Below are 72,089 nucleotides of genomic sequence, written 5' to 3'. Positions count from 1 at the left end.
CGGTGGTGGGTCAGTGATGGTCTGGGGAAATTTCCATGGAGGGACAAACAGACCTCTACAGGCTAGAGAACGGCAGTCTGACTGCCATTAGGTATCGGGATGAAATCCTTGCACCCATGGTCAGACCCTACGCTGGTGCAGTAGGTCCTGGGTTCCTCCTGGTCCACGACAATGCCCGGCCTCATGTGCCAAGAGTATGCAGACAGTATCTGGAGGATGAAGGAATTGACACAATTGAATGGCCCTCGCAATCACCTGATCTAAACCCGATAGAACACCACTGGGACATAATGTTTTGGTCCATCAGACGCCGCCAGGTTGCTCCTCAGACTTTACAGGAGCTCACTGATGCCCTTAGACAGATCTGGAAGGACATCCCACAAGACACCATCCGTCGTCTCATTAGGAGCATGCCGCGACGTTGTCAAGCATGCATACAAGCACGTGGGGGCCACACAAGATATTGAAAATAATTTTGAGTTGCAGAAATTAAATTTAGGCAAAATGGACGAGCCTGCCACATCATTTTTTCACTTTGATTTTTGGGGTGTCTATATACTGAGCCCTCTGTAGGCTGAAAACTTTTATTTCCATCAAAAGATGTGGCATCCTTTTGTTCCTGAAACATTAAACTGTCCATATCAGTATAGATATCCGACATTTTTTTTTTCACCATTGAAATCTGATGTGTTTTCCAAAGTGTTCTTTTAATTTATTTGAGCAGTTATATATATATATATATATATATATATACATATATATATATATATATATATATATATATATATATATATATATATATATATATATATATATATATATATATATATATATACATATACAGGTAAAAGCCAGTAAATTAGAATATTTTGAAAAACTTGATTTATTTCAGTAATTGCATTCAAAAGGTGTAACTTGTACATTATATTTATTCATTGCACACAGACTGATGCATTCAAATGTTTATTTCATTTAATTTTGATGATTTGAAGTGGCAACAAATGAAAATCCAAAATTCCGTGTGTCACAAAATTAGAATATTACTTAAGGCTAATACAAAAAAGGGATTTTTAGAAATGTTGGCCAACTGAAAAGTATGAAAATGAAAAATATGAGCATATACAATACTCAATACTTGGTTGGAGCTCCTTTTGCCTCAATTACTGCGTTAATGCGGCGTGGCATGGAGTCGATGAGTTTCTGGCACTGCTCAGGTGTTATGAGAGCCCAGGTTGCTCTGATAGTGGCCTTCAACTTTTCTGCGTTTTTGGGTCTGGCATTCTGCATCTTCCCTTTCACAATACCCCACAGATTTTCTATGGGGCTAAGGTCAGGGGAGTTGGCGGGCCAATTTAGAACAGAAATACCATGGTCCGTAAACCAGGCACGGGTAGATTTTGCGCTGTGTGCAGGCGCCAAGTCCTGTTGGAACTTGAAATCTTCATCTCCATAGAGCAGGTCAGCAGCAGGAAGCATGAAGTGCTCTAAAACTTGCTGGTAGACGGCTGCGTTGACCCTGGATCTCAGGAAACAGAGTGGACCGACACTAGCAGATGACATGGCACCCCAAACCATCACTGATGGTGGAAACTTTACACTAGACTTCAGGCAACGTGGATCCTGTGCCTCTCCTGTCTTCCTCCAGACTCTGGGACCTCGATTTCCAAAGGAAATGCAAAATTTGCTTTCGTCAGAAAACATGACTTTGGACCACTCAGCAGCAGTCCAGCTGGTGTCGGTCCACTCTGTTTCCTGAGATCCAGGGTCAACGCAGCCGTCTACCAGCAAGTTTTAGAGCACTTCATGCTTCCTGCTGCTGACCTGCTCTATGGAGATGGAGATTTCAAGTTCCAACAGGACTTGGCGCCTGCACACAGCGCAAAATCTACCCGTGCCTGGTTTACGGACCATGGTATTTCTGTTCTAAATTGGCCCGCCAACTCCCCTGACCTTAGCCCCATAGAAAATCTGTGGGGTATTGTGAAAAGGAAGATGCAGAATGCCAGACCCAAAAACGCAGAAGAGTTGAAGGCCACTATCAGAGCAACCTGGGCTCTCATAACACCTGAGCAGTGCCAGAAACTCATCGACTCCATGCCACGCCGTATTAACGCAGTAATTGAGGCAAAAGGAGCTCCAACCAAGTATTGAGTATTGTACATGCTCATATTTTTCATTTTCATACTTTTCAGTTGGCCAACATTTCTAAAAATCCCTTTTTTGTATTAGCCTTACACAATATTCTAATTTTGTGACACACGGAATTTTGGATTTTCATTTGTTGCCACTTCAAATCATCAAAATTAAATGAAATAAACATTTGAATGCACCAGTCTGTGTGCAATGAATAAATATAATGTACAAGTTACACCTTTTGAATGCAATTACTGAAATAAATCAAGTTTTTCAAAATATTCTAATTTACTGGCTTTTACCTGTATATGTATATATATATATATATATATATATATATATATATATATATATATATATATATATATATATATATTTAGAGATGTCCGATAAATGCTTTAAAATGTAATATTGGAAATTATCGGCATCGGTTTCAAAAAGTAAAATTAATGACTTTTTAAAACGCTGTTGTACGGAGCGGTACATATCCGGTAAAACACGGATATAAACCCAGTCAGCAGCCCCTTCCCTCTCCCCTCTCCCTTCTCCCCTCTCCCACACACAACACAGGAGTTGACGACTGCAGCATGAGAGGTTTACTGGCGACACTTGATGACCTCATCAAACCGCCGCGAGCGGAGCATAACAACAACAAGAGTGTGTTGTTGCCGGTGCTGTAGCCGTGGCTAACAAGCGAGCTCGATGACTGACTAACGACAGCATGTCTATTGTTTGGGATTATTTTAAAGTGTGTCTGACGGATAAAAAACTGGCAATTTGAAATGACTGCAAAAAGTTGTTTATGCGAGGAGGAACCAAGACGTCTTCCTTCTAATACGAGCAATTTGATCTCTCACCTCTTCAAGAATCATAAGAAGATACACGATGAATACAAGCGGAAGATGGATGAAAAGCAAACATGGAAAAAAAGTAGTACCACACAGTTGTCCCTTAAAGACTTAGCCGAGAAAAAACAAAAATACAACAAAAACCACCCTGGGGCGAAAGCTCACGTTGTGGTCAAGGACAACGCACATAGTATAGTAGACTGACCATACGTCCTCTTTTCCGCGGACATGTTCTCTTTTGCGGGGCTGTCCGGGCGGGGTTTCTTAAATGCCTCAAATGTCCGGTATTTTGAGTTAGGGTTGCGTGTATTTTCAATGTACGTTCAGGGTTAAGAAGGGGTTGAAAACAAAACAAATTGTGAAGGTGTGCGCACGCAGCAACATTCGTGAGGGAGGGGCAGAGACAGAGAGCGAGAGAGCGAGACAGTCGAGAGACAGACAGAACACAAGAGAGAAGCCGAAACGTTAATGCAACTTCACGGATGATTTGCGGGAAAAGTATCTGTGTTTTCGTCCTGGCCGTGACACATGGAAAGCAGAATGCACTGTGTGCAAAGCAGGAACGTATATATCTGTGGCAAATAAAGGGGCCAATGATCTACAAGCCCATATCGACACTACAAAGCACAGAACAGCTGTGTAGTGTGAGAACTCGTCTGCAGTTTTTTGTTTAAATTTAATTAACTTGTTTTGAGGTATTATTTATGTTTAGATTATATACAAGAGGTTATTTTGAATATTTCTACCTCTGCACTTTTTTCCAAAACTGTGAATGTTACAGAATATAAGTGTGACTTATTTTGTTATATTGTCAAGCAGTGTTGGCGTTAACACACTTTTTGTGTCTTTTTAACGCATTGAAATCAGAAAGGACGCAGATTTTTTTTTTTTTTTTTTTAACCATTTACGGCCCACAGCTAATGTTTTAAAGGCCCACGGCACATTCTAAAAATACTATTAAAATAAACAAAAACATAACAAAAGTGAAATAAAAAAGCTTAGAGGTGAAATGTATGTTAGAAACAGTTGCAATGTTGACTAATAAAACAAAGCTGTTTTTTTTTCTTTCAAACGGTCATTGCTCAAAACATAATATTGAATCAAAATCAATGTTATTATGAATTATTGACCTATCTAAGGTTCCGATTACTTCACATCAAATATTCCACTTTGAAAAATATTTTTGGTGGAAGATTTTGCATATTTTGTGTGTTTGCCATAAAAAACATAGTTTTGTTTGACAAAAAAAGGCGGAAAACAAACAAACAAAAAAACAACATCCATCCATCCATCCATCCATCTTCAACCGCTTATCCGGAATCGGGTCGCGGGGGCAACAGCTCCAGCAGAGACCCCCAGACTTCCCTCTCCAGAGCAACATTAGCAACTTCCTCCTGGGGAATCCCGAAGCGTTCCCAGGCCAGAGAGGAGATGTAATCCCCCCATCTGGTCCTTGGCCTGCCACGGGGTCTCCTCCCAGTGGGACGTGCAACGAGGACCTCCCTAGGGAGACGCTCGTGAGGCATCTGCACGAGATGCCCGAACCACCTAAGCTGGCTCCTTTCCAAGCGAAGGAGCAGCGGCTCTACTCCGAGTCTCTCTCGAGTGACTGAACTTCTCACCCTATCTCTAAGGGAGATGCCAGCCACCCTTCTGAGGAAACTCATTTCGGCCGCTTGTATCCGCAATCTTATTCTTTCGGTCATGACCCACACTTCATGACCATAGGTGAGAGTAGGAATGTAGATAGCTCGGTAGACCGAGAGCTTTGCCTTCTGGCTCAGCTCTCGTTTTGTCAAAACAGTGCGGCAGAGAGACTGCAATACTGTCCCAGCTGCTCCGATTCTCCGGCTGATTTCCTTCTCCATCATTCCCTCACTCGTGAACAAGACCCCGATATACTTAAACTCCTCCACCTGGGACAGAGTCTCATCCTCTACCTGAACTGTACAAACCATCCTGCTGAGAACCATGGCCTCAGATTTGGAGATGCTGATCCTCATTTCAGCCGCTGAACACTCGGCTGCGAAGCGATCCAGTGAGAGCTGAAGGTCACGAACCGAAGGTTACAATCAGAACCACATCATCTGCAAACAGCAGTGACGCAACCTTTATCCCCCCGAGACGTATACCTTCTCTGCCATGGTCACGACTCTGCCTAGAAATCCTGTCCATGAAAATCACAAACAGGATAGGTGACAGAGCGCAGCCCTGGCGGAGACCAACCCCCACTGGAAACGGATCCGACTTACATCCAAGCACCCAGACACAACTCTCGCTTTGGTTGTACAGAGATTGGATGGCCCTCAGCAGGGTTCCCCTCACTCCATACTCCCTCAGCACCTCCCACAAGATCTGCCGGGGGACCCGGTCATACGCCTTCTCCAAATCCACAAAGCACATGTAGACTGGATAGGCATACTCCCAGGCCCCCAACCTCCACAGGGATGGCAGAGAAGTCCCGCCGGAGGTGGGAGTTGAAGTCCTTCCAGACAGAGGACTCCTCCAAACGTTCCCAGTTCACCCGCACTACACGCCTGGGTTTGCCAGGTCTGTCCAGAGGTTTCCCCCGCCATCTGACCCAACTCACCACCAGATGGTGATCAGTTGACAGTTCAGCCCCTCTCTTCACCCGAGTGTCCAAAACATACGGCCTCAGATCAGCTGATATGATTACAAAATCGATCATTGATCTTTGGCCTAGGGTGCTCTGGTACCAGGTACACCTATGAGCATCCTTTTGCTTGAACATGGTGTTTGTTATCACAAGTCCGTGACTAGCACAGAAGTCCAATAACAGTCCACCATTTAGGTTCAGATCAGGGAGACCGTTCCTCCCAATCACGCCAGTTCAAGTATCACTGTCATTGCCCACGTGTGCGTTGAAGTCCCCCAGCAAAACTATGGAATCCCCTGCCGGCGCCCCATACAGGACCCCATGCAAGGTATCCAAGAAGGCCGAATACTCTGAACTCTTGTTTGGTGCGTACGCACAAACAACAGTCAGAGTTTTCCCTCCTCCAACCCTAAGGCGAAGGGAGGCGACCCTTGTGTCCACTGAGGTGAACTCCAACGTACAGGCACTCAGCCGGGGACTCGTGAGTATCCCCACACCCGCCTGGGCCCTCACACCCTGAGCAACTCCAGAAGTGAAAAGGTCCATCCCTTGTACAGGAGTGTGGTTTCAGAGCCCTTGCTATGCGTAGAGGTAAGCCCCACCAGATCCAACTGGTAGCGCTCCACCTCTCGCACCAGCCCAGGCTCCTTCCCCACCAGCGTAGAGACGTTCCACGTCCCGAAAGTCAGCCTCTGCTGCCCCGAATTGGTCCGTCTGGAGCCTCCACTTTCACTGCCTTCCACTTGGCAGCGCACCCGAGCGCGGGTGGTGGGCCCACGTGGCGGAGAAGATGGTGTGTCCACGTAGCTTCTTCGGGCTGTGCCCTGCTGGGCTCCGTGGCTAGCCAGGCCACCAGGCGCTCGCTGACAAGCCCTGCCTCCGGGCCTAGCTCCGGAGGAGGGCCCCGGGCTTCCTACGGGCCGGGTAACGCATCTTCACTTTGTTTCTTTCACGGGGGGTATCGTAACCCTGATGGGGGGGAGGAGGGGGGGGGGGGGGGCTTCGGGTGTTACACCTTGCCCAAAGGTGACCCGGAACTATGTAAGGCAGGGGCGTTCAACTCCCTGAGGCTTAAAACAAGCCCACATACCTGAAAAAAACCCCCCAAAAAACATAAAAAAACTAAAACATTTTGAAATGAGGAATAGATCTGAAGTTGATGTAGACTCCAGAGATTTAAGCGTTAAATATAAAATGTATGTATGCCCTGGCACACCATTATCAGCATTTCAAGACCAAAGCAAAACACTTTTTTACACTTATATACTGAAATAAATACACCTACAACAGTCTGATAGTTTTTATATCAATGATGCAATCTTAACATTGCAACACATGCCAATACGGCCAGGTTAGTTTACTAAAGTGCAATTTAAAATTTTGTGCGAAATATCCTGCTGAAAACGTCTCGGTATGATGACGTCGGCGCGTGACGTCACGGATTGTGGAGGACATTTTGGGACAGCATGGTTGCCAGCTATTAAGTCGTCTGTTTTAATCGCAAAATTCAACAGTATTCTGGACATCTGTGTTGGTGAGTCTTTTGCAATTTGTTCAATGAACAATGGAGACAGCAAAGAAGAAAGCTGTAGGAGGGAAGCGGTGTATTGCGGCCAACTGTAGCAACACAAACACATCCGGTGTTTCATTGTTTACATTCCCGAAAGATGACAGTCAAGCTTTACTATGGAACAGAGAGGTCAAGCGAACACGGTTGGATTGGACCACACACACAAAGTACAGTGTATTATGCAGCGATCATTTCGAAAGATCGTGTTTTGAAGAGGGTCCCTTGCGAAGGGCAGAGATGGGCATCGCCACCACCCGTCGACTGGTGCTGAAGAAAGGTGCGGGGCCAACTATTTTCATCAGACCACGGCCAGGCATCAGTGGCAGTGCTTCGACAAGTTCAGACCACCCCACCCCCTCCACAAGTGGACATACCGTGCACACGAGGTCTGCATTTGCCAAAAGGGAAAGGAAGAGGGTAAGGATCTTGATTTCCAGTTTCCATAGTCATACTCACAGACATAGTCATAGACTACTCCATGAACAATGAAATAAATTAACAATAAAATAGTCTACATATAATTATTGCTTCAAGTTCTAGTCAAGTTCTTCTGCAGTATAAAGTATCGTACATTTACTGACATTACTGTCAATAATGTAAATACTGTCAATAGATTACAATAGACAATAATATAAAGTATTGTACATTTGTACATTTACAGACAATATATCAGATCATGGCCAGTACGACTACGGCATCAGTGGCGGATGCGGTGGATGAACCAATGGCACTGGCACTAGATTTGCCTGATGAGGAGGGCGATCAAGATCAGGTTCGATTTGTTTTCCAAATCAATGTTCAAATGGATTACAATTCAAGCCCAATAGAGAAAGTATTCATAATTTATGTAAATGAGGTATCCATATTACATGTAGCTGTTTCTCCATTTCCAGGGAAATACAAGAGAACAAGGATGCCAGACGGACTGGGTACCGATTGGGACAGCACCAACGGCAATGACTAGTAGCAAGAGCACCCAAATAGGGAAAAATCATAGATCAAAGGGTATGTCTATTTCGGTGATGAACATGATTCTGCACATCACAGTACACATTGCACAGCTGCCTCTGTAGAGTAGAGTAGACAAATAAATTAGGTGATTCAAAGACAATAATTAGTATGTGATCCTAGTTTAATTTTAACAGATTATATAAAGCAACTTGTGTTTTATTTTATTGCTAGGACACCAGGTGACCCCAGAGATCCTCGAGAGGGTTAGAGCTCGGCCAGCCAGGGTTAGTGAAGTCCCATCGTCAAGTGTAGCAGCTCCATCTGACAGCCCCGAGATGCAGCCCAACATAGCAACTCCATGTGCGTCTGGAATGCAAGCCAAGCTACGACCACCTCCTGCATTGTTTGATGAAGGACCAGCATCAAGTCCCGCTTCGCCTTCTGTTAGTGTTTCTTCCGAAGTCAGCTATGTGCCGAGTGGGTCATCGACATCGGCTTCGTGTCAATCTGACGGGTCGCCAGATCCCACACGTACTCCCAAGATGCGGGGAGAGGGCTGCCACAAGGAACCGAAGTACATCATCTTTGAGTCGTGCCTCCAGAGTCTCGTCAAGTGGTGTCACTGTCCAGCCTGTGGCATCCAGGACATAAGCCCTTCTTGGGATTCGAACGGTACACAGCTGACCATGACTATACAATGTGCAGCATGTGACCAGAGGAGTAGGTGGAGCAGCCAGCCAAACATTGACCCTTATGCCGCGGGCAACATCCTGCTATCTGCTGGCATCCTCTTCGCTGGCGCATCTTCTGGCAAGGTGTTGCAAGTGCTGAACAGCATCGGAGTGGTCACGTATGTGAAGAGAACATTTTTCAACCACCAGGAGTTCATCCTGCAGCCAGCCATCAAAAAGGTGTGGGAGGAACAGCAACGGACGCACCTCACCATGCTGCAGGTGGAAGGCCGACCCATCGTCCTTGGTGGTGATGGGCGAGCAGACAGTCCGGGACACAGCGCCAAGTTCGGTACCTACACCACAATGGAGCTTGAGGCCAATGTGGTTCTCGACCTTCAGGTTGTACAGGTACGACCATATAATCTCACTAAAACACTAGTAACACTATAAGCAGATAAGGGTTTTTCCAGAATTATCCTAGTAAATTTGTCTAATAACATTAACCATTTCAATGAATCACAAGCTTGCATTAAGTTTATACTAAGCCCCTTTTTCATTTTTTTCTTTGCTCATTCCTTTTCTGTTATATATATTTCAGAGTAACGAATGTCATGGCAGCTACCATATGGAGATGGAAGGACTGAAAAGGATAGTGGAGCTGCTGAACAGCTGGTGACAGACAGACACAGACAGATCGCTAAATGGATTCGCGAAAACATGCCCAATACACGGCACTGCTATGACATCTGGCATGTTGCAAAATGTGATTATGATTATTTGTTTGCATGACAAGTTGTGAAGTAGTGTGTACATATTAGTGATCAGATGAGTGCGATATTGTATTTAATCCACAAATTTCTGCTTTTTTCTGTTTGTGGCCATCGGGAAGAAACTGAAGGCCATCCTCAAGCTCAAGGACTGTGAAGACCTGAAGCCCTGGGTGTTAAGTATAATCAACCACCTCTACTGGGCAGCAGTGTCTACACCGCCTGGAGAGGGGGAACTTCTGGTTGCCAAGTGGAAGTCTGTGGAGCGACACATTCAGAACATTCACAAGGACCATGGCGACCTCTTCCCAATTTGTGCTCATGGGCAACTGCACGGTAGAAGGCTGCAAAAGAAATGGCTCAAACCAAGTGAGTAGGCAAATAAGTTGCCTGAAAGCAGTGAGGGACTAGCAGTATTTTCCTGCACAATTTTTGAAAGTCCAAAAATTCAGATAAACCTGTAAGTAAATAACCAGTTTTCAAGTTGACTGGAACATTTTTGTAGAAATATTGTTCTATTTTAAATGTATGTTTAGGTTCATGCTCAGCAGTGAAACTGGAGGGGGTGGTCAACAACAAGTCCCTGCTGAAAGATATCGCCATGCTGTCGGGTGAACACCAGACTTCCAAGGTGGAGGCGTTCCATAGCCTTATCATACAGGTAAGAATTAGGCTGATCGCCTGTAGGTGGCGTCGGTGGTTACCACCTGCCACTAGGACTTTGGGGGCCAGGGAGCAAAATACTAGAGCATACTAAATGTAGCCTTGATACAGTCAGTGTAAGCAAGAGAATGTTAGAGGTCCAACATAGTGGCTAGGCATCTTGGTGAGAAAGATTGCAAACAATTCTGGCGTGGTGTTAAAATTAAAAACAAAACAGCTTCATTATTGCAGGAGATCAAACTTTAATAGCTGACTATAAACAGTTTAATACACAAACATTTGTATTCAAATTTACAAACAATTTATAAATTTACACACACATTGTATGGACGCATGACTGAATAAAGTGTCTTTTATCTTATACAGTTCGCACTGAAAATGTATGTCTTCTCATACATCTGAATGCTGTGCAGGTATGTTTCCACACTAATCTAAGTGTCACTAGTGTGTGCCATACTTTAGTACTTTTGCATATAATTATATGACATCATTAAACACACACGTTCAAATGTATCTGTTCTCCCTGCTGAGTAAAGTACACGATGTCTATTTATTACATTATTCTGTTACCACACCTAGGAACCTGCTTGCTGGGCTGCACTGGAATGAAAACTTGAGCCGCCCTATAGCCACTACACAAGCAGGTGCTGAGCGCTATGCACTACGCTACCCGAAGTATAAAGCAGGGGGCCATGTGGTCAAGAAAATCGCGACAGAGCCAACATACCGTTAGTGTAGAGGACACAAAACATGTAAACACTCGACACTTTGTATCATGATAATAATACTGTCAGGTCTCACTCTCCATGAGTATATTATGTTGTGAGCAGGGACATGTACAATTGTATTTTGCAGGCTACGTAGATGACTTGATCAGGGAGGTTGTTGCTGGCTGCAGACAGACCCCTGACGAGAGAACACCAGTCAGCGTCACCGTGGATGTGCCTCCCTTCCTCTGCGATGAACTGGAGAAGCCAGACAAGGAGGAAGCCATCGCCAAGCACAGGAGTCGCTTCGCTAAGCGTTAACTACAGTGGCCATGTGGATTCTGTTGCAGTCACTGCACGTCCTGGAACCCCGTGTAGTCCATCGATGGAAATGTTGTTCTGATCTTATGTACTACACAAGCTGGTAGTGCCACCCTTATCTCCTTTCCCAGATATCCCCAGCAGAAGCGGACAAACTGTCGATATGCTGTGTATCGTCTCCGCTTGCAAGTACAAAATAGTTGATAGCAAATTATGGCACCTGTTATTATCCGGACATGGATACACATTGACTCACTGTTCTCTGAGATGCAAAAGACATTGTCATGCATTCTATTCATTTGTCATTTACTGTTGCAGTAAATTGTAAATATTGTTGACATCTACAGTCCATGTATGTAATACTTCTATGATATATAATGTCATGTACATTGTAGCACAGTACATTTCACAGAATAAGAATAAGATAAGAAAGTGCTCATTCTGACTTGTCTTCCAAAGGTTGATAGAATAAAGAATTATTTAAACTTATTAGTGCCTCACTCATTTTGCTGTTGCTGCAGCACGCCATATTGCTGTTTGTAGGCGTAATACGCCGTCTGCAGCACCCATTCATCCAGACATACAGATTCAAAGCCAGGGTGGTCTATGATGCACGTCTCCACCCCTTCCTGCTCCATTGTTCTGGCCACTGCATCTAGCTCATGACAGCAGGCACACTCAAGCCACTGTCTCCACGTTCACACAGTTGTGACATGTATACCTGGAAATAAAAATATTCATAATATTTGTAAATCAATTCATATTATTGACACCTGCAATCTGCATACATGTGCAATAATTAATATTATCATTGTCTTGTTGTGGATCTTATTAATCTACATGCATATTTTTAGTATTGCTGGTATATGGAGCTGTGGCCCATAGAAATAATGGTTAATTAATTAGGTTTGACATTGTGTCAATGATAGATACTTAGTCTATAGATAGGCCTGGGCCTGGGGTGTAAGTTGTAACACTAACAGTAACAGTGCAAGACTAGGCCACAAGCTTGTAATGTTGTAACAAATAATATTTATATTATATAGGCTTTACTTTGCATTTTAATTAACGTGGGATTATTTTTTGTATTTAGAAATAATAGTACCAACTTTTTTTTCTTTTCTCCAACATTTGTGGCACTGGCGTGGCGCCCCCTGATGGACGGCGCCCTTAGCATTTGCCTATACGGCCTATGCCACGGGCCGGCCCTGCTTCCGGTACAGGCAAGGCTTTTTTATCAGCGAGCAAAAGTTGCGAACTTTATCGTCGATGTTCTCTACTAAATCCTTTCAGCAAAAATATGGCAATATCGCGAAATGATCACGTATGACACATAGAATGAACCTGCTATCCCCGTTTAAATAAGAAAATTGCATTTCAGTAGGCCTTTAAATAAAAACATAGAAAAATTACCAGCAGCGGTAAAATTTAGATCCATGAAGGAAAGAAGAAAGTGAATGAATGTTTATAACTGAATACATTTACATATGCATACACATTTGTTTTCTTTTGTATTATTTTTTTTAATGAATTAAGTAACGTTTATGACAACCTTTTTTCAAAACACAATATAGAATGTGAGATATAACAGGATAATGCATAAATTTGTCATTTGTTTTCAAAACGCTAACAAAAAAGTGGGACCCCAAAAATTTACTGTGGGACCCCATTTTTATGACTTGATGGGGTCCATGGGACCCCATTTTGAAAATTCCTAGCGCCAACACTGCTGTCAACAGAGGGAAAACAATGCATTATTTAAATAAATATATTATTTATAAAGCAAGTACGAGTATCATTGGCAAATTTTCACCAATCCCGGCCTTGGGGTGCTGCCCGCCTTGGCACGCATATACAGTATGTGTCCTCTTTTTGGGATTTCAGAATATGGTCAGCCTACAGTATGGCAAAGGCTATGGTGGAGTTTGGTGTGGCTAGTCTGCCCTGCATGGCGCACACTTTGCAGCTTTGCAGGTGCCCTGTCTCAACGCAGTATTTTAGAAGCTCTGGCTGACTGGTAGGCCACTTCAAGCACTCACCACTAGCTTGCAGCACATTTGTGTTACTCATACAAATACGTTAGAGCAGGGCAAATTGAGCCCAGTTTATAATTTCCTGTTATACAGTATACCAGGCAGTCTTGCACTAAATGAGGACTATGTATTGTTTACTTTATTACTTTAGTATACTCTGGACTGAAGCTGTGTGCCTTCATTGTTTTTGTAGCTGTTGATTTGAGGCATGTTTAAAAAAATATATAATAATGCACTTTCTTAGACTTAGACTTAGACTTAGACTTTGTGAAAGTCAAAGTATAATACTTCCCATAGTTGTAGTGGGTATCAGGATTATCTCAGGGAGAGCATATCCCAAATTCCAAGCTGCTGTTTTGAGGCATGTTAAAAAAAATAATGTACTTTGTGACTTCAATAATAAATATGGCAGTGCCATGTTGGCACTTTTTTCCATAATTTGAGTTGAAGTTGTTCTCTTATTTTGGAAAACCTTGTTACATTGTTTAATGCATCCGAGCTTGCGTCCGAGCGAGCACCTGTCCCCGAGCTAGCGTCCGAGCGAGCACCTGTCCCCGAGCAAGCGTCCGAGCAAGCACCTGTCCCCGAGCTAGCGTCCGAGCTAGCACCTGTCCCCGAGCTAACGTCCGAGCTAGCACCTGTCCCCGAGCTAGCGTCCGAGCTAGCACCTGTCCCCAAGCTAGCGTCCGAGCGAGCACCTGTCCCCGAGCTAGCGTCCGAGCGAGCACCTGTCCCCGAGCTAGCGTCCGAGCTAGCACCTGTCCCCGAGCTAGCGTTCGAGCTTGCACTTGTCCCCGAGCTAGCGTCCGAGCTAGCACTTGTCACCGAGCTAGACTCCGAGCTAGCACTTGTCCCCGAGCTAGCCTCCGAGCTAGAACCAGCTTCCAGGCTGACCCCTGCGTCTCTGCCAGCTTCCAGACTGGCGGAGACCTCAGCACCTCGACCTCAGCACCTCGGCCTGCAGCGCCGACCTCAGCACCTCAGCCTGATCCTCAGCCATCCTCCTCGTCTCCGGCGCCGCCAACGTCTGCTGCTGCCATGCCTGCATTGCCGATGACGTCTTCCTCCACGCCTGCCTCGATGATGACGTCCGCTGCTTCCACGCCGCCGATGACGTCCACTGCTTCCACGCCGCCGATGACGTCCGCTGCTTCCACGACGACGTCTTCCTGTTCCTCTTCACCTCAGACGATGATGTGCCCTCCTCCTCTTCGTTTCCGGCGGGACGCACCACGGCGCCACTTGCGTCCGCCTCCCCGACGGCCAAGAAGTCGACCGTTCCTTGGTCGTCCACCTCGCCGGCCGCAGCGGCGGTCTACTCGCTGCCGCCACCAGACTTGTCCCCGATGGCTTCTGAGACACTTGGGCCGGCGACCCACCACCAGTTCTCCCCTCCGCCCTCCCTTGTTTCATGAGTATGTTGTTCATTTGTCTGTCTTGGGACATCTGGAATCTGTCCATATGTGCCCTCATCTGTTCATCCTGACGAGCGCACCGCGGGCCACGCCCACATGCACTCTCTCCGCTGACAGCGCGCTCTGACACGCCCCCGCTCACGCTGAGCGCTGCATGCCCACGCAGCGACAAGCCTGCACGCAATTGCCTATCCGCACACCTGGGACTGATGAGGGCGAGCTGGATAAAAGACCAGTGGACCCATGGATCCACATGGGAACTTAGATCTCATATGGTGAACCGTAAGCAAAGCTTTATGCTCTCTTTTGCTCTCTCTCCGTCATTCTTCCCCGTGCTTGATTCGTCTCCTGTCATCTTCCTTGTGCCCGCAGTGTTTTCCTTCCGTTGCCCTGAATTTCGACTGCCACCCTCGTCCCTTGACTCCTCGCTTGCCCCTGGACTCTGACGCCTCTCTCTCGCCCCGGATCACCTGCCTGCCCCATGGACTGCCTCGTTCGCTCTCGTCAACACTTGGTAACACACTTCAGCTAACTACACACATAGTCACACACTTACACTCTTGGATTTTGTCACACACCATTCTATAGTTTATTAGTATTGTTAATTATTATTTTATATATATATATATATATATATATATATATATATATATATATATATATATATATATATATATATATATATATATATATATATATATATATATATATATGTTGACTATATATATAATACATCTTTGTAAATACTTCCCCCTGGTGTCTGAGCCGTCACCTCCCCTTAGTGAAACACAACACTGTATGAAATTTGATCTTGTGGGTTGAAACCCCCAGACTCAGAACATATTTGTGGAGCTGGTTGGTGAACTGGTTTGTACAAACTGATTAAACAAAAAGGTGTGGACTTGTAAATGATTTTAATAGGCTCTTGCTGCAAGACGCAGCAAGTCAGTACCTCTACTTTGTCTGCTGCAAATACAGGTATGATGTGATTCTTGCTCTTTGGGTTTCGTCTTTTTGATTGTTGAATAAGAAATGTTAAATTTTACTAATTGCAGTTTGTGTGATAAATATATGTTGCAAAAAATGCTAAATTGTAATATTCATATAGTACAGTAGATGTACTATAACACATGATCAAGCGGATGTTAAAAGTCAACACATCATGTTAAAATTCTTATGGTTTTCTGTTTAAAAAAAGAACAACTAAACATGTTGGTAGCGTAACATACTTTCTGTTTATTCTATTCAGATAAGATTTGGGTAGCGTCCTCTACCGTTCTGAAGAAGATTGCACATGACAGTTAAACCATCATACCAAACGTAAATCTTGTCTGAATAAAGGCAAGTATATTCAATCATAAGAAATAATGATATTATTGTATTATTATTGTAATAACATCCTATCAGTCCAAACAAAAACATTTACCTGTAGCACCTTTGAGACACTTGTGATTTAGGGCTATATAAATAAACATTGATTGATTGATTGATTGATTCATGTCACATATCACCTTAAACAATTTATAGGAACCTCTGTGTATAGAATGTTTTGTTAAGCCACATTGTACAAAACCAGTAAAGCCAGAAATGAAACCAATAATTATGTTTGTCGCGGTGACATGCCTTTAACCTCTTCTGCTCCAATCAATGTTGTAGATGGTTTGTCATACAAGGATGACAAAAGTTAAGTTGAAATTAAAGTTAAAGTACCGGTACCAATTATTGTCACACACACACTAGGTGTAGCGAAATTATTCTCAGCATTTGACCCATCACCCTTGATCACCCCCTGGGAGGTGAGGGGAGCAGTGAGCAGTGAGCAGCAGCGGTGGCCGCGCCCGGGAAGGAAGATAAGTGTTCACAATTTCACATTAATTAAAATGTTGTTTTCAAGTACAGTGTTGCCTTAACATACAAGTTGAAGTCCGTAACTAGAAATACTCGTATCTCAAATCAATAGTCCCCATTAAAATTCATTAGAATTTCACAATCCGTGCTGCCCCCCCCTCCAAAAAAAATAACTCACCACCATTTAACATATAACATGCAATTAAATAGGAAAAACAAACTTCTAGACAATGAATATCTTATAAAATACAATACAATAGCATGTACTACAAACAAGTATTATGGTTTTGTTAAATAATGTACTGCATTTACTTAAGAGAGCATACTTCTACTGTATCTCTTTAGTGCTGCTTCTCCGTCAAACACAACATCAGCAGCTTGAAGTAATACATATGTAATTTTGCTCATCATCTACTATCACTATGTGGGACAAGCACACATCTTTTTTCTTTTCTGTGTGTTTTAGAGAGTAGAAAAACTGCTTTTATGAGGCGGCTAACAATGCAAGAAATGGAGATTCATTTATTCTGCCTCTAAAGCTCTCTAAAAAAATACTCCAAAAACGTTTTATATACATGCTGTAATATGTACCGTAAATTCTGGACTATAAGCCTCTACTTTTGTCTTACACTTTGAACCCTGCGGCTTATGAGATAGAATCATGACTAATTCATGGACCTTTCTTCGCTAACAGCCATAATAAAAATTGTTTTAATAAAAACAAACAAGCAAATACACCTAGAAGGTGTTTTGTTTGTGCTATGGCGCTATCTTTTGGACTAGTTAGATCACTGCTGTTGCTGCAGTGTCCTTTCATTTCAAACCTGAAGTAGAGTGACATTGTGTTTAGTAGCGGTCCGTAGCAGTCCATAGCGTTTCTACTCATACGAATTCTTCATCCATCACTCCGAGCTACGTTTGTAAGTTTTACAATATATCTAAAACGGTTTATACTTACTAAACCATCTCATATGTGACGTCTGTAGAGTGTTTTCATTCATATTTGTACATGCTATCGCAATGTAATGATACTGGCGCCGTCAGCATGAGCTAATATGCTAACATGTTTACAAGTGTCTGTGACAGTATTATTAACTTACAATGGCATTCTTTTTGTATTGTTTCAGTTTCACAAATTCTTCAGTAAACTTACCAAGACGTCACCGTGGAGTTATTGAGTCTGTTAAACTGATTGGAGAGCTCGCTTTTGCACCTAGTTGGTCCAGACGATGACTTGTGTTTTGTTTGATCAAGGCACAGGTTTGAGTACAGGCACCGTTTGAAAACAATTAAGGTAAAATATGTTCAGAATATTTAAATAAGTAATTTCACAACTTATATATATGTTTGTTCTTGTGGCTAATATGGAAAAAAAAAGGTTATTCTAAAATTTAGTGGGTGCGGCTTATATCCCGGTGTGCTCCATAGTCCGGAAAAAACGGTATGTAAAGCTGTAACAGGCACATTTCTGATAACATACTACTTACAGTATTCTTGTCATTATTAGTATTAGTATTGCAAAAACCTTTTTTCTGGGCCGCATTTAATAACAAGTAACGCTACTTCCGTCAAAAACAACAACAGCACAAAGAGACTTCGGCGCGTTCTGTGTTCGAATCATTACATACTTTGCGAGAGCCTGGGAGCGTTATCAGGTATTTCTAATTGTTTCATGGAAAAAATAAAAACTTAACAAAACAGTTACTCACCATGTCCGCTCTCACTTGGGATGCCGACTGATGGGATGGTTGTATCTTTCAGCACAAGACTTGTGCTCTCCTTGAGCTGGTGAATTCAGAATAAACCTCATTACTCAGGTAAAAATGTCAAGTTGAGAGCAAGTATTCACTGCTTCAGTCAGTTTGGATTTTAGCGTAACGTATGGAATTTCAAAGTTCACCAACTTATTGACTTAGTGTCACAACTATGGAATCACCAGACTTGGAGGATGTTCATTCACTTGTGAAATTTTGTAGAAAAAACCCCCAAACAGATATAAACCAAAATCATATTCATTTCAAACGGCAACTTTCTGGCTTTATGGAACACTAAAATAAATCAAGAATATAAATTGTGGCAGTCAGTAATAGTTTCAAAGTCAAAGTCTTTGATGTGGAAAAACACTCAAGCGTGGCGAAAACAAGAAAAACTTAATTGTCGTGCATAGTGAACATTGACCCAGCAAATTAGGCTGAGTAACAACTGAATATAAAGAAGCAACAGGTGAGGAAACTACTTACTGAACATAAACAGGAGTGTCTAATCAGTGTCCAAGGCAACAAGAAAAGTAAAGGAAAAACACCAGAACTAGACTTAAACATAGGAGAACCACAACAAACATACTATGAGACATGACCTCTCAGGTTATGTCTCATAAGTATCAGATTAAATATTTTCATTAGTCTGCAGTTAAAAATGAGTGCTCACACCTTGTAGAGCTGTTGCACCTGGTGGATTGACATGCATCGTGGCTCCAACATCAGAGATGTCAATTAAAACGAAGGAGATGTTTCTCAAACTCCTTCAAGAAAGCAAATCATCACACGATGCAACAAAAGATGTTGATTGTTCACAGTCAGCGGTGTCTAAAATCTGGAACAAGTAAAAACAATATGGGAAGGTTGTAAAAGGCAAGCATACTGGTAGACCAACAAAATCATCAAGCGCCAAGATACATAACATTTAAAGCAATATCTCTTGAAAACAGAAAATGCACAGCAAAACAAATGAAGAACAAATGGGCTGAAACTGGATTCACCGAACTGTTCCACTTTTCCACAGTCGTGATATTACACCCAATGGCCATGGCCTAAACCAGAATTAAAACCGGAAGTAGGTATACCTCATAACTGGCCGCCATTATGTCTTGTAGTTTTTGAAGAAATCTGCATTCTTTTTTGTAGTCCAGATTCCCCATACCTGTATTGTATTTGTTATACAGTACTTTTAAGTGATTGTTTTTAAACAGAATTTGGTTATTGGGTTAGTGATACTATAAGATTAGTAAATTATTTCTCCTAAAGGGACTATTGACTTTCAACAGAGCCGCACAAGTCCTCTGAGGTGGATTCAAATGTGGTTAAATCCGCCGAGGCAGAAACTATGAACAAGTAGTCCGCCGTCGGTGTGTGTAATGCTGCAGATATGCTGCAACACATGACAATCATTATTCATGGCTAATGATTGCATGTACAGTATGTTAAAAGTCACCAAGGTGTGTACCCAGGGAACTTCACTATTCCAGGTCCATTATGCTTTGTAATGGATTTAAATGGGTGTAATTAAAAAAAAAAAAAAAAGTATGGTGATGAACGTTTTTTTTTATAATATCCACAAAGTTCAGTGAGCAGGTTGTGTTATGTGTGACTATGTGTGTTGACTTTTTGTGCTGGTTTAATTTTTTTTTCTGCACCATCACTAGGAAAGGTTGTTTGGATTGGGTCATGGTGAGCTTGCAAGGGAAAGAAAGTACACATCCTAGTCACTGGCCTGAGTTTTTCACAATGTCCACAATTCGATGATAAATTGCCACATGTCAGACCCTCGGGTATTTAAATTTAATATGAAAAAACCCTGCATGGCCAGGTTGCTTATTGAAATTAAATTTTGTGCTATTGCGAAGTTGAAGATGCCAGCGGGCCAGACACCCCTGATGTAAATAGAAGTTGTGTGAGCACACACAGTTAATGTATGTGTGTCCTTAGACATAACACATCAACACTTGCCTGAGTTTGACACGGCCCTTGGCTGTGAATGCAGATGGCTTTGGTATTTTCAGGAGTGTCTAATTCTTGTGGGGGCTAGTCTTGCCTTTTAGTGTGGCCTTTTTTGTCCATTTGTTCCCACTTGCAGCAGTGGCGCTAGTGCGTTTTCCCCACTACTGTGTAGGTTGAAACTCATACATTATGCGAGCATGTTAATCGCGCGTCAAAAAAACCAAAATAGTACCGTTAAAAGTAATTACTGTTTACTCGATATTATTGCATTAGCTTTGACAGCTCTAGTTATCATTATTCCTTTTTTTTGGTCTCACTTACCTCCTCTGTCCACACATCTTGCTTTTGGGACTGGTCTCATGTCAATTTGCTGGGTCGTCATATAAAAAGTATTGCAATGTCAATCAAAAGGAAGTGGTCCTGATTGGTCATCCATAGCTTTATATAACATTGAGTCTATTGCAGGTCAAACTGATATTGTGTTTGAAAAGACGAAAACAGATGGACACGCCACCTCGCCCAGAACTCTTTGACTTTCATGGTGTCTCCATGACGAAGTACTTTACGGACAATTATAAAAACGTGAAGAATTTTAAGGCCAAACCAGATGATATCCTCATAGCCTCTTACCCTAAATCAGGTAAGGTTGTAAGCATCATCAGCATTTTTTTGTTTGCAAAATATCATATTTATACTGTTTACTGAATGTAATGCTATCCTCAACCCAGGAACTACATGGACATGCTACCTTTTGGATCGTTTGTACTTTGGAAAGACGCAGCCAGAGGAATCGACATCCCTACCCCTTTATATGAGGGTACCATTTTTGGAGCTCTGCATTCCTGGTCACCCCAAAGGTTAGAACATGTCAGTGATCTCCAACGCTTTGAAACACAATGAATAATACGAATGCAGCATTTGCTTATACGCTGTACAATGTCTCTGCAACTTGTTTCTTACTGTATTTATTCATTTGTTTACAGAAAAACCTCGGTGTTTGTACACTTTACTTTTGGTAAGAGTCGGGTTCTGACCAAAATTTTATCCGAAAGTTTGTACTGGTTTTCGTATACGATTTCATCGTACACCCAAACATTGCGGCTAGTAAACTAGTCAGTTTACCCTGCGAATCATTCTGCGTTGGAGACTCAGTCTTGTCATGTTATTACAGCAGGGACAGGTGTGTTCGGATAATCACGTATGACAAAAGGAGACAAACAGGAAGTGAATCTGATAATATGAGTGCTGGAAAGGAAACAATACAAATACAGCAACATGAATAAAATAAAGTCCAGAACTAAGGAGGTGTTGAGGGTGGTCTGGCGCTGAGTCAACAAACTGTGGCCCCGCCAAGAAGGACCGAAGGAAAATGCCATGAGTCCTTGCAACCAGAGAGGAAGAATCAGGTGGCGGCAGCGGGTGAAACACCACTGAGGCTGTCGATAAACCAAAATATATAAGTATTAGAAATAAAGAAAACATTTTTTTTAATTGTTTTTTTTTGGCAGTGGGACAAAGCCGGAGTACCGCGTGTGTTCCCTCCGAACCCACAGGGAGAACATGCAAACTCCACACAGAAATATCCCGAGCCTGGGATTGAACTCAGGACTACTCAGGACTTTCGTATTGTGAGGCACATGCACTAACCCCTGTGCACCTGGGGACACATTAAATTGGCCCTAGTGTGTGAATGTGAGTGTGAATGTTGTCTGTCTATCTGTGTTGGTCCTGTGATGAGGTGGCGACTTGTCCAGGGTGTACACCGCCTTCTGCCCGAATGCAGCTGGGATAGGCTCCAGCACCCCCCGTGACCCCAAAAGGGACAAGCGGTAGAAAATGGATGGATGGATGGAGGGAAAAAAATATGAGTTTAAGAAATGAAAAAAAAATTGATAACTGTTAAATATGAACATCTATTAGAGTATAAGACATTGGTAGTCTATTATTGATACTCAGTTTCTTCTGTTTGGTCGATGGGGACACATCCATGCAGGCAAAGAACAATACAAAACAAAGCAATACAAGGACCTTTTTAAGGCCTGCAACCTGGTTGCTAATTAAAGCTTTGTGTGCAGGCAATAGGCACATCTGACAGGTTCTTCAGTTCTTCTAGGGGCGGTTTAATAGTTGGTTTCATAGCAAAAACAATGGAATTTGAACCACATAAACTACATCCATGTTAACTGTTTTGCAAATAAATCGGGTATACATGTTGGGGCGGCATGGCGTGGTGGGTAGAGCAGCCGTGCCAGAACCCGGAGGGTTGCAGGTTCGCTCCCCACCTCTTGCAATCAAAATAATTGCCGTTGTGTCCTTGGGCAGTGGACAGTCGCCCCTAGTCCCACTGGTGAATGAATGATGGGTTGTGGTCGGGCCATAGGTGAGAATTGGCAGCCATGGTTCCGTCAGTCTACCCCAGGGCAGCTGTGGCTACAGGTGTGAATGAATGATGGGTTCTCACTTCTCTGTGAAGTGCTTTGAGTGTCAATCTAATCCATTATTATTATTATTAATAAAATGAGAAAGCGTTAACACATTTGCAAGAGGTATCTTTTGCTCTAAGTTAGTAATGATTCAAACTGAGTGAATCCTATTTTATTTAAGCATGAAAAAGCAGTTGAGGAAAACTTGTGCTGGTTCATTATCTTCTGTACGCCAACGTGTTCTGTTGCTTTCTGAGTTCCTACTAGACCTGTGTTCATTTTGTTTGCCTGGTATACCATAAATGACTTCTTGCTAGCATGTTGCCTAACGTCTCTGCTTCTTGGGGTCACAGAATGTGCCACATGATCAGCTGCATACCCAGAAATTGGTGTGATTGCTGTTCTACTCCAATTTTGTAATGTCTGTAATTTAGATAGCTGAGCTTGGACAAAAACAAACAACTTTTTTCTTACTAGTGCACAAAATATGTTTGTAATGTGTATTTTTTTTTCTGAGACACTCCCACATGACCACTGTGGATTTACATGACATTTACCTGTGCTCTTCAATAAGGAAAAGACCTGGCAGACCAACTCACCGTCACTCCTCGTCTCATTAAAACTCATCTGCCAGTCCAACTTCTCCCAGAGACTTTTTGGGAGAACAACTGTCGGGTAAAAGCGTACGCTCACCACAGAAAGTCTGAATTTAGCTGTTTCATGCAGAGAGTCGCAAATCTTTTTCTTTGTGCAGGCAGTCTATGTGGCTCGTAACCCAAAGGATGTCGCCGTGTCCCACTTCCACTTTAGCCGCATGAACAGCATCCACCCCGCCCCAGGAGACTGGGATGGCTTTCTACAAAGATTCATGGAGGGAAAGAGTGAGGTTAAAGTGTGAGGTTATTGTCTTCTCGTTTAATATACCTGACTGCATTTTTCTGTGTCTTCAGTGGTTTATGGACCCTGGCATGAGCATGTGGTCGGCTGGTGGGAGAAGAAACAAACATATCCAAAGCTTCATTACATGTTCTATGAAGATCTAAGTGAGGTGAGGTATTCTGGTACCTGTTTTAACGCACTCTTTGGAGTGTGGTTAAAGGGAATAAAGTATTCATAGCACTTCACTTTTTCCACATTTGGTTATGTTACAGCCTTATTGTGCTGAAAACCAAGTTTTGTTGTACTTGTGCAATGACAATAAAAACCTACATACCTACCTACCTTATTCCAAAATGGAATACAACATTTTACATACAATACCCCATAATGTCAGTGTGAAAAGTTTTAATTTTTTTTAATTTTTGCCAATGTATTAAAAATGAAAAACAAACAAAAACACATGCACTAACTATTCACAGCTTTTTCTCAATACTTTGTTGACGCACCTTTGGCAGCAATTACAGGCTTAAGTATTTTTGAATATAATGCCACAAGCTTGGCACACCTATCTTTGGGCAATGCTCATTCATCTTTGCAGCACCTCTCAAGCTTCATCAGGTTGGATGGGAAGCGTTGGTGGTTTTCATCCAGGATGTCTCTGTACATTGCTGCATTTACCCTAGTCTAGTCAGGGAGGAGACCACAAACCTGATGGTCACTCTGTAAGAGCTACAGCATTCCTCTGGGGCGAGAGGAAAACCTTCTAGAAGGACAACGATCTCTGCAGCAAACCACCAATCAGGCCTGTACGGTATAGTGACCAAACAGAAGCAATTTCTTTGTAAAGTTTGCCAAAATGCACCTGATAGACTCTCAGACCATGAGAAACCACATTCTCTGGTCTGATGAGACAAAGATTGAACTTTTTGGCATGAATGCCAGGCGTAATGTTTGGAAGAAACCAAGCACCACTCATCACCAGGCCAATACCATTCCTACAGTAAAGCATGGTGGTGGCGGTGGTTCCTGCTGTTTTTCAGCAGCAGGAACTGTGAGACTAGTCAGGATAGAGGGAAAGATAATGCAGCAATGGACAGATACATCCGGGATTAAAAAAAAATCTGCTTCCCATCTAAACTGATGGAGCTTGAGATGTGCTGAAAAGAGGAATGGGCAAAACTGGCCAAAGATAGGTGTGCCAAGCTTGTGGCATGGTACACAAAAATACTTGAGGCTGTAATTGCTGCCAAAGGTGCATCAACAAAGTATTGAGCGAAGGCTGTAAATACCTATGTACATGTGATTTTTTTCAGGTTTTTATTTTTAGTAAATTTGCACAAATAAATTAAAAAATTACTTTTTACATTGTCGGTATTGTGTGTTGAAATTTGAGGACAAACATTTATTTATTCCATTTTGGAATAAAGCTGTAACATAACAAAATGTGGAAAAAGGTGAATATATATTATTATTATTATTATTAGCCTTTATTTAACCAGGTAAAATCCCATTGAGATCAAAGATCTCTTTTCCAAGGGAGACCTGGCCAAGAGGGCAGCCATATATATATGGGTGAATGTGGAAATACTGTCAAAGCGCTTTGAGTACCTTGAAGGTAGAAAAGCGCTATACAAGTATAACCCATTTATCATTTATTATATATATATATATATATATTTTTTTTTTAAATATTTTTTTTTTTTATATTGTTTCTAAGTTTCTAAATTAAGCACCCAAATGTTGAGGTACTCACCAAAATGTGAACTATTTTACAGGTAGGAATTGCATTCGGTTCGCCACTTAATTGGCCATTTAAATGAAATAAAATGTAGTTCATATTGAAAGCAATAATCCATTTGTGTATATGCAGTATTAATGAATGACAAACTCTGTGTGACTTTTTCAGTGCAAAGGCTGCACAATTTATAGATGATATATTATGCATAATTAGGGGTATATTATATAGGTGAGAGATCGACACTAATGTATCCCATTGGGCTTATTATGACTCCAAGGTAATTGACTGTATAGTTTCCAGTTTAATTGTATTTAATAAATGCAAGGGTCCAGAGGCAGAACCTTCAAGGGTAATCATTACTTCATTAATGATCAAAAGAACTACAAGTGGGTACATTTAATTGTGTAATCTTTTGTATTTACAACAGCCTTGTGCTTGTTGATGTTTTTCACCGTTAGCTAAAAATGCCATCTCCTACAAGCTTTGATCCAACAAATGCATTTAATTCGCATAGTTTGTCATGAGTTTTGGAAATGGGATGAGTTTTGCTACTTCTGCGGATATCATATATCTGCATTAAAAGTGCCCCATGCACACAACTACAGTCTGTCTCATTGCTCACACCTGATTGTTTGTGGGACAATATGGCAACTTGGTAGCAGTAGGATGGCACTGTGAAAACAGGACGATTGAGAGGTCGTAAGCATCCATTGACCATCCATAAACCAGTTGACCTCTTTTCTGAATGTGTTCTGTCAAATGAACGGAAAATATACATATGTGCACAGAACGTGGGACGAGAGATCGACAAACTGTGCAGTTTCATCGGCTTGTCTCCCTCAGCCGAGGAGAAGGAGGCCATCGTGGCTGCTGTGAAATTTGACAATATGAAAAATAACAAACTGACCAACTTTACCAATGCTCCCTTGATGAATCTGAAGGTGTCTCCTTTCATGAGAAAAGGTACAGAAAATGCCCAAATTGACTGCAAATTTGACATTTAAATGTGATCTGAAATATCCCTCTGCCTTTAGGGAAAGTTGGTGACTGGAAGAATCATTTCACCGTGGCCCAGAACGAGCAGTGTGATGAATACTACAACCACAAAATTAGAGATCCCGCGCTGCAATTCCGCACCCAAGTTTAGAGCTTAAACTTCTGTAGTGGTCTCTTTTTGTCTATTGGCTGATGGATTCCAATTAAAATATAAGCTCATTTTTACAGAAAAGCCTTTTTTTTTCTTTTTCAAAGATTTTCCTTTGCTGCCATCTTCTCTGTTTAGAAATACTTCAGCTGAAATAGACCAAAATAAGTAGTGCAGTTTTTCTCGAGCAGCTGAGGAGGTTTTCATTATTTGTGTCTAAACGCTAGTATTCATGTTATAAAGATACACACGCCTGCAGCCTAATCTAAAAAATAGGCTCCCTGTTTTACCCAGTACAAGTAAAAGTTTATAGGAACACATTTAGACAGAGCTAATTTAGGCAAAGAGATGAAGAAGTTTGTGACAGGAATGAAAAGAAGAAAGAAACTCTAAGGAATTGTTATCAAGTTCTCAATAGAATTTAAATTCAGAGGGGTACATTTCTGTCCTCTAGGGGGGTCATGACAGAAAATAATTAATACTTTAATATTAGCTAACTGTTGGGGTACTTTTTACCTTTTAGGACTAATTGTTCTACAAAACCCAAAACCAGTGACGTTGGCACGTTGTGTAAATCGTAAATAAAAACAAAATACAATGATTTGCAAATCCTTTTCAACCTATATTAAATTGAACACACTGCAAAGACAAGATACTTAACGTTCAAACTGGTAAACTTTGTTATTTTTTGCAAATTTGGAACATTTGGAATTTGATGCCTGCAACATGTTTCAAAAAGGCTGGCACAAGTGGCAAAAAAGACTGAGAAAGTTGAGGAATGCTCATCAAACTTATTTGGAACATCCCACAGGTGAACAGGCTAATTAGGAACAGGTGGGTGCCATGATTGGGTATAAAAGCAGCTTCCATGAAATGCTCAGTCATTCACAAACAAGGATGGGGCGAGGGTCACCACTTTGTGAACAAATGCGTGAGCAAACTGTCGAACAGTTTAAGAACATCAATCAATCAATCAATGTTTATATATATATATATATATATATATATAAATATATATATATATATATATATATATATATATATATATATATATATATATATATAGTTGCAAAAAGTTAGCGGACATCCATTGTTTAATTTCATTAAGACATGCCTCCAGCTGACTACAATCCGGCGTGTTGGTCAGCTTTAAGGGCATGTAGAGTTGGGTGTCATCAGCATAACAGTGAAAGCTAACACCGTATTTGTGTATGGTGTCACTTAATGGCAGCATGTATGTGCTGAAGAGTGCAGGGCCAAGAACCGAACCCTGGGGAACTCCGCACGTTACCTTAACATAGTCTGAGGTCACATTGTTATGGGACACGCACTGCATCTTGTCAGTAAGATAGGAGTTAAACCACGACAAGGCTAAGTCTGACATACCAATACGTGTTTTGATACGCTCTAATAAAATATTATGATCGACGTATCGAAAGCAGCGCTAAGATCAAGAAACAGCAACATAGATGACGCATCAGAATCCATCGTTAGCAATAGATCATTAGTCATTTTTGCGAGGGCTGTGTCCGTAGAGTGATTTGCCCTGAAACCGGATTGAAAGGGTTCACAGAGATTGTTAGACACTAAGTGTTCATTTAGCTGCTGTGCAACAATAATTTTGAGGATTTTTGAAATAAACGGAAGGTGGGACACCGGCCGGTAGTTTACCATGAGGTCAGGATCGAGGTTAGGTCTTTTAAGCAGAGGATGAATAACCGCTTTTTTGAATGCTAGGGGAACAGTGCCAGAGGAAAGTGATAAGTTTATAATATTTAGCACTGATGGACCTAATAATACAAACAGTTCCTTGATAAGTTTCCCAGGAAGTGTGTCAAGTAAACATGTTGTTTGTTTTATCCCACTTACACGCCGTAATAATTCCTCTAATGTTATTTCATCAAAAAGAGAAAGACCATTTTGGAGAGCGGTATCCGTCGTATATACATTCGTATCTGTGTTAATATAACCCAGTTGTAGCTGGGACGCGTTATCTTTAATCTCCTTTCTAATGAGTTAAATTTTCTTATTAAAGAAATTCATAAAGTCATCTGCCGAGTGGGTGGACCTACTGGATGGAGTCCCTTGTTGGGTTAGCGATGCTACTGTACTAAGCAAAAATTTAGGATCGTTTTTGTTGAGGCGGATGAGATTTGAATAAGATTTAGCTTTAGCTAAGGTAAGGATGCGTTTATAAGTTATTAAACTATCACTCCATGCTTGATGGAAAACCTCAAGTTTAGTCGCGCGCCATCTGCGTTTCAGCTTTCTACATGATAATTTATGAGCTCTAGTTTCTTCTGTAAACCATGGGGTGCGCCTTTTAGGGGCTCTTTTTTGCTTTAGCGGTGCTATACTAATATAATGGTTTCGTGCAGGGCATCGTCAAAGATGTTAGTGAGGTTATCAATAGAGCCGACATAATTTGGGAATGGTGCCATTACTGAAGGCAGTAGGTCAGCAAGAGTCATCGTTGTGGCAGCATTAATGTTGCGGCTGCTATAGCAGTTATTATTATTTGCTTGTTGACAATGAGTCAGAACTTCGAATTTTATATGGTAATGATCAGACATTACTTTATTATACGGAAGTATCATAACTTTGGAGGTGGTGACACCCCTGACAAGCACTAGATCTATCGTATTACCGTTGTGATGCGTGGGTTCATATATTATTTGTGTAAGACCACAGCTATCAATTATGGTCTGGAGCGCCACGCACTGAGGGTCCGATGGGGTATTCATAAGAATATTAAAGTCCCCCATTATGATTATATTGTCGGCGTGCGTCACTAGATCAGCAAGAAACTCTGAGAATTCACTGATAAAGTCCGAATAGGGCCCAGGGGGGCGGTAGATAACATCCAGGTCGAGAGGTAGCGGTGTGACAGACCTCATAGTAAGCACCTCAAACAATTTATATTTATTATTTAGGTTAGGGGTAAGGTTAAAGTTTTCATTGTATATTAGGGCTGTTTTGACGAGTTTTTGTTGAGATTATCCATAGTAGCAATATTAACAATGTTGCGTTTATAATACGTAGTGCACTTTAAATAGTTTCGACCATATCTAGGAATTGATATGACGGGAATTTTCCGATTGTTTGCTTGGTGCTGCAATAAACTGAACGCATCATAATTTGCCACCTCAGTAGAATGCATGACTACCTCTGACACAATCACAACAGAAAAAACATTATGTGAATTGTGTATTATTCTAAGAGAATTGCTATGCGTACAGGGATTATCCAGCCTGGCGCTGGCTAGTTCTAGCTTAACTGACTCCTCACCCGGACTAGCAGGCTCTGTAATTGCCTGTGACCGGGCTTGCTCTAGTGTAGTTAGTCAAGTGAGACTTAAACAGTAGTCTATGTTCCTAGCCAGGATGATGGCGCCTTCCTGGTTAGGGTGAAGGCCGTCTCTCATCAGCAAGCCTGGTTTGCCCCAGAAAGAGGGCCAGTTATCAATAAACATTAGTCCCTGTTGTCTACAGAAGCTAGCCAGCAACTTGTTAAGCGAGACTAATCTGCTATACCTCTCATCATTGCCTCTCGCAGGCAGGGCGCCAGAGACAATTACTCGATGCCTGGACATCTTTCTAGCGAGATCACAAGTCCTGGCTATGTTTCTCTTTGTAATCTCTGACTGTCTCATCCTGGTGTCATTGGAGCCAACGTATACAACTATATTCGCATAACTAGCGGTGCGATTAGCCTGTCGTGCATGTTTACTAGGCCTGTTGCGAGTTAGCTCCCTAAGATTAGCTTCAATGTCAGGTGCCCTGGCCCCGGGAATACAGTTAGTTGTGGATAGTTTGCTAAGCTTTATGTTTCGAGTGATGTAGTCCCCTATAACTAAGGTGTGGTGCCCGGTAGACTGGGGTGTAGGACTAGCTAAAGGGCTAAACCTATTATGCGTCTCAATTGGTACACCGTAGCTTATAGGACGCTTAAGGCTGCTATAGGCTGGGCTAGTTAGCTCGCTACAGCTAACGCTAGCAGATGTGTCCGCAATATCTAAAGTTACGAGATTACTCTGCTCTAACTGGCGGACACGGCAGTTAGAACAGAACAATATTTCTCAACGAGTTATTGCCAGGAATTTAGGAATTTCACCATCTACGGTCCGTAATATCATAAAAAGGTTCAGAAAATCTGGAGAAATAACTGCACGTAAGAGGCAAGGCCCGTGACCTTCGATCCCTCAGGCGGTTCTTCATCAAAAAGCGACATCAGTGTCTAAAGGACATCACCACATGGGCTTAGGAACACTTCAGAAAACCACTGTCAGTAACTACAGTTTGTCGCTACATCTGTAAGTGCAAGTTAAAACTCTACTATGCAAAGCGAAAGCCATTTATCAACAACACCCAGAAACGCCGTCGGCTTTGCTGGGCCCGAGCTCGTCTAAGATGAACTGATGCAAAGTGGAAAAGTGTTCTGTGGTCTGACAAATCCACATTTCAAATTGTTTTTGGAAACTGTGGACGTTGTGTCCTTCGGACCAAAGAGGAAAAGAACCATCCAGATTTTTATAGGCCCAAAGTTCAAATGCCAGCATCTGTTATGGTATGGGGGTGTATTAGTATAAGGCATGGGTAACTTACACATCTGTGAAGGCACCATTAATGCTGAAAGGTACATACAGGTTTTGGAGCAACATATGTTGCCATCCAAGCAACGTTACCATGGACGCCCCTGCTTATTTCAGCAACACAATGCCAAGCCACGTGTTACAACAGTGTGGCTTCATAGTAAAAGAGTGTGGGTACCAGACTGGCCTGCCTGTAGTCCAGACCTGTCTCCCATTGAAAATGTGTGGCACATTATGAAGCCTAAAATACCACAACGGAGACCCAGAACTGTTGAACAACTTCAGCTTTACATCAAGCAAGAATGGGAAAGAATTCCAACTGAAAACTTAAAAAATTGCTCTCCTCAGTTCCCAAACGTTTACTGAGTATTGTTAAAAGGAAAGGCCATGTAACACAGTGGTAAAAATGCCCCTGTGCCAACTTGTTTGCAATGTGCAGCTGCCATTAAATTCTAAGTTAAAGATTATTTGCAAAAAAAAAAAAAAAGAAGAAGTTTCTCAGTTTAAACATTAAATATTTTGTCTTTGTAATGTATTCAATTGAATATAAGTTGAAAAGGATTTGCAAATCATTGTATTCTGTTTTTATTTATGATTTACACAACATGCCAACTACACTGGTTTTGGGTTTTGTACTTGTCGCTGTTGTCTTATTTATCCTATGTAAACATCAACATGCTGAAGGGACTAAAGATGGAATTTAGCCGTTGGCTATAATCTTGCATATTTACATGTTTATGTAAAAAAAAAAAAAAAACTCTAAGAAGCACTGATCTAGAGTAACCTGAAATCACGAAGTAACATACAACATAGTTAACACAAACTGCGATCATTTTATGTTTATTTGAATCCAGACATAAATTGCAGTAAAATGAAGGAAACAAATGCTCAATGAGCCAAATACTGAATTTCCGCACAGTGACTACACACTAGGCTGGACACATGGAGTGCGTTTTCTATGGCACATATTCTTTGCTGAGGGGGCACCACTAACACACTTGGAGGTCCCACTCTAGTCAGGACGAAATATGAGTAACAGCAAAAAGCAAGACAACAAAGTATTACAGTTTGATTGGAATGTAGACCACAACACAAGGCCATTAGGCTGAAAATACCACAAATAACAATCCAAGCACCACTCCAAAGGTCATCAAAAGAACTGTAGGTCATTGGTTTGGGTTTTATGATACATGAGACAAATTCAATATGTTTTTTAACCAGTGAAAGGAAAAAAAATCACTACTTGAAATAATTACTGAAAAAACAATATTCCAATTAACACATACAAGCTAATGCTATATGCTGTCAGTTTAAGGATAACGTTTGTAATTTAATGTAATCGCAATACCAGCATCAATATTTTATTCCTCACTTGTCCTTGCCTGAATAAACTAACAAAACAACGACACGGCACTCTGCCAACAAAAGAACACTTTCGATTGTCTTTCACATTGACAAATATGACAGTTTCGAATATACCTTTATTTAACATAAAAATACCAGTATTTACATAATTCCTATATATTTTTGAAAGATACTTTTCTCTTTAGTAAAATACTTCATTCTAGTGCTTCAATGTAAAGTTAAGTGTTGCATTAGTGAGTCCATGGCAAATCAGTCTTTGGCTGTAAATACACACACACACACATAAATATATTTGTTTTTACCAAAGCAGTCATGGATTCTATAATTCCATTAGGGCCGCATGTATAATCAGTACTACTAATTAACTCCTGATAAATGCAGTCATGGGCATTGTATCATTGTAATATAATATATGGAAGAAAATAGTTTTACATGACATCCACTAAGGCGGATAATCACCTACAGGAAAGAACATGTTAGTATGTAAGTTATGGCGTCTGCATCGCTGGCTATTGTTTACTTCCTCAATATGTTGTCAGTCCCAAAACAGAGAGGACAGCATATTAGCTTGGAAATTGTTGTCGAGCCACCATGTCCTTAGACACTGTAAAGTTGGGCTCATATAACCATTACAATACCAAAGAACAAACCAAAACCATGTATGGCACATATATTTACATTACACAAAAGCTCAATCAAAATGAAATTCCCAGGACAATGAACAAAAGTAAACAAAAACACTTATTGATATGTACATGAAAAAACAATAATGATGGGACCTTGAGGAGCACAATTTTGCCTTCAAATGTGATAATTCTGATGTCAAGGATTGTTCCTATAAGCAGCAATTTCTTGATGTAAATCTATTTACTCATATTCGAGTAGAGTACACTGTATATTTTCAAACCTCGTAAACAAGGCAAATAAGAGGATTTTTTTAGTCCATCACTAAGTGATACATTTCTTTGTTCATACTGAAGTTCATTTAGAATTACAGTAGTACCTCAACTTACAAGTATTTTGAGATGCAAGCTGTCTCTGAGCTTTTTGTTATACTTTAGGTTGCGAGCATAATTTGAGATACAAGCCTCTCCACTGCTGTGGTTGAAGTAGCATTTGTCCACAGATTCTGCCCTCCAACCACCGGAATTGGGAAAGTTTGTGTAAAGGAGAAGAAGCGGAAGGCCGAATCAGAGAAACTAACCACTAAAAAATGTCCTATCGGTTAGCCGACCCGTGGAGTCAGTTTGTCAGCCTACGTCACAACAACCGCAGCTAGCCTCTGCGGCCATAAACTGCGAAAGGTTATCCATGAAAATATGGATAAGATCCCGATGTTATGTTTGACATGTTTTAGTTTGTTCAGTTTAGACCTGACTCAATAAATTGGACTATTGAAAATTACCTTTAATGGTACACAGATACAACTTGCTGTCAACACTGACCTCCGGTCCGTCACCCAAAGACGTCCGTGTGCAACATAACCAGCAATAACAATTCCTATTGTTACCCAACAGAGAAGCAGCTCTTAAGAGACACCAAGAGACCCAAAAAGGTCTGCTCCCAAATGTAAATGTTGAACAATACTGTTAATAATATAGTTGTTAGTAGGTACACGCTATTGTATTGTTTCTCCAACAATGTTTCCTATTTATAATTTTTCTTTTTAAAAGGCATGTTACATTTCTCTGTTACATGTTTCGGGAGGGCCAAGCAGGATTAAATGGATTAAATTAATTTCAAAAGGCGCAACTGATTTGAGATGCAAGTGCTTTGAGTTACAAACTCGGTCGTTGAACCTATTGAGATTGTAAGCTGAAGTGCCATTGTCGTTTGATATCTGCTTCATAGCTCCAGTTTTTGGTAGGAACAGAATCTGTTCATAAGTCAATAATTTCACTGCTCACACTAGCAGAGTCGTCGTGTCGGCTGACCTCAAGGTAACTGTGTGAACCCACGGGCTTTGCAGACCTTCCCCGCCTCCGGTCAGAGTCTGGTGTAATGAAGGGCCGTGTGTCATCCACTCCATCCTCCCCCAGATGTCCTGTTGATGTTCTTGAGGGATGAAGTGACACGGGGCAAGACACTGATGACGGCACATTCCCCACCTCGTTCCCGGCCCACCTGTGACCCTGGTAAGAGGGTGTAGGTGGCGCAGTCACCTGCCTGCTGGGCACACTGCTGAGAATGCTTCCCCCCAAAGGCATCGAGGACTCTGTAGGAGCCTCACTGCTTTCAGAAAATTGAGGGTCACTGTTCCTGCGCAGCCAAGGCCCCGGACTGTCCCCTGATCCAGGGGAGGGGGATTGTAAAGTTAGGTTTAAAGGATGAAACAGGCTACCACCTTCAAGCAGGTGTTCTCTGTGCAGAGCCTCATCGATACTGCGGGTGAGGTTAATGGGAGAAGGGGGCCGTAGATCAAACTCACACATTGAAAAGGATGTGTCCCTATCTTGATCCAGACTTCCGCTTCCTGAGCGATGTCGAGGCACGTCCATTGCCTGCAGTCTCAGCAGGGAGCCTTCGGAACCATCAGATATGGCACGCTCTGCAGAGTGACCCCTGTGGTTGCGTGCCCGGTTGCTGTCTTTGATGCACTGTGGCTGGGCAATTGTTTGCTCATGATTCTGGTTCCTGATTAGACTCTTTGTGATGTCAGTTCCAGAACGTTCGTGGCCAGCCCAGTTGTTAGGAACCTCTGCTGTACTTGCTCCTCCAACACCGTTACTATCAGACTTTCTGCAAGGCTTACCCGTGAGACTTTGGACTATCTTGAACCAGCATGTGTGTCTATGAGAAGAGCCTCCAGAATGGCCAGGTGACGGCATCTCTCCTGTTGTTCTTTTATCTCCTGCTCCACCTTCTTCTCTTGGCCGGCAACACTGAGGCCTCCAAAAGACCCATGAAGCCAAGAGTAGGAGGGATAATCCCCAGGCCAGCTCCAGCAGTCTGGCCCAGAAATGAACCAGCCACCAACCCCAGTTGAAACTCATCCAGTCTCCTAGCAGTCCATAGAGCCAGAGGGTGGCATGAACATGTAGCCCACAGCACAGAGCCCCTATAACTGCACAAACTGCCAGCACTTTTCCCAGAATCACCCCTTCGCTCCTGCTTCCTGACCAAGCCTTTCTATTGGCCTCTTCAGTTATTCCAGGGTGAGGTATGGGAGGGCATCGTATACGTGGAAACACATAAAAGAGGAATCCGAAACACAGACCCAGACCCCAGCACAGGGACAGAACTTGCAGGGTAACAGGCACCACAGGGGACAGCGCTGGGGAAAGCAGATCTGCTGCCAGCAGCAGAGTGCACTGCAGCACAGCCAACACAGCCACGAGGGGGGGACGCTCTAATGTTGCAGGTAAAGCTCTTACTCCAGCCACCTTCAAGGCCAGTAGGGCCAGGGCAGCTTGTGTCCACACTAGCAAGTGTAGTGGCAAATTGTAAATGGCCGCAACTGCAGAGCGAGGAAGGATTTTCTGTGTCCCGTAGGGATCAATAAGAAAGAGGGATGCTCTCAATCCTCCAACGAGAAACAAAAATGCATTGGCAAGAGCAAGAGCCGCCCGATGAGGACAATTTGAGCCAGGTGACAAGATGAGTCCAAGTGCAGATCCGCCAAATAAAAGCAGGAAAAGGCTTGCTGATCCATAGACATGAAGGGCCCAAGCAAAAGCCAGAGTCCTGCTCAGGTCACCCCAGTAGATAAGGCTGCCATTTGGGGAGAGTTCGTTGCTGGCAGAAGTGGACGGGTTAAACGTGGAGTGAGGCACTTGCTGAGGATGACCCAGCAAAATGGAGCGGTTCTTCATATCAATGAGGTAAGTTGGTGCCAAGATTGTTTGGGTAACTGGTGCCACTGTTGTTGTCAGGACCGACGAGTTTACTGGGGATGAGAAGAAAAGAGTCTTGATTTTATTATTCTAATATAATGCAATTAATAAAAAAAGTAAATATGTTCATTCATAACATTATTACATTGGAATTCATTATACATACAAAGGCAATCTTAAATCAAAAGCATTGCATCATAATAATCATGTACAGTATATGTGGTGTTCACGCCACTAGAGGGGTGCAGTTCACCATTACAATAATGACCTAGAACCATCTGGCCCAATCAAGTCACTCTTGTGTTGCTAATCAGTTCTGCATCTATCTCATCACTACCGATATAAATAGGATTTCTACAAAGGAAGAAAATTAACCATACTAATGAGACCTCTAATCCGGGGGTAGGGAACCTATGGCTCTGGAGCCAGATGTGGCTCTTTTGATGACTGCATCTGGCTGTCAGATAAATCTTAACTGACATTGCTTAACACGATAAGTAATGAATAATTCCGCTGGTAATCAGTCTTAAAAATAAAGTTCAAAATATAAAACATTCTCATGCATTTTAATCCATCCATCCGTTTCCTACCACACCTGTTCAAGAAGTTGCATTAATGGTATGAAGTATTTTAATTATTATTGGTAAGCTTCAGAATAACAATGTTATTAAAAAAGAATAAGAGACTTATCATACTCATATCATATCATAAAATGTTGATCTTACTTAAAAAATGCACGCATTTAGTTGTATTCAGTGTTAAAAAATATTATATGGCTCTCATGGAAATACATTTTAAAATATTTGGCTTTCATGGCTCTCTCAGCCAAAAAGGTTCCCGACCCCTGCTCTAATCTGACTAAATCATTGTTGTACAGTAAGCATTATGATGTTAACAGAAGAACAGTACATCCTAAACAAGGCCAGACAATACCAGTTCATAAAACAAATGTGAGCCATTGTATGGATGGTAAAGAAAATGTCTTTCTACGGTACAGGCTAGATGATATAATCATAATGATGCTCAAAAATTCATCAAATGTTGCGCATATAATCTTTGGGGAGGGAGTAAGTATAATGTTAATTATATTTGTAGAGACCACACAGTATTTCATTGCACCTGCACTATGTAAGAACACTGGAACATTTTACAGGATTGCCGTACTGTATATACAGTAGTATTGATTATCATTGCTTAATCTGTCATGATGATTCTGGTCGCTTTTGTCGAGGGATATACTGCTGGGTTTCCCCTCCATGTAATTAATGGTGGCGGCCCGCCACGGCAAAATAAAAGCCTTCACATGTTAAAAATTATGGTAATTTACGTGAAAACAAATTTAGGTAATATATTGTATGAATGGATATATAGAGCCTACTATTTCGCACTATTAACTAGTGATGCACTGAAAATGTGGCCACCGAAATAGAATGATCACAGAAACAGCACTGCCAAAACAGAATATTGTGATGATGTAAGGAACACACCTGATTTTATGGAGCGGAGGCAGCATGTCTGCCACCTGCAATGTGGCAGTACTTTAATGTATCCTAGATATACCTGCAGACAGCGATCTACAAAATGTGCAATGTGCAAATTATAAGAAGATAGTGGCGCTCTTTTAAGGGCAAAAAGTGCAGCTAGGACAGTGTAAAGCAAGAGTGAAGTCAGGCTCCCTGCATCTCTCGCTGTTTGGAGTGACAGAAGTAAAGAGTCTCTAAACACGAGTACAGTCTCCAATAGCACTACAACAAGATGCTAGATTTGTTGCTAGTCTTTTTTAATATAGAAAGTCACTAAAAGGACTGAGGTCGTCTCTAGAAACTTGAACAATTATTAACAAAGCAGCAACAATTTAAAATTAAGCAAAACAATATAATACAACACAATATATGTTTGTTAATAATTAATAATAACACATTTATTTTCAAATTTATGTATAACATTTTTTAGATTTTTTTAGAGAAATATTGGCATAATGGCATCATACAGACCACGACCCCACCACGCCACCTAGCCACGCCTCTATCGCCACAAGTATGTTGGTAATCCAGGGGAAAACCCTGTACTGTACTTTAGAGCAGTCAGTGTACAGCTTGTATAGCAGTACAGATGTAGTATCCACTGAAAATGACGCTTAAGGTAATGTACTTTTATCTATCTATTGCAGAGACACAGTCACAGGCAGAACCATTCTGTGGAAGGCAGGTTAAAAATAAACCTGTGTATCCATCTGTTACCATTCGTACAACAGAATAAATCATGGAATGCTTTATAGTGTCCCATGAGAAAGTAAAATACAGTATGTGCAATGGCTCAGTAAAGGTTGGGAAACCCAAGTTCAAATAGCTAGCAACACAAGTGAGTGTCAAGATAATAGTGTCTTTTTTACAGTCAAGGATGGTGGTAGTAGCGTCAAGGTGTAGGACTGCATTACAGTACATCTATAATGTGTTCCAAGCTGTAAACTGAGGCCCTTATCTAGTAAAGATCTGTGTGCATTGGTATTTGTATTGATCCATTTGTAGTGTAATAATGCTCATTGTTATTTCTGTATTATTTTTTATTTTTCGCTAACTGCTTATTTGCTATTACTTTTACCATCATATTTGTACATGTCATATTTGCTGATGTTGCTCTATTGTTGTTGTTGTTGTTGTTGTTGTTTTTGTCTCTCTGTCTAATCCCCCTCTTGTCCCCACAATTTCCCCCTCTGTCTTCTTTTTTTTCTCTTTCTATCCCCTCCTGCTCCGGCCCGGCTGCACTAAATGATAATATAAATACATTTAATAAAGTCAAATACAAATAAGGCAACAAGAGAAGTATCCTACACTTCTCTTTTGTAAAGTAAATCTGAACAGCCGACATGGGCATCTACATCAACTATATGATTTGCCTGAGAAGCTGGACAGGACATTAAAAAAAAAAAAAAAAAAAAAAAAAAAAAAAAAAAAAAAAAAGATCTGTGTGCATTAAAACAAGTGCAAATTTGACGTAAAGCTGATCCACTAAACTTGTGCACAGAGGATTGTGTCTCTTAAAACACCTGACCAGTGAGGAATCGAGGAGGCATCTGGACAAGATGCCTGAGCTTCCTCAACTGGCTCTTCCTGATGCGAAAGAGCAGAGGCCATACCTTAAAACTCCTCCCAGACTACTGAGATCCTCACCCATTCTTTTGAAGTGAGTCCAGCTACCTTTCAGAGGTCATTTATCTTTGTTGCTTGTACCCGCAATCTTGCTCTTTTGGTCACTACCCAAAGCTTGTAATCATTGGTGATGGTAAGAACGTAGATCAACGAGTTAACCGAGAGATTTGCCTTCTGGCCCAGCTCTCGCTTCACCACGATGGTCCAGTACAGTGACCGCTTCCCCGATTTGCCTGTCAATCTTGCACCCCCTGCCTTACCTCACTCGTGAACAAGATCTCAAGATATTACAACTTCTCCACCTGGGGCAAGACCTTACTCCTAACCCGAAGGGTGTAATCCACTGTTTTCTAGCTGAGAACTATGGCCTCAGATTCGGAGGTGCTGAGTCTCATCCCAGAAGCTTCACACTCAGCTATTAACTGCCCCAATGTACGCTGGAGGTCACAGCTTAATGTGGCAATCAGGACCACATCATCGGCAAATAGCAAAGACTTTGGCTGCGCCTTGATATTCTGTATATGTACATTTACAGTGAACAGGCTGGATTTACTGATGGCAATGCGAACCAGGCTCATGCTCTGGTTGTACAAAGAACAGATAGCACGTAGGAGTATGAATCCAATACTCCCTGAAAACCCCACATAGGGCACTGCAATGGACATGGTCATATGCTTTTTCCAAGTCCATTAAGCACATGTACACCAGTTAGGCAAACTCCCATGCACCCTGCAGTACCCTTGCAAGGGTGTAGAGCTGGTCCAGTGTTCCACGACAAGGACAAAAAAATGCGTTTATCTCCTTATAGCTGAGGTTTGAACAACAGTTGTACCTATCTCTCCAGCATTAAGGAATAGACTTTCCCAGGGAAGTTGAGGAGTGTATTTCGACATACCTTTGAAAAAAACTAAAATTACAAAATATATGACGATACAGACTTGTTTATTTAACTGAGTCACAAAACAATGCAAGTTTATTTTGAAATGTTTTGTAACTTTACACGTATGACTGAGGCATGAGCTTTTAACTGTTGAACTGTTCAATAGTTCTCTTCAGTGGCACAATGAGAGACATTGTCAGATTTTTTTGAACACCACCACTGTGGCAACTGTCTTAAAAGGATGTAACTTTCATATCGCAGCTGTCAAGTCTATCAATGATTTAGGTGTTCTGTCTTATATCTGGGGTAGGCTGGTGGGAGATGCTGCTATAACAGCTTGCTGTTTGAGGTAACGGGCCAGCATATCCAAAGTGCTGTACCATGGCGTTCTAACGTCCATGATTAACTTGTGTAATGGCAGTTGTAGCTGCTTCTGCTTGTACATTAACACAACAGTCGTTGTTGAACCCTGCTGAAAAAGCAGCCACAAGTCTAACCCGCTTGAATAAACGAGTGATACAGGGAACACGGCGGTGGGTTGCAGGGTTTAGCAATCCAGCACGGTGGAACAGGGTTTAGTGCATTTGCCTCACAATGGGTTCGATCACGGGCTCGGGATCTTTCTGTGTGGAGTTTGCATGTTCTCCCCGTGACTGCGTGGGTTCCCTCCGGGTACTCCGGCTTCCTCCCACCTCCAAAGACATGCACCTGGGGATAGGTTGATTGGCAACACTAAATTGGTCCTAGTGTGTGAATGTTGTCTGTCTATCTATGTTGGCCCTGCGATGAGGTGGCGACTTGTCCAGGGTGTACACCGCCTTCCGCCCGAATGCAGCTGAGATAGGCTCCAGCACCCCCCGCGACCCCAAAAGGGACAAACGGTATAAAATGGATGGATGGATGGTTTGATCTTTTAAGCTCCAAGTTAGTGACAGCTGCTTATAAAACCTCAGCTATGTTTGCCCCTGTGTGAGCCTTGAAAAGAGGGTGGGGCGTCTGCCCTGTGCGGGCAAGACAGCTTTTCTCTTAAAGAAGAAACAATGTTGTGTTTTTACAAGATCTCATCTTGTCAAACTCATACTCTTAAGCTTTCTTGGAAACACACCATAGTATTTAAAGATGTTGAAAATAAATGCATTTCCATGACTACCATTTACCAGACAGCAGATTTATGATGTCTCATGCTGACAACAGATGTATTCCTCTACAGTGTTGGGACTAACGTGTTACTAAGTAACGCGTTACTGTAACGCCGTTAGTTTCGGCGGTAACTAGTAATCTAACGCGTTATTTTTTTATATGCAGTAATTCAGTTACCGTTACTACATGATGCGTTACTGCGTTATTTTACGTTATTTTTTAATGTAGTATCGGCTAGAAACAGAAGAAGTGTCGTCCTTCTGTCTCACAAGGAAAAGAAAAGGCGTGCTTTCCTCGACCGAGGAGCGGAGCGCAGGGGAGACGTTCCTCCAGGGCCTATGTACTTCGGGGCTAACACCCTTCACTTTACCCGGCAGTGGGTCTTTACAGCTCCGGACTCGAGGGTGAATGACGAGGCCGGCGGGTTGTTGCAATTTTGTGACTTTATTGGTGTCTTGCACGTAGCCATCCACCAAGCTAGAGCACCTGCACGCATCCACTGTTGCGCTCCCTCACCTCTCTCGCTCACTCACTCACTGACGTCACTCACCTCACATGCTGTCATTTCTTAAAAGGCCACACACACACACACACACGCTACTCTCATAACAACTAAAAAGACATCATGGCGAAGCCAGAAGTCGAGGTTCTTAACATGGATACATTGTCACTACTTTTCTTTTGTCGAGCACAAAGAAAATAACATTTTAGTTAAATGTAAGTTGTGTCTTGGATCAAAGATCCCATCTACTTAAAGTTAAAGTGACAATGATTGTCACACACACACTAGGTGTGGTGAAATTATTCTCTGCATTTGACCCATCACCCTTGATCACCCCCTGGGAGGTGAGGGGAGCAGTGAGTAGCAACAGTGACCGCACCCGGGAATACTGCCCAAAACAGCAATTCAAATCTGCTGAAACAGCTACATAAATGTAAATGGGTTATACTTGTATAGCTTTTCTACCTTTTTCAGGAACTCAAAGCGCTTTGACACTATTTCCACATTCACCCATTCACACACACATTCACACACTGATGGCGGGAGCTGCCATGCAAGGCACTAACCAGGACTCATCAGGAGCAAGGTTGAAGTGTCTTGCTCAAGGACACAACGGACGTGACTAGGATGGTAGAAGGTAACCCTCAGATTGCTGGCACGGCCACTCTCCCAACTTCGCCACGCCACATAAGCAACATGCTTTGACGAAGCTAGTAAAGAGAGACACAGACTCCGATGCCACTTCACCTCCACCTAAGGATTTTAACGGAGGCAATGCTAGCCAGGACAACATTGATAGAGCCATTACAGCGTATGTGCTAGAAGACATGCAGGCTATTTCTACAGTGGAGTCACCCGTTTTCTGGCAGCTAAATAGCATGATACCGGCGTCAAACAACAAATGGCACAGAAAACATGTTCCAAGTACCTGGACAGTGAGTACATAAACATGGAAAGCGAGCTAAAGAAAACACTCCAAACTCTGCCTCTGCTCATCATTGAAGGTACACACTGTCAATTCTCTTATATACTATTTCATTCTAGACTTCTAGAGTGTTTGATTATCACATCACTCTAAATGTATAGACTATAAAGTTCACAAACATAAAGAGGGATGCTAGTGGGCCAGGCCAATCTTTCATTTTCTCTAAACTAAAACTGGGGAAATGTGTAGAGTCTTCTGGGCTTCACTACAGTGTTGATCTCCTGAATACATGATTTTATTTCACAATTCCTTGAGAGAGAAAAAATGCCTGATTAGGCTTTGTGTATGTCATGTGTGCCTTCCTTGGGTGAAGCCAGCTTTACAGCTATGTTGTTATTATGCGGTTTGTTACTTATGTATGTTATGTTGCAGCTATTTCAAATAGTTTTGTCAATTTGTTGTGGCCTGAAATAAATTGGCCCTTTGAAACATATCTTTGTCTTTGTGTGTTGTATGTAGACCACATTGCTTAGCAGAGTTCAGTGATGCAAATGCATGTCAAGTTGATCAACACATGGTATTATTCTCCAGTGCAATAACAGTACTGAAACAAAGGCTAAAAGGGCATTAATGGGAGCCTTAAAAAAAAGGAGAAAAAAATAAGTAACTAAATAGTTACTTTTCACAGTAACGCATTACTTTTTGGTGTAAGTAACTGAGTTAGTAACTGAGTTACTTTTGAAATAAAGTAACTAGTAACTGTAACTAGTTACTGGTTTTCAGTAACTAACCCAACACTTTTCCTCTATGGATTTTAAACATGATGGATGGTTGCACAGCATGGTCAATCACTAATTTTTTTGATGAGCCACTCGGTTGACTTGAAAAAAAAATAAAATAAAAGTGACACAGAGCCTCAAGAGTCATCTTTTATCTTGGTGCTTCTTGTTACTTGAACAGCTCATAGCGACACTTTTTTGACCTTGTCAAACTTTTAAATTTTTTAAATGTCTTCATTCACCCCATTCTTCACAGGAGTGTGATCCAGACACATTCCATATTGCACAGCTGTGTAGGTTCAACTTATCTCTGATTGAATGTGCACATGTTGTAATAAACTTATCCAAAATGCTTACAGATCTCAAAGTGCAGTTCTAATGTAATGTTGTGGAACATTTCACTAACATTTTAAGGATGAGAGTCATCCAGGTCATTACTATGTTGTTCCTTTCCATTCCGCCTGTATGTCACACTTTCCCCTTTCTAGGTGGTTTTATTTAACTCCTCCCTGGAATAATTTTTCCTTACATCTGCTTTTCATTACCAAACCGGCTCACTACGTTTCTGTACCTATTTCTTTGACCACACATTTACCCATTGCCTGTATACCATAGTCCCTTTTTTCTGAACCCACTTTCCTCTTATATGCATGCCTGCTTGTGATTCCATTATCATCCATTACACTTTATTTTCCAACCTTTCTGCATCTCCTTATACTTTTTCCATCTGTGTGTGTACCTCACACCCAATACCATCTCACTGCTCACTGCTTCTTCCCATCATTCAGCTGATATCAAGGTAAATTATTTGTTTACCACTGATTATGAAACTGGTCTAACTAGTTAGACAAGCTATTGCACATTCTTCACATACCTGTTGCTGTTGGCTGCACGGTCGTCGTAGTTCCCTTTTTTACCAGGTGTGTTTGATTGGGTTTATTTGTTGCTTTGGTTTGTTGTTTCCTATCAGTAGTTGTAAGCATACTAGCTATGGTTGTTGTAGCTGCTATCGCTGTCACTGAATGTGAAATGTTCCTGTTTTGATTGGTAACTGGTTGTCCAAGAATCTCTGGCTGTTTCCCAGTGGATCCAACTGTAGTGGTGGAAAGTGTGTGTAGAGTCACTGCAACTCCCAAGTCTTGTTTTGAAGGAGGAGTTTTTGCAGCAGGATAACCTGAAATTTGGGAAGAACATACACATACTATATGTCATTTGCAAGGGCAGGTTTAAACTTTCTTGAATTTTTTTAATTCTCACCTGTTATCACAAAAACAGAAGCTGTGGCCTGTGAGGCTTTTGATCCAGTTTGTGGTGTCAGTGCCAACATATGGGGCTCCACAGTTGATGAATTGTGTACTTCAGATCTTTTAGCCTGTGTGTGTGCTTGATAGTGCTCCACTAAATCAGCAGTTGTTGGCACAGGAGGAAGTAATTCCTCTTTTTCAAGCATCAATGTTGTACTTCCTGATCCTAGCCCCTGCAAATTACTTGTATCTACAGGTGGATTGATGGCGATCACTGGTTTACTGGAGGGTGAAGTGAGCACAGGTGCCGACAAGCCTTTTGAGGCAGATTTTTCTTTTGCCAAAGCCCCACTGTGGTTAGTTAGGTCTATCCTGAGCTTGGCGATGCTCGCTTGACTAATGTTTGTCCCACGGCTTCGTGTCTGAGAAGAAAGGGTTGACATAGCAGAGGCAGTTGGGTGTATTATTTGTCCTTGCTGCACTGCATTTGTTGTTGTCAGCTGATCCCACATTGTAACCTTAGCTGGCACAGCACTGCGCCCACTGTGAGGCGTAGAGGACAGATATCCATCTGTCTTGGAAGGTTGAGAGTCTTTGGGAAGATCGGGGGGAGCAAATGAAGAGGATGTGCCAATGATGACCTGGGCATCACAGGAATGGAGGGAAAAGGTGAGGAATCTTAAAAAAAGGAGAAGCATGAAAGCCATGGCCTGAGTAGTGAGCAGTTCCTCTTGCTGTTACACCATCCTCACAGTTGGCTTCTGTTGACACAGAAAAAAACAATCAGTATATTTTATTGTGCAAAAATATGGAAACAAATATATATATATATATATATATATATATACATATATATATATATATATATATATATATATACAAATATATATATATATATATATATATATATACATACTACACATATAGATATACTGTATATATGTACATATATATACATAAATATATATATATATACATACTGCACATATACATATACTGTATATATGTACATATATATACACATAAATACATATATATATATATATATATATATATATATATATATATATATATATATATACTGCACATATACATATACTGTATATATGTACATATATATATATATAAATACATATATATATATATATATATATATATATATATATATATATATATATATATATATATATATATATATATATATATATATATATATATATATATACACATACAATCTCCAAAGTTTGTTTTGTAGAGTAGATACAGTGGGCAGGTTCGGGTCAAGTCATTGAAACTCCTGTAGGTGTGTGTTTGGGCATGTCACCATCAGTCATACAGGGAGCTGTCAGGTGTAAGGTTTCATAGTTTCAATACATTGCACAAGTCCACACAGAGACATACAGTACAAACCTCAGGTTAGTTTGTCATTGTAATGAAAAATACTCGTATATGCCACTGTTATTTTTTCACCTAAGCTCATTGCTTGCGATAAGAATAACGCGACTTCAAGTCATTACCATGGCAACACTGGATCCCCTATTAGAAGAGACCCATCTATAATATTTGTGGCTGAGCTACGGTACATATCAATCCGTACAGTAAGCACTGATTGGTCAAGCAGTGTCAATCATTATTACACTCCTATTACTATTAATGGTTACCAGCTCATAACAATACTGTACATATCACCTGTTCTCAAAGCTTATTTTTCAGTTGTTTTTGTCACGGTGCATGCACAACCCCTCATTCCTTCTACTGCATGCTCGGCTGGCACCTCTGCTGGCAGAGCACAAGGCATTGCGGCCACGCGCTGGCAAAGCTGCAAGCAATCAGCACACCTGGGACTAATGAAGGCAAGCAGCATAAAGACCAGCGGACCCGAAGATCCAGCGCCGGAACATAGTTCACTCTTTGTAGTAAGCATCCCGTCTCTGGCTTCCCTGCAGCATACTTGCTCTCTCTCCCTGTGACTTCCCTGTTCCCGTGTCTTATGTCCTTTGTGTTCCCCGCAGTGATTTTCCTGTTCCCCGTGATCGAGCTGTGTGCCTCAACTCTTTGGATTTTGGACTGCCTCCCTCGATCCTTGACCCCTGCTTGGACACGGACCTTGTTGCTTCTCTCCAGCCCCCGACTGCTTGCTTGCCCACGGACTGCCTTCTTGCCTTGCCCCTCTGGTCTGACGAAAGATTCATCCAACATGCACATACAACAAACCCTGGTAACATTAACATTGTTAATCCTACACATCGTTTTGCACCAAACACATAAGAGTAGCATACACCTCCCACACACTCATCAAAAGGTTCAATAAACCTATTGAACCGATTCTTGTCTTGGTGTCGTCTCCTTCAAAATGATCAAATAGTAATTTGTTCTGAGTAGTGGAACACATTATTCAAGTCGAGCTCATAATGACATTATGAGTGTAGTGATGCTCAGAGAAACATTGCGAGCCACAACTATTATACAATCCTCATGTAGTCATGTAGCCAAACAGATACCAGCTGCCCTTCCCTTTTGTCAAAAACTAATTTTCGCCTATTTTAGCATGTGACTTACATAACACTCCCTTGTTCACACTGGCCTCTATCTATGACTCACAATGAGAGATGCCCCAAAGCAGCGACGTGAGGACAACACTGAAACTTCAGCATGAAACATTAGGAGCAGAAAACTTTGCATTTCAATGTGTGTGTGTGTTTGTGTGTACGTGTGTGTGTGTGTGTGCCTGTGTGTGTGTGTCTGTGTGCGTGCGTGTATGCACATGCACGTAGGCCTGTGCAAGGGCTCATTCTATAGTGAATGACTCACGAGGCCTCATTCACAGCTGTGACGACTCGTTCAACACAGTGTGGCTGATGATCTCATAAGATGATTTTCTTTTAACATGAGTAATCTGCATCTGGAAAAAAAAAATGGCTGAGGCGGTTGCCAATGCTCAGAGAAACACTATTTTACATTCACCCATGCAGAGAAATGCTGCATAGAAGGGAAATGGCCATGAGGGCAGAGATATAAGTGCTTCAACTCCACCCAATAACAGTAGCCTCAATGTTTTTTTCTTCCCGTCTGAGTCCTTTCCTTTTTTCTCCAGTTAGCCGGAATAATCTGAGCTCAGCAATGCCGCGTGCGCCTCGATAATGGCCAAATTGGCCAGAGAATATACCGAAACAGAGGCAGTAGCGTGTATATGTACATAATTTATCAATTTTTTTTAAAGGGATTTTTTATATACATGTTACAGGTTATATATCAGGGCAGCACGGTGGAAGAGGGGTTAGTGTATCTGCCTCACAATACGAAGGTCCTGAGTAGTCTTGGGTTCAATCCCGGGCTCGGGATCTTTCTGTGTGGAGTTTGCATGTTCTCCCCGTGACTGCGTGGGTTCCCTCCGGGTACTCCGGCTTCCTCCCACCTCCAAAGACATGCACCTGGGGATAGGTTGATTGGCAACACTAAATTGGCCCTAGTGTGTGAATGTGAGTGTGAATGTTGTCTGTCTATCTGTGTTGGCCCTGCGATGAGGTGGCGACTTGTCCAGGGTGTACCCCGCCTTCCGCCCGATTGTAGCTGAGATAGGCTCCAGATAGGCTCCAGCGCATTATTCCCTTAGGGGTCGCGGGGGACCCGTGACCCCAAAGGGAATAAGCGGTAGCAAATGGGTGGATGGATGGAAGGTTATATATCTTTTATTATTGAATGTATCAAATGTGATGAATATTTGATGGACCACAATGGAAACAAGCCTTTTGGCATTTTGTGCCATCCATTTGCCTTTTTAAAGCATTACATGGATTCAATTCTTTAAGATGTCAATAAACTTCTCAATCAATCAAAAAGCTTTAGCAGTATCCAGATTAAAGTCCTCTACTTGATAGGGGTAATAGGCGGGTGAAGCAGCAATGGTGGAGGAGGCGTAGTGATGGAATAAAGCTGACAGCGTACGGTACCTTGAGGGACAAACTTGACAAGTCGTGAGGATGCAGGAAGGATGGGATGGTTAAAAGACGCAGGCATTGTGAAAACAAATCTATCATTTGTTTCATCTACTTTCAAGACAAGAGGCGCTCACACGGTCGGTTTTGAAATGTCAGTTTTTAATGCTGTAATGAGGAAAAACATTTTCCTTCGTGGACCCAGCCAGATGAACCTGGCATACAGTGACGTGCGGTGACCTTCACACCAGGTGAGGCACTGATGCTCTAACCATACAGGTTGCCCTGTCCGGCTTGTCACTGACAGTTTGGTTATGTTGTATTTTTTCCTCTGTGTTTGTGTTTTATTTCCTGTCAGCGCTCTTATTTTGGTTCAGTTTCCTGCTTGTCTTCCTGAGCGTTGTTTCCCCTCACCTGCGGCTGATTGGCAGCCTGGCCACACCTGATGTTAATCAGCCGACTACTGTTTATACCTGCCTCGCCCTCCAGTCAGTGCTGGAGTATTGTGAGCTGTTCCCTAGTTCCTGTTTGCTGTATCCTGTATGCTATGAGCTGTTCCCTGGTTCCTGTTTGCTGTATCCTGTATGCTGCTAGCTGTTTGCGGTTTGCTGGTTCCTCCTATTTTGTATCCTGTTTCCTGTTTGTTGTTTCCAGTTTGCCTGTTTCCTGGTTCCTGATTCCTGTTTTCCTGCATTTTCTTTGGAAATTAAAATCATGTTTGCATCAAGCCTGTCATCTCTGCATCTTTGGGTTCATCACCAACAATTCCTGACATGCCCAGTAAAATGAAAACAAGAAAAAGAATGGCATAATTCACGTTCATAAAAAAATAATTATCAAATGCTTCCAGGTCTCATTAATTTGTGTTGATTTATTTTTATTTTTTACCTTACTGTGTTTCTATTTGTATCTGAAGCAGCACAATCTATGCGCCATGAAAACATACTTTGTATGATCACCCCCGTTTAGTCTGAAAGTCCAGTTCAGAGGATAATGTTTGAAATGAAGTGAAATAGAACCCTGTAATTTGATCTTGGATATATAATCTCCCTTATTTGCATCAACCTTCATTCATTCAGCACAACATTAAAACAATGTTATTGCAACTGAAAAAAAAACTGTCTTCCTCACTGATAAAACATGGTAGCATCATACATTTTGTAGCTCGCTATCACCCCCACTTCGCCAGTGTGGTGAGTTAGAGTACTACAAGAGAGAGCAGACTCGTTTCTCTTTTTGTAGGTTGATTATCTAAAATAATGTTGTTACACTTATATTCAAAATATTAAACAAGCTGAAGATTCTACAGTGAACTGAACTACAAATGTATAGTGTAAAATGTCTCTACAAACATTATTTTGGCGACATTGAAACATTGAAGCAGACCAGCCAGTAAGCCCCGCCCTCAGCCTCTTCACCTTTCCACACACACACACACACACACACACACACACACACACACACTACTATCGAATTCCAGAAGGAAATCATCCCAAAAGTTGCCGTTTGAGTTGTTGATCTCACTAGAATGAAGACGATCAACAAAAAGTACTTTCCTGACAAAAAAAGAAGAACTGGAAGGTGCGACTGTTGCCAAAAGAGTAAAGGTGTTGACATAACAGAGACCAAAAACGATTGAAAATGTTGGGAAGTTGTTTTTGGATATACCTTTCCACTCGTCACGCTTCCCCTCTTATCTCCTCACTGTGTTTGTTTACAAAAGTGTTTAATAAGGGCGAACATTATGTTGTTTACATTTACAATCATTATGAGAGACAAGAAGACAAAAGGTTTTTGGAGTCTTACATGTATACATCGGCTCGTTCTAGGTAGCTAGCAATGCAGCTAATGGGAGCAATCAATTCTACCTCTCACTCACTTTAAACATGCATACAAAAACAGTCACCAATACTTAATTTGAGTTACAAAACCTGTATAACAACCAAACTGTATCACCATTGTTATTGTAAGAGCGAACACTGAGGAGCTCTTTTTCTAGCGTACTAACACATCGGCTTGCTTCGGTATTAGCCGTAAAAGTTAACTACGGCAAGACAGAAGCTAGTCAGCACAAAACGTGTTTGAGTTTGTAATGCACAACACTGTGATAGGACACCAACGTGTACTAACTGAAAACCATGAACATTCATATTACAGTACCTGTAAAGTATTAGCCCACATTTCATGTTTTGTTTGTACACAGCTAGCCAGACAGCTTAGGCGATCTGTCATGATACACACATGACGTGCTGTGTTTATCATGATCAATATAAAGTGTGACTCACTCGATGGACAGTTGTCCGTTTGGTCCAGCTGGCCGGGGACGTTTTTTCTGGTTTATTTGGGTAAGCACTCCATTTTTGTCGAAATAGCTTGTCTCCAAATTCCACATTTGCAGCTTCGTGTCACACCGACCTCACTCTGTCGACTTCCGTCTGCTCAAACGTTTCACCCTCTTCTTCATGCTCGCTTCTAGAAACAGTAGTTACTCCTCCGTCCATTCAGATTCAAAAAGATATGGTTGTGAATCCTCAATTTTCCAAAAATAGTCGTCTTTGTTGTCTGTTATTAAGTCTGCCGTGATTAGAACACACACAAGCTTTTGTTTGCGGAAGTAGGAACACACATTTGTTGCCAGAAGTCAGATGTGCGCTGCTATGGAAACGGAAATCAGTGAGCGGAAGTGGCCTAGTGGATAGAGTGTCGGCCCTGAGATCGGTAGGTTGTGAGTTCAAACCCCTGCCGAGTCATACCAAAGACTATAAAAATGGGACCCATTACCTCCCTGCTTGGCACTCAGCATCAAGGGTTGGAATTGGGGGTTGAATCACCAAAAATGATTCCCGGGCGCAGCCACCGCTGCTGCTCACTGCTCCCCTCACCTCCCAGGGGGTGAACAAGGGGATGAGTCAAATGCAGAGGACAAATTTCACCACACCTAATGTGTGTGTGACAATCATTGGTACTTTAACTTTAACTTAAGGTACTACTGTATAGTAGTTTGTGCGATGCAGGTTTAACTATCGTGTATATGTTCACCGAGGTTTCCAGCCAGGTACACAGTGGATGGCAGCCAAACATAAACAATATATCTACTGAGAAATGGCTTTTAATATGTATAGTATTACTATCTTGTTCTAAAGTGCTCCAGCATGAATAAGCTTGTGTGTTAATACGAGTGAGATTATTGTGTCTTCAAAGAACTAAGCTTTAGTGAGAGAAAAGGAACAACTGCACATTTTTCAACAAAGACAGCCCGCATCAGAAAATACTTAATTTAATCCCCAAAGAGAGGGCAATTGAGAATAGCCATCTCATATAGAAGGCAGATGGGTGCAGAAAGTCAGTGTATTTTTATCATGCTGCCCCCTCTGGGGCCAAAGGACGCATCATTCTGCTCATTTACTTGCAGGGGGTGTGCATGCTGTCAATCACTCTTCTACAATATGTTCTTTATGTAGGGCAGGAAATGCTTCCGAACAATATGGAATGACAACATGAAATAGTGCCGCCCCTGAAAAACGGAAAATTACTCAAGGACATGACTCACTGTGTGCTGTGCTAATCTCTAAATCATTGCAATACTAATACTAATGTCTTAATATGACGAGTGTTGGTTGGCACACATGGGACTTTGCAGAAGAATTAATGAGGCCAGTGTTTACAGAAGGTTTCGGAGAATTTCCCCCTGCAAATGTTCCTTTTTTTTCTGTGCCAGCGTCCAGAAAGTCGTGCAAGAAAATGGCAATTGTATGCCTTTAGTAGACCTTAAATGTCAATCACCCGTAACTTTTAATGAGTTATACTGTATAGCACTTTTCTAGCTTCAAGGTACTCAAAGCGCCTTGACACTATTTCCACATTCACCCATTCACACACACATTCACACACTGATGGCGGGAGCTGCCATGCAAGGCCCCAACCACAATCCATCAGGAGCTAGGGTGAAGTGTCTTGCACAAGGATACAACAGACATAACTATAGGATGGCAGAAGCTGGGGATCGAACCAGGAACCCTCAAGTTGCTGGCACGGCCGCTCTACCAATCGAGCCACGCCGAGCCACTTTTTGAATCTATGTCCTAATTATGAAATCAAAATTATAATTGTATTTGCATTTGGACAGAGTAAATGATAATTGACCAGCTTGTTCTATTTGAGGTTGTAAATGCAGCAAAAACAAAGAGTATAATTTCGTTGGGAGTGATCAAATAAAAGTCAGACAGGGTTAAATAAAAGAGTAGCATGCATGCTCTATGATCAGTATAGAAGCAGATGATCTTTGGTCGTTTTTCCCCAGAGGAACTTTGTTTCATGCTCCAGTGAATACATTTCGTGGCAATGAATGAAGCGCTGCTTCTAACATTGCGTTGAGTACTCTGGGAGTGTTGCCTTTCTCACAGTGTTACATCAAGTATGAAGAATAAGGTTCCCCAGTTGTCAAAAGAATTTTGCATGCAAAGGGAAAACATCTCATCCAAAACCCTTAAAATACAAGGTAGCGCAACACAGAACTCTTGTTTACCAGAAAATAACATTTTGAGTAATGAGAGATTCTTTTTAGTCTGAATGTGTGCATCCCACAAATCTTTAGCTACATTTAATCCACGTATGCACGCAAAAAAGGGTCAAAGAAAAATGCTGTCACAGCATTAAAAAAGGACCGTGGTACCTCAACTTAAGAGTGCCTCAACCTTGGATGTAACAATATGATAATTCCTTATCACGGTTATCGTGACGAACATTACCACGGTTACAGTTATTGTTTCAGTATTGTTGAATGAGTTAAAAAATAAACTACTTATACACACACTGAAATATGTTGACCAAGTTACCGGTATTAAAAATAAAAATAAAAAACTATACTGCTAGAAAACCCACTATTTTGCCTGTTTTGTGTTTCTTATGCTTCACTGATTGTGTTTGAGTCTTAGTATTCTGCTTGAAAGGCTTTTATTGTTTTAAATATTGGTTTGTACTGTCGCACTTTAAGATTTATTAAAATTAAAAGTGCATAACAAATAAAATATATTATTTATTATTTCTGTCGGGCGTTGTGGTATTTTAATGCACCGTGAAAAAACACCTGTCTCTTTTCCTTTAAAGCACAGCTTGTAGGTTCAATGTCCACATTTGAATGACTTAGTTGCTCAGACAGTAATGTGTTAAAATAAGTTTAGATTGGGGTATGTTGTTTCTTATTGGGGAAATACCTTAATGTCTCTTGTTTTCATGTTAGCATTTAAGCTAGCGAGCTGGCACCAGTCAGTACATGAGTTTATCAAAGTGCAGTGCTAACCGTCAAGCGTTTAACCGGGTTTATCATTACATCCCGAGCCTCAACTTAAGAGTGTTTTAAAATAAGAGCTGTATCTCGGCTTATTGTTTCGCTTTAAGTTGCAAGCAAAATTTGAGTTACAAGCATCCCTGCCATTAGTTGGCATAGCAAATGTCACAGTGGACCCTGTAAGATTCAACCAAAACATCTGGTCTTACTTGCTAGCATTAGCTTATAGCTAGTGATGGATATAAGTGTTTTCCAAGTATGGGAAGAAAGAAAGTGAGTCTGAAGGACATTGCTGAGAAAAAGAAGTGGATAATATTTATTGAATTTAAAAAAAAGAAATCCCCGAACGGGACAAGCGGTAGAAAATGGATGGATGGATGGAAATCATCAAAAAACATGACAGAGCGTGTAGTCAACTTGGGGAAGCACTTCAATTTCCTTTATGTAACCTGGTAAAGACTCATTGAGATTAAAATCTCTTTTTTAAGAGCGACCTACATTTTATGTACTTCAAGCGTATCACTGCTGCACTGCACCATGATGAAGCCGAATGAGTCTACCGCTACCCAAGAATGTTAAAATAATTCCTAAGCAGCAAACATTTATTCATGAAAATATGAAGAAGCTGCTGATGATCTGTTTGATGGAGAAGCAGCAGGAAGGACATATTGTAGAGGTAAATGCTGTACATTATTATTACATTAATAAACTAAACTCATAAAACTACTGTAGCTGTTAGTACTACATTCCACTGTATTGTTTTTTCATACAATATGACTTATTAGAAAAGTTAAAACGGAGCTGTTGTGTTTTTAAATTTATTATAATTAATTTCAATGGAAGACACTGATGTGAGATAAGAGTTTTGTGTTAAGAGCCACGTCACAGAACCAGTTAAGATAGTAAATTGAGGTACTACTGTATTATTTACAAAAAAAGAGGTGCTCTTTGGAATGGGGACACAATAAAGAAAAGTGCAAAAAAAACAGCCAATTGTCTTATCCTGTTCATATGTCTTTATTATTCACGGCATGACTTAATCCGCTCAACACATTTTTATGCCGTAAATAATAGAAGGTACTGTAGGAATATATCTGACCACAGATTGGCCTAATGTTGAGTTCAACCTGCTCTTCATGCAACAGCTCAAGGATCAACCTAAGCAATTCCAATTCTAACATTTGAGACATTTCAGTTAACTTTATTAAGTCCTCATGTCTAATCAATGGCCTGTTGTTAGAAATGTAAATTGGATTGTGTTCGTTCGTAAGCAGTGTTGGGACTAACGCGTTACAAAAGTAACGCGTTACAAAAGTTACAAAAGTTACTGTAACACCGTTACTTTCGTCGGTAAATAGTAATCTAATGCGTTATTTTTTGTATTCAGTAACTCAGTTACCATTACTACATGATGCGTTACTGCGTTATTTTACGTTATTTTTTATGTAGTATCGGCTAGAAACTGAGACGATCTGAGTGTGTTTTATTTGAGTGCTGCAGAAGAGGCGACGGAGAAGAGGTGCGCTCTGTGTGTGTGTGTATGTGTGTGTGTGGGAGGGGGCATGTCCGTGTTTACTAACAAGACATCATGGCGAAGCCGAAGCCGAGTTTCTTAACATGGAGATATTCTCACTACTTTTCTTTTGTCGACCACAAAGAAAAGAACATTTTAGTTAAATGTAAGTTGTGTCTTGGATCAAAGAGCCTATCTACTGCCCAAAACAGCAATTCGAATCTGCTGAAACAGCTACAAAAGCAACATGCTTCGATGAAGCTAGTAAAGAGAGACACACTTCACCTCCTAAGCAACAGTGGCTGGATTTTAATGAGGAACTGCTAGCCAGGACAACGTTGATAGAGACTTTGCAGCGTGTATGCTAGAAGACATGCAGGCTATTTCTACAGTTGAGTCACCTGCTTTCAGGCAGCTAATTAGCATGATACCGGGCATCAAATGGCACCTGGACAGTGAGTACATAAAAATGGAAAGCGAGCTAAAAAAAACACTCCAAAATCTGCCTCTGCTCATCATTCAGCACTGAAGGTACACACACTCTGTCAATTCTCTTATATACTCTTTCATTCTAGACTTCGAGAGTGTTTGATTATCACATCACTCTAAATGTATAGACTATAATGTTCACAAACATAAAGAGGGATGCTAGTGGGCCAGGCCAATCTTTCCTTATCTCTAAACTAAAACTGGGGAAATGTGTAGAGTGTTCTGGGCTTCAGACATGATTTTATTTCAGAATTCCTTGAGAGAAAAAAACGCCTGGTCAGGCTTTGTGTATGTAGTGTGTGCCTTCCTTGGTTTACAGCTATGATGTTATTATGCTGTTTGTTACTTATGTATGTTATGTTGCAGCTATTTAAAATAGTTTTGTCAATTTGTTCTGGCCTGAAACAAAATGGCCCTTTGAAACATATCTTTGTCTTTGTGTGTTGTATGTAGACAAAATTGCTTAGCAGAGTTCAGTGATGCAAATGCATGTCAAGTTGATCAACACATTGTATTATTCTCCAGTGCAATAACAGTACTGAAATGAAGGCTAAAGGGGCATTAAAGGGGGCCTTAAATTTTTTTTTTTTTTTTAAATAAATAAATTAAAAAAAAAAAAAATATATATATATATATATATATATATATATATATATATATATATATATATATATATATATATATATATATATATATATATATAAGTAACTGAGTTAGTAACTGAGTTACTTTTGAAATAAAGTAACTAGTAACTGTAACTAGTTACTGGTTTTCAGTAACTAACCCAACACTGTTCGTAAGTATAGTGTCCATGCATTTGATGTAAATATCTCACTTCACAACGTACCGGTAAATATCTGCGGCTTGTAGTCCGGTGCGGCTCATAAATGAAAAAATATGTTTTTCTTCTAAAATGTAGTGGGTGCAGCTTATATACCGGTGCATCTTATTGGTGGGATGTTACTGACATCACATCCGGCTCATGTCCAGCCCAATGAATACTGGTTGTGTTGAAAATAGCTCTGTCTTCAATGGGTACGTCGCGCCATTTAGCCTTTGTCTAAAAAAAATGCCCTATACTTGTGTTGTTTTCGGCTGTAAGAATCATTCAAATCGTGGAAAGGATTAAAGTTTTTTCAGAGTTCCTAGAGAGGTCATTAAAAAGGAAGAACGAGCACAACATTTTACGGAACAAGAAAAGCAGCACACACTCCAGTCCAAGGGCGCAGAGTCGAAGAATGCATGCTTTTGCAGTCACCACTTCATTAAAGGTTTATTTGATATACTTTTAATGGTTGTTATTTCACATTTAAGTATTATCTTGATATTATTTGTATTTCCTGAACACATGATGGCTATGAGTGTTTCAAAAAGCACCAACTCGGCGTGTCTAAATAAAAGAACGCAAAAGTGAGAAAAAAATCTTAAAGAGTTAAGCTTTTATCAAAGACAGCAATCATAAATTAATATTTCACAGTACATACACAATACACAATATTTTGATCAAAATGGGAAAAAAATCACACAACTCGTAAACGGCGCGTGCAACAGCAACAAACATGGCATCTTAGACGCAAAGTTAAATCATGAAATGCAACCTTACCCGAGCAAAAACGATAAATATTTATCCGGGAGAGTCTTAATACCAATGTCCTTGACTCAGCATAGGGCTGGGCGATATATCGAATATACTCGATATATCGAATATACTCGATATATCGAATATACTCGATATATCGAATATACTCGATATATCGAATATACTCGATATATCAATATACTCGATATATGGCGGGTTTGTCTCTGTGCGATGTAGAAAATGACTATATCGTGAGTATTCGAGTATACGTTCTCATGCAGTTGCTTTTAGCTGCGGGCATTACGCTACAGGCGTTTCTCACTCTTTCTTGTCTCTCCTTCTCACAGAGACATAAAACAAGCGCACCTTCTTACATACGTCACATACTATCGCGCGTGCAACGTTATACGCTCTCGCGGAGCAGACAGGTAGCGGCATGGTAACATTAGCTGTGGTGCAAGCAGAGCGGTGCGAGTGGTAATACGAGAGAAAGAAGGTGCGAATCTGGTAACAAATTAATTCCCAAGAAAAACAGCCGGGGTCCATCGTCTGGCGGTGGTTTGGCTTCAAGCGGAAAGATGTTGAACAGACAACCGTAATATGTCAAGTATGCGGCAAAAGCGTTGCTACAAAAAATAGCAGCACTACTAATTTGTAGCATCATTTGAAAAGCCACCCGCTAGAGAATGAAGCTTGAAACTCCACATGTCAACATCTCGGCCGGTGCCATACCCACAAAATGCCCCAGCAACCAGCACTGACCCAATTGAGCCTGGCGTCTTCCATTTCCACATCAACACTGTATGAAAAAAATAGTCAACAACAGAAGGAGATAACATCCGTAGGAATCTACCACATAGTGAAGGACATACACTATTTGATTTCCTATTATGCAGCTCATTTTTATTTGACAGTTATTGAATTATCTTGTGTGACATCACGCACAAAAGTGCACTTTATTTGTTTTAAACTATTGTAGTGGCGTTCTGTACAAAAAGTGCACTTTAATTTAGTGTTGTTTTGATGTGTCATCTTTGTGACATCAAGCACAAAAGTGCACTCATAGCTTGTTTTAAAATGTCAATCTTGCACTTTCTGTTTTGGAAATGACATGAATGTTTGTGCCACTGCTTAATAACTGTTTAATAAATACAGTTTTGGTCAATTGACTTAGTTGTGATTTCCCTCTCTGCATGAAAGTTTAAAATGAGCATATATTAATGCAGTATGAAGAAGAATGTTTTAATGTAGACACATAGAATCATCATACTGGTGTGATTATATGCATCAAGTGTTCATTCAAGGCTAAGGCAAAATATTGAGATAAATATCGTGTACCGTGACATGGCCTAAAAATATCAAGACACTAATAAAAGCCCATATCGCCCAGACCTAACCCAGCCACACACAAAGAAGTTGGACACCTCCATACTTTTACACAATTCCATCTGTTTTGTCCTGTAGAATGGCATCCGGAGCACAAATGTTTGATATGTCTGAGAACACGATCGACGTATAATCCTTGATATCATTCGAAACATTTTTTTTGGATAAAGTATAGGGATCTATTCCACTTTGATTTTTTGCTTGTATGTGCTTTTCGCAGGAAGATTTAAGCCTCTTTTGTACTCAGATAGTTCGCGCGCTGCTTGCTGTACATCAGCCATCTTGGGTTGGTCGACCACCACTGCTTTTCACTTCCGGCAAGAAGTCACGCGTTTAAGGATTAGTTTGTTTATGAAGCTTGATGTGGTTTCTGTTATTTTAGGAGAGTTCATTGACAGTCATCATTTAGACAATTTAATTATAGTACTCGGTTTACTTTTAAAGCCAAAAATAGATATTCACTTAGTATTACTTTCTTTAAAACATTTATTCAGCATTTTTTAACTTTAGAAAGCTACATGGTTGAAACCGATAATGATGCTGAAAAACATAAAAATAGATGGGAAGTCATCAAATGCTTATTTTGAAAATGTAATTTTGTTTATAGATTATATGCAATCTGTTGTTGTAGTTCCCTAACTTGAGTGTACCGGTACACAAATGAAAGTGTGTGTTGCTGATCCCAACCTGGACATAATCTGGACTGGACCTGGTTTTAAGAACCCTTTAAACAATCTAATTTCATTGACAACCTGGTCTGGTGAAGATAATGTCCTTTTTTTTTTTTTTTATAAAAAAAATAAAAATAATAATAAACATTTTCTTGGAAAAAAAACAGAAATTAAAATAAAAATAAAAACAGTTACATAGAAACTAGTAATTAATGGAAATGAGTCAAATTAACTGTTAAAGGTTAGTACTATTAGTGGACCAGCAGCACGCACAATCATGTGTGCTTCACGGACTGTATCCCTGGCAGACTGCATTGATATATATTGTAGGAACCAGAATATTAATAACAGAAGAAAACAATCCTTTTGTGTGAATGAGTGAGAATGAGTGTAAATGGGGGATGGGCGGTTTTGGGTTGGTGCACTAACTGTTGTAAGTGTATGTTGTGTTTTTTATGTTGATTTAATAAAAAAATAAAAATAAAAATAATAAATAAAAAGAAGTCACGTGTCGGAACACCAGATATAGTCCGGAAAATACGGTAATCATTCACAGTCACATTTATACCAGATTGTGTTCAATGTGTCTAATTAACCTAACATGCATATTTTTGGAATGTGGGAGGAAGTCGGACTACCCGGAGAAAACATACCAACTCCACACACAGATGTTCAAACGGAGATTTGATCTTGTGACTGTGTACTCACACAGTAAAACCACTAGGCCACCCAGCTCTTGGAAAAGCAACAGCAGATCTAAAACGTTTGAATAAAAAATTATATAGATATCTTGAGACAAAACCGTTTTTGAGGATAAAAAACAAAACAGAAACAAGTGTATGAAAGCGACCGTATGTGTCGGTTCCACAGCAGAGCACAGGAGTTATTACTGCTGCTGTGTCCACTCGCCACACAGATGATTGACTTGTTTGCACTGCCTTATGTAGGTGGACACATGAGGCTGTGAAGCGGCACATGGGCAGCGAGAGGCACAGGGTGGGGAAATGGGAGGGACAGTATGTGCGGTTATCTTGGTATGTGTGGGGGGGGCAGCAGCGCGCGTCCAGGCCCGGGTATGACCGTTAAAAATTCCACACCTTGGAAAAACATGTGGATTTCCTCCATAATATTGTCCAGCTTCACCTATTTATTTGACCAATTTGGTCGTCTAAATGTGTCTAATAATTCATCTTAAATTAATCTGTTGGATATGTGAAAAATAAACAGGAGTATAAATGATTCCACACCTTGTTATCAGAGCTGATACCCAACTTTCCACACATTTAGCTTTTAAGTTAGCCCAAAGCCGGTTAAAGATGCCTCTCTTGTGGCGCTCTACAGCTTGGGGGAGGTGTAAAATCTTCAGCCTCGCAGCGAAGTCAAGAGGAGGCTCCATGCAGAACCAATCGTGCTTGTTTTTGATCCCCTGCCCAAACGGATGTAAAGCTTATAAGTGCTGATCCCCAAGGCATCTTTGACTGATGTTGTGGCCTCAGCTCAGAGGCCAAAGGTCAGTGTGGAGGGTGAGGTGTTTCAAGTGCCACACACACACACACACACACACACACACACACACACACACACACACACACACACACACACACACACACACACACACACACACACACACACACACACACACACACATTCTTGTATTTGTTACCTTCTTGAGACCTGCGAAAAATGGCTACATTTAAAAATATATATATATGCTATACAAATATAAAAAAGGTTGTTGTGAAAAATGAGTTTGAATTTCACAAGAAAAACTTGGAATTTTGGCAGTATTATAATAAAAGTTGTAATTTTACTCAACGCAAGTCAAAATTTTACAAGAAAAACTGATAACAGTCGCAATTTTACAGGAAAAGCTTAACATTTTGGCGATTTTATGAAAAGAGTCGTAATTTTACTCAACAAAATTCACAATGTTATAAGGGAACTTTCAAATTTTGACAATATTATAATGATAATCGGAATTTTACTTAGCAAAATTATGACAAAAGTCATAATTTTACTCAAAAAATGTCATTGTTTTTTACAAGAACAACAAAAAAATTGGCATTATTGTGATAAAAGTCAGAATTGTATATGAAGTTATAATTTTACGAGAAAATATTGCAATATTACAAAAACAAAAAGAATATGAGAAATTGTTCCCAATTTTATAATAAAAAAGTCGACACATTGTTAGAAAAAGACTGCTTTTAGTTCATTTCATTGTTTTTATTTTTTGTTTGTAATTGTTTTTTAATCTTCATTATTTACTTCAAGTTATTACAGTATGTCTTTATATACATATTTTTTTAAATTCATTTTGGCCAAAGGGGGCACATTTTAATTTCTTACACACACTTGTTATTACATATGTTGGCCTGAGGGGGAGCACTTTCAAAACCGACACACAGTCAATTTGAAAAATCCCTCCTTTTTGGGACCACCCTAATTTTGATAGATTTCACCACCAGGGGTGCAAACGAGACCTTCTCTCCTAGATGCGATGGTTTTCCATATTGGGACCATGATTTCGGTCCTAACTTGTTCACCGGTCCTCATATGGAAGGTACTTTTCCTTGTTGATGTCTCAAGAAGGGTAGAAATACAAGAACCCACACACACACGTACACACACACACACACACGCATGCACAAACTGGGCTCCAACATAGTTCCCCCCATTGCTGCAAATATTGACACACGAGCGAGCCCATATAGACGTTTTAGCAGTCTTCATTGTCTACACAAATCCGCTACGAAAGAATATGTTCAGGTGTTCAAATAAGTAGCGCCCCCACATTCCGGGTGACGCACCACGAGCGCAGCAGCTGTTAAATCATGTCCAATCCCACAAAACACTGTCAGGAAAAGACATTACCCACATCCCAAATCTTAAAGTGTCGTCCTGTAGTTAGAGAGTGAACCACAACTCTCTCTGTTGCAGCTGTATGCAATAAAAGGTGTTAAGTGAAGTGTTGTGTGGCAAATGTTGACCCTAAAAATACTGTCAAATGCATATAAACTAGTGATGCACAACTTAAAACAAGAAATGGAGCCTTTAAAAGGATTGGATTATGTTTAATACTAAGTGGGGTTGTTGAAATAGCCTACTCATGGTGGATTATGTTTTATTTCTCAGTGCTCTGAAAATGTATTAGAAGTTCTGTCAGGGCGGCGAGAAGATATTGCAGTACACTGCTGCCTCCAAGGTAAGCCATTGTTTAGTAAATTAAAGCTGCACCTTTACTACATCTGTAGAGTCTTTAAAACACATTTTATGCAAATGCTTTTTTTTTTTAACAACCATAAACTAGTGCTGTCAAACGATAATATTCTTAATCAGATTATTCACATTTCTGCATTTTAATTCTAATCACAGTAAAATACTTGCGTGCATAGTTTAAATTAACTTTTAAAAAGACCCCATTATTTGGACACAAATGCAATTTGATTGTCAGATTGTCATACAAGAACATTCTTTAAATGTTTTACTTGAATACGCGCCATTTATTTTCTCAAAACTTGCTCACAGTTTGTATTTTGAATTGAAATTTGCCAAGGAGCACACCAGTCGGCGTCTCCTGAGTCCTCAGTGGTCTTTGCACTGACGTATACATTGACCTGATCACTGACCATAAAGCAACCTGCTCTGCCTTTCAGGTAACCAACCATCTGCCGTTACGGTAAAGGAGCATGTGATGTCAAAACCAATTATGGCGATTAATCTGTGTTTATACATGAATAATTAAAGTTAAAGTTAAAGTACCAATGATTGTCACACACACACACTAGGTGTGGCAAAATTATTCTCTGCATTTGACCCATCACCCTTGATCACCCCCTGTAAGGTGAGGGGAGCAGTGGGCAGCAGCGGTGGCTGCGCCCGGGAATAATTTTTGGTGATTTAACCCCCAATTCCAGAGGTAATGGGTCCCATTTTATAGTCTTTGGTATGACTTGGTCGGGGTTTGAACTCACAACCTACCGATCTCAGGGCGGACACTCTAATGCGATGATGTTTTGCGATTAATCGCATAAGTTAATGCAGTGTTTTTCAACCTTGTGTGAGCCAAGGCACATTTTTTCATTGAAAAAATCCTGAGGCACACCACAAGCAGAAATCATTAAAAGACAAAACTCAGTAGCCGATATTGATAAATAAAAAGCCGTTCTCGCAATTGTTGGTTATGAATTTAAACCATAACCAAGCATGCATGACTATAGCTCTTGTCTCAAAGTAGGTGTACTGTCACGACCTGTCACATCACGTTGTGACTTAATTTGAGTTTTTTGGTGTTTTCCTGGGGGACGGCGTGGCGCAGTTGGGGGAGTGGCCGTGTCAGCAACCCGAGGGTTCCTGTTTCAATCTCCAGCTTCTACCAACCTCGTCACATCCGTTGTGTCCTTGAGCAAGACACTTCACCCTTGCTCCTGATGGGTTGTGGTTAGGGCCTTGCATGGCAGCTCCCATCAGTGTGTGAATGTGGAAATAGTGTCAAAGCGCTTTGAGTACATTGAAGGTAGAAAAGCGCTATACAAGTATAACCCATTTACCATTCCTGTGCATAGTGTTTTAGTCCTTGTCTTGCGCTCCTATTTTGGTGTTTTTTTCTGTTTGGTTGGTATTTTTCTGTTGCAGTTTCATGTCTTGCTTGTGCGCTATTCCCCACACCTGCTTTGTTTTCGCAATCCAGACTATTTAAGTTGTGCGGACGCTTTCCTTCTTCGTGGGGACATTGTTGATTGTCATGTCATGTACGGATGTACTTTGTGGACGCCGTCTCTGCTCCACACACTGTAAGTCTTTGCTGCTGTCCAGCATTTTGTGTTGTGTTTACTTTGCAGCCGGTACAGTTTTAGTTTCGTTTTGCATAGCCATCCCTAAGCTTCAATGCCTTTTCTTAGCGGCACTCGCCTTTTGTTTACTTTTGGTTTAAGCATAAGATACCTTTTTACCTGCACACTGCCTCCCGCTGTCGCCTGCATATTGTGATCCTGACACGACGTGTTCCCGACATCGACACAGCAATTAGTTACTTGCTGCCACCTACTGATATGGAAGAGTATAACATGGTTACTCTGCCGAGCTCTAGACAGCACAGACACTCAACAACGACACATTATTTACAAATTATAATTACTTGTGTGCAAAAAATATTTTTAACCCAATTAGGTGAAATGACATAATCTCCCACGGCACACCAGACTGTATTTCACTGGTGGTTGAAAAACACTGAGTTAATGCATTAACTTTGACAGCCCTACTTAAATGATAACTTTATCCCAGACTAGACCATCAAAGCAATCTTGAAATCTTTCCTAAGTTTCATCAGGCGAAAGATGAAGCCTTTTTGTCCTGCCGTTGGATTAGTGTGTGTTGTTATTCTTGAGAATTGAGTTCATCTGGCGGGCTCTGCATGACATCCAGTAGCACATTGGACCAGTTTCCTTTCCCTTCAGTATGAGCTCAAATGTCCATGAATAATAATTCTCCAACACGTTGATACTAGACAAACTTGTGTGGATGTGTAAGGCTGCTTCAATTTCCTGGCTTATTGTGTGGGCTATTTTGGTTTTCCATCCAATCTAATGAAACCAAAGAAGCTGCTGGCTTCAATGGTGACTGTGAGAGATGAGATATATGAAACCAACCCATAGCTCATTAAACTTAGCTTTATATGAAGACTGGATTCTCCAGTGATAGTTTCTTCTTCACTTCTAACAACTAACACTTTTACAACATCCACATCCATTTGTGATCGCCAAATAAACACACATGGAGTCCCTGAACTGAATTTGGGCTTACTGGGTTTCACAGTTCACATCCTACCCATCTGTCCAACTGTAAAAGTAGATTTCAAAAAGCACCCCCCGTCAACTAAGCAGCACCCCTTTCAGGCAGCTACAAAAAAATGAGAACACTTACTGCAGGGTTATTGCATTATTGTGCATAAAATTAATTATGGTGCACCTCATGGCATGTCCTCATCAATCAAGAGGGCACTTTAAACATGTTTATATTATATAGTTATACAAATGGCACATTATATAGCCTTAAAACAGACTAACATGACAGACAACACTGGTCAGTTTTTTGTTTTGATCAGCATCCACGAGAACTGTTCAAATGGTAAATGGTAAATGGGTTGTACTTGTATAGCGATTTTCTACCTTTTTAAGGAACTCAAAGCGCTTTGACACTATTTTCCACATTCACCCATTCACACACACACATTTACACACTGATGGCGGGATCTGCCATGCACTGCGCTAACCAGGCCCATCAGGAGCAAGGGTGAAGTGTCTTGCTCAAGGACACAACGGACGTGACTAGAATTGTAGAAGGTGGGGATTGAACCAGTAACCCTCAGATTGCTGACACGGCCACTCTCCCAACTTCGCCACGCCGTCCCCCATATATTCCAGATCTGTGGGTCTTCCCTCTGAAATGTTTCAATAAAGTCGACACCATTTCCTGTATTCTCGTGCATTTCAACACCATATTAGCACCAGATATTTCAAACTGGTTCTGTGAGATAAGTTCTGGCTCAATACAGATTAACAAAAGGCAAACATAAAAGGCAAGCTGCCAGGCTACATATACTTGTATTAATTCATCCATAATTGGTAACCTAACCTTTAGCACATGTTTTGGTTCCCAAGAGGGCATCTTAGCATGTGATTTGGCTCCCAAGCGGGCACTTTAGCATAAGTTTTAGCTCCCAAGAGGACACTATAGCACATGTTTTGGCTCCTAAGAAAGCATTTTAACACACGTTTTGGCTTCCAAGAGGATACAAGACATTAAAACAACGTTGAGAACTTGTTGAATTAGGTCCTGACGTTGAGGACGTTTATTCAATGTCAGGTTGTGATGTTGATTTGATCATTGAAATGTGGTCATTTCCCAACCAACAACGTGGATCCAACGTTAGACACCAACGTTGTCTCAATTTACAAATACGACTATTTTGCAGCATCGTTTCAAAGTCAGTTTCAAAGGACATGTATGTATAATCAATGTTGTATTAATGTCTTGAGCCTAATGGGTAAGCACACACTTTGGCTCCCAAGAAGTCACTTTAGCATGTTTTAGCTCCCAAGAAGTCACTTTAGCACACGTTTTGGCTCCTAAGAAAGCATTTTATCACACGTTTTGGCTCCCAAGAGGATACAAGACATTAAAACAACGTTGCGAACTTGTTGAATTAGGTCCTGACGTTGAGCAACTAACCTAACGTTTTTGACAACGTTTATTCAATGTCAGGTTGTGATGTTGATTTGATCATTGAAATGTGGTCATTTCCCAACCAACAACGTGGTGCCTACATTAGACACCAACATTGTCTCAATTTACAAATACGACTATTTTACAACGTTGTTTCAAAGACAGTTTCAAGGAACGTGTATGTATAATCAATGTTGTATCAATGTCTTGAGCCTACTGGGTTAGCCCACGGTTACTCAGAAGGCACTTAAGCACACGTTTTGGCTCCTAAGAGAGCACTTAAGCACAAGTTTTGGCTTCAAAGAGGGCACTTTGTACAAAGTGTACAAAAGTACACTTCATTCATTAACGGTGTTACAAAAAAGATCAGTTAGAATAATACATAATGTTGGATATAGAGAACATACAAACCCTTTATTCATTGAATCAAAAATACTAAAATTCCACGACATAATGAATTTGCAAACAGCTAAAACTATACACAAAGCAAACTATTACCTGCTACCCAAGAATATACAACAATTCTTCTCAAAAAAAGAGGAGAAATATAATTTTAGAGAAAAATGTAATTTAAAACATTTGTATGCACGTACAACTCTTAAGACCTTCAGTATATCAGTATGTGGAATTAAATTATGGAATGGCTTAAGCAAAGCAATCAAACAATGTACTAATATGATCCACTTCAAGAAACTCTTCAAACTCAAAGTGTTTACAAAGTATAAAGAAGATGAACCATGATAAACATTCTGAATTTATTTCATCCATCCATTCATTTTCAAAATAATCTTACTCATCTCACCATATGAAATGTAACATACTTCACCGAGTATTATTTATTTATTTATTTATTTTTAATGTGATTATTTATGGAGTATATTGTGAATAAATTGAGAACAGGAAGTGAACAAAAGTTTTAGCAACTGTTATGTAAAGGAAAAGGGGTAGGATTAAAGAAGCTCTGCTTCTTCCTACTCCTTTTCGAACATGTTGAAAAGAGAAACTGGAAATTGTGATGTATCATGTTGTATGCTTGCATGTTCGAAATAAACTCAAACTCAACTCAACTCAACTCAACTCAACACTTTAGCACAGTGGTTCGTAACCTGGGTTCGATCGAACCCTATGGGTTCGGTGAGTCGGCCTCAGGGGTTTGGCGGAGGTCAAGACACACCCGACTCATCGTGTAAATAAAAACTTCTCCCTATTGGCGTATTACGGATACGGCAACAGCAAAAGTCACACTGATTTGCAGGTGTGTAATTTGTTGTGAGTTTATGCACTGTGTTGGTTTTGTTCTTTGAACAAGGTGATGTTCATGCACGGTTCATTTTGTGCACCAGTAAAAAAACATGGTAACACTTTAGTATTGGGAACATATTCACCATTAATTAGTTGCTTATTAACATGCAAATTAGTAACATATTGGCTCTTAACTAGTCATTATTAAGTACTTAATAATGCCTTATTCGGCATGGCCTTATTATAACCCTAACCCTCTAGCCCAGGGGTAGGGAACCTATGGCTCTAGAGCCAGATGTGGCTCTTTTGGTGACTGCATCTGGCTCTCAGATTAATCTTAGCTGACATTGCTTAACACAATAAGTAATGAATAATTCCACTGGTAATCAGTGTTAAAAATAACGTTCAAAATACAAAACATTCTCATGCATTTTAATCCATCCATCCTTTTTCTACCGCACCTGTTCAAGAAGTCGCATTAACGATAAGAAGTATTTTAATCATTATTAGTTAGCTTCAGAATAAAAATGTTATTAAAAAGAATAACAGACGTGTTATACTCTAATGTTGGTCTTACTTAAAAATGCACGCATTTAGTTGTATTCAGTGTTCAAAATTATCATATGGCTCTCACGGAAATACATTTTAAAATATTTGGCTTCCATGGCTCTCTCAGCCAAAAAGATTCCCGACCCCTGCTCTAACCCAAACCCTAACCAAATAACTCTAAATTAAGTCTTTGTTACTTAGAATATGTTCCCCATACTAAAGTGTTACCAAAAACATAACTTTGTCTTGAATTTGAAAAAAAAACATTTTATTTTTCACTAAAGAAGGGTTCGGTGAATGCGCATATGAAACTGGTGGGGTTCGGTACCTCCAACAAGGTTACGAACCACTGCTTTAGCACATGTTTTGGATCCTAGGAAAGCACTTAAGCACTTGTTTTTGTTCTGAGGGGACACTTTAACATGCGTTTTGGCTCCTAAGAAAGCACTTTTAGCACGTTTTGGCTCCTGTGGGCACTTAAGCAAGCGTTTTGGGCACTTCAGCTATAAATAAATAGCATACTATTTAAAAAAATAAATCAATTAAGAAAATGTTGTCAATTGTCAGTCTCCAATATGCTTTCATATTTTACTAATATTGTACCTGTGTTCATTCGGTCATCACATTATTGTAAAAAAAAAAAAATTCACGATGATGTCATCTTATTTATTTTCTTTTACACTACTGTATTCAGACTGCAAGGCCCTTCATAAAATTTCCAGATCCACGGTCACCACTTAAAATAATAATCTCCCTCCGCACGCAAATGTGTTTCCCTATTTAAATAAAAATAAACACACAAGACATGCCCACACTTCAGAGCAAGTGAGGGAAATGCTATCATAGTGGATGTCCTGCTATAGCGGCACGACGCGTGGTCCCCGTGGATCACTGCGCAAAAGGCACTCTCCATAAATATTTGAGCAAAAGTCAGCTATAGGATCACAACCATACCTGCTGCCTGTGCTGCTCCTATGAGGTTAGGCCATGGTGGTCGCTGCGACGAAGGTACCCACAGTCCACCGATGGTTGTCGCAAGAAGTGAATCACTCTGCAGCACCACCCAGCCCACTCTGAGTCAGCTCGTGCGAAGAGAGAGAGCGAGCGAGAAAGAGAAAGAAAGAGAGAGAGAGAGAGAGAGTGACGCCCCCCACAGAAGGCTTCATCCACGAGTCTACCTCCCCTCCCTATCTCTACAGCCGAATATGCACGACTGCTGACCTTAGTACCCGCAGCCTCCATGTCGCTTACGCAACATCCACCATGCAGGCACAAACGTGGTGACATTTGGGTAGAAGCAGCATTTTGGTGCATGGGAGTTTCATGAGGTTGCAGGTATATCAATATCAAATCATATGCCTAAATTGCCAGAGGACATCAAGGTGGAATATGAGCTGGCCTCCATCACACCGAGTCCTCATGCTGCACCGTGGTGCCCACTTGCCTTTTGAGGTGCAATAATAACACTCCTGCTTGAACATGCTGCTGTAGGAACAAATGCACGCACTGTGCGATAAAGACCCACTAGATAGAGTCAACGCTCTTCATGGTAGCATACCGCCATTATTTGTTTCTGTGCACTGTGCAACTAAAATAACCTGTGCATGGCACAGGATTTCCCTAATGCTATTACTTTGTAACTGAGCCAGCAGAAAACACCACGAGGGCTTAAAACATGAAGAAGGAGACTCATCAGGATGTTAACATGTTCCTGCCGCTGAAAAACATCCCCACAGCATGATGCTGCCACCACCATGCTTGGCTGTAGGGATGGAATCGGCCTGCTAATGAGCGGTGCCTGGTTTCCTCCAAACATGACGCCTGGCATTCATGCTAAAGCACAGGTGTCAAACTCAAGACCCGGGGGCCAGTTTTGGCCCGCCACATCATTTTATGTGGCCCGCGAAAGCCTGGAAAAAATGGGTTTCAATTGAATACTTTTATATTTTTTTTACTGAAATAGTTTGAAAAAGAAAATGCATATTTTAAACTTCAATATTATCTGATCATGCCAATTATATAGTGTATTGCAAAACTATTTTTGTGAGATAAAAACAAATAGTTAAATATCTGCTTGTCACCTTTATTTATGATTTTAAAGCAAGTTATACATAAAAAAATATAATAATCAAATGCACATGCATTTCGATTAATCACAGGTTATTACCCGCATGCATAATGTAAATACATTTTGAAGAAGCGGCCCTTTAAAAGCAGCCATTACTGCGATGTGGCCCTCAATGAAAATGAGTTGGACACCCCTCTACTAAAGAGTTCAATCTTTGTCTCATCCAACAAGAAAAGTTGGTTTGTCATGGTCTGAGAGTCTTTCAGGTGCATTTTGTTAAACGTTTACTACCTACAGGCCTGATTGGTGCATTGCTGCAGAGATGGTTGTCCTTCTGGAAGGTACTCTGCTCTCCACAGAGGAATGCTGTAGCTCTGACAGAGTGACCATCGCGTTCTTGGTGTAATGATCCATGGACCAGATGATGTTTTGTTTTGTGCACCCCTGGGTTTGTTTTGGTTATCATGGGTACTGATTGGTTTCACCTGCCTCTGGTTAGTGTTCGGCACGCTCACCTGCTGCCGGGCACTAATCAGAGAGCTATTTATTCACGTTGTGCGCCACACTCGGTCTGGCTTCGTTGTTTTCTGTATGCAACAGTCACGTAGGTTTATTCCTTGTTTCCTGGTTGAAGATTCCTGCGATAAGTTTTTGTCTTAGCTTCCGCATGCGATCGGCACACATCCCTTTTGTTTGTTCCCTGTATTTTATATTTCATCGAATGATTTATGGACAATAAATCATATTCCTACCTGCACGCTTTGTCCGGAGTTCCGTCTGCATCCCGGGAGAACAACCCACGCAGTAAGATGCGACCCCCACGTGACACTTGGTCACCTCCCTGACCAGACTAAGATGAATGCAGCAATGTACGGAGTCATCCTGGATGAAAACCAACGTTTCCCATCCAATCTGATGAAGCTTTCTGCAAAGAGGAATGGGCAAAACTGCCCAAAGATAGATGTGCCAAGCTTCTGGCATTGTATTTAAAAAGACTTGAGGCTGTAATTGTTGCCAAAGGTGCATCAAAAAAGTATTGAGCAAAAGCTGTGAATACTTATGTATTAAAGAAGTGCTTTTTTAATTTTATTTTTTATTAAATTTGGAAAACGTTTTTAAAAAGAACTTCTCACATTGTCATCGTGGGTTATTATTGTCTGTAGAATTTTGAAAACATGGATTTATTCTATCTTTGACTAAGGCTGTAACATAACATGTGGAAAAAGTAAAGCGCTGTGAATACTCTCCTGATGCACTGCACATTAAAGTGCATCACACAAGTCAACACGTC

At 40.9% G+C, this 72,089-nt stretch overlaps 2 protein-coding genes across 2 annotated transcripts; one reads left to right on the top strand and one right to left on the bottom strand.

Moving 5' to 3' along the window:
- Positions 1 to 15,635: 15,635 nt before the first annotated feature.
- Positions 15,636 to 26,525, top strand: LOC133620390 (cytosolic sulfotransferase 3-like). The gene is made up of 8 exons (XM_072913493.1): positions 15,636 to 15,677; positions 20,729 to 20,903; positions 20,992 to 21,120; positions 23,261 to 23,361; positions 23,441 to 23,567; positions 23,637 to 23,734; positions 26,092 to 26,266; positions 26,338 to 26,525. Exons 2-8 carry the CDS (start codon positions 20,765 to 20,767, stop codon positions 26,448 to 26,450), a joined length of 882 nt encoding a protein of 293 aa, XP_072769594.1. The 5' UTR covers positions 15,636 to 15,677; positions 20,729 to 20,764; the 3' UTR covers positions 26,451 to 26,525.
- Positions 26,526 to 31,862: 5,337 nt separating this feature from the next.
- Positions 31,863 to 69,818, bottom strand: LOC133620383 (uncharacterized). Its single transcript, XM_061981848.1, has 4 exons — positions 69,685 to 69,818; positions 44,869 to 45,616; positions 44,486 to 44,785; positions 31,863 to 36,289 (listed from the first exon to the last, which is right to left on the bottom strand). Exons 2-4 carry the CDS (start codon positions 45,560 to 45,562, stop codon positions 34,284 to 34,286), a joined length of 3,000 nt encoding a protein of 999 aa, XP_061837832.1. The 5' UTR covers positions 45,563 to 45,616; positions 69,685 to 69,818; the 3' UTR covers positions 31,863 to 34,283.
- Positions 69,819 to 72,089: the final 2,271 nt, after the last annotated feature.

This window comes from Nerophis lumbriciformis, linkage group LG01 (genome assembly GCF_033978685.3).
Source record: "Nerophis lumbriciformis linkage group LG01, RoL_Nlum_v2.1, whole genome shotgun sequence".
Lineage (NCBI taxonomy): Eukaryota > Metazoa > Chordata > Actinopteri > Syngnathiformes > Syngnathidae > Nerophis > Nerophis lumbriciformis.
Note: the sequence above shows the minus strand (reverse complement) of the source record. Positions and strands in the feature narration are given on the sequence as shown.

Bases quoted from the DNA above. Each gene is read 5' to 3' on its own strand.
- LOC133620390 (XM_072913493.1), top strand. From the start codon at position 20,765: ATGGACACGCCACCTCGCCCAGAACTCTTTGACTTTCATGGTGTCTCC. The intron at 20,904-20,991 runs GTAAGGTTGTAA...TCCTCAACCCAG, and splicing joins AGCCTCTTACCCTAAATCAG to GAACTACATGGACATGCTAC. The intron at 23,568-23,636 runs GTGAGGTTAAAG...CTGTGTCTTCAG, and splicing joins AAGATTCATGGAGGGAAAGA to TGGTTTATGGACCCTGGCAT.
- LOC133620383 (XM_061981848.1), bottom strand. From the start codon at position 45,562: ATGGCTTTCATGCTTCTCCTTTTTTTAAGATTCCTCACCTTTTCCCTC. The intron at 44,786-44,868 runs GTGAGAATTAAA...CCCAAATTTCAG, and splicing joins TTCTGTTTTTGTGATAACAG to GTTATCCTGCTGCAAAAACT. The intron at 36,290-44,485 runs GTATGTGAAGAA...TCTCATCCCCAG, and splicing joins CGTGCAGCCAACAGCAACAG to TAAACTCGTCGGTCCTGACA.